The 59103-nt window shown below is 43.5% G+C and overlaps 7 protein-coding genes, 1 long non-coding RNA gene and 1 other non-coding gene across 18 annotated transcripts; 6 read left to right on the top strand and 3 right to left on the bottom strand.

The window, feature by feature from the left end:
• The first annotated feature begins 685 nt into the window (after positions 1-685).
• On the top strand, positions 686-5139 carry LOC115686017 (probable methyltransferase PMT27). 2 transcript variants are annotated; one of them, XM_030611197.2, is made up of 8 exons: positions 687-2302; positions 2690-2839; positions 3045-3315; positions 3437-3547; positions 3628-3802; positions 4055-4327; positions 4412-4606; positions 4729-5139. In XM_030611197.2, exons 1-8 carry the CDS (start codon positions 728-730, stop codon positions 4943-4945), a joined length of 2967 nt encoding a protein of 988 aa, XP_030467057.1. In that variant the 5' UTR covers positions 687-727; the 3' UTR covers positions 4946-5139. The 2 variants fall into 2 exon arrangements, with proteins under 2 accessions (XP_056169631.1, XP_030467057.1); XM_056313656.1 differs by lacking the exon at positions 4729-5139 and having other exon boundaries at positions 686-2302; positions 4055-4244; positions 4412-4602.
• Positions 5140-5771: 632 nt separating this feature from the next.
• Positions 5772-6504, bottom strand: LOC115687066 (uncharacterized). Its single transcript, XM_030612543.2, has one exon. The coding sequence runs from the start codon at positions 6367-6369 to the stop codon at positions 6124-6126; it is 246 nt and encodes an 81-aa protein (XP_030468403.1). The 5' UTR covers positions 6370-6504; the 3' UTR covers positions 5772-6123.
• Positions 6505-10123: 3619 nt separating this feature from the next.
• LOC115688302 (aldehyde dehydrogenase family 3 member F1) lies at positions 10124-14239 on the bottom strand. Of its 3 annotated transcripts, XM_056314087.1 has the most exons (11): positions 13897-14237; positions 13332-13400; positions 12632-12728; positions 12127-12333; positions 11851-11975; positions 11646-11750; positions 11370-11542; positions 11086-11176; positions 10855-11004; positions 10436-10572; positions 10124-10349 (listed from the first exon to the last, which is right to left on the bottom strand). In XM_056314087.1, the coding sequence occupies exons 1-11, from the start codon at positions 14083-14085 to the stop codon at positions 10286-10288; spliced, it is 1407 nt and encodes a 468-aa protein (XP_056170062.1). In that variant the 5' UTR covers positions 14086-14237; the 3' UTR covers positions 10124-10285. The 3 variants fall into 3 exon arrangements, with proteins under 3 accessions (XP_056170062.1, XP_030469961.1, XP_056170063.1); XM_030614101.2 differs by having other exon boundaries at positions 10124-10572; XM_056314088.1 differs by lacking the exons at positions 10124-10349; positions 10436-10572 and adding an exon at positions 10589-10758 and having other exon boundaries at positions 13897-14239.
• Positions 14240-25239: 11000 nt separating this feature from the next.
• On the top strand, positions 25240-28370 carry LOC115683964 (agamous-like MADS-box protein TM6). Of its 2 annotated transcripts, XM_056314000.1 has the most exons (7): positions 25246-25654; positions 25823-25889; positions 26069-26134; positions 26281-26376; positions 27583-27624; positions 27748-27792; positions 27956-28370. In XM_056314000.1, exons 1-7 carry the CDS (start codon positions 25467-25469, stop codon positions 28136-28138), a joined length of 687 nt encoding a protein of 228 aa, XP_056169975.1. In that variant the 5' UTR covers positions 25246-25466; the 3' UTR covers positions 28139-28370. The 2 variants fall into 2 exon arrangements, with proteins under 2 accessions (XP_056169976.1, XP_056169975.1); XM_056314001.1 differs by lacking the exon at positions 27583-27624 and having other exon boundaries at positions 25240-25654.
• Positions 28371-30308: 1938 nt separating this feature from the next.
• LOC115686010 (uncharacterized) lies at positions 30309-36188 on the top strand. Of its 6 annotated transcripts, XM_056313996.1 has the most exons (10): positions 30315-30769; positions 30876-31159; positions 31244-32927; positions 33147-33201; positions 33500-33648; positions 34696-34779; positions 35402-35530; positions 35664-35804; positions 35927-36024; positions 36105-36188. In XM_056313996.1, exons 2-8 carry the CDS (start codon positions 31011-31013, stop codon positions 35799-35801), a joined length of 2388 nt encoding a protein of 795 aa, XP_056169971.1. In that variant the 5' UTR covers positions 30315-30769; positions 30876-31010; the 3' UTR covers positions 35802-35804; positions 35927-36024; positions 36105-36188. The 6 variants fall into 6 exon arrangements, with proteins under 6 accessions (XP_056169969.1, XP_056169971.1, XP_030467044.1 ...); XM_056313994.1 differs by having other exon boundaries at positions 30309-30423; positions 30876-32927; XM_030611184.2 differs by having other exon boundaries at positions 30876-32927.
• Positions 32596-35990, bottom strand: LOC130138812 (uncharacterized). Its single transcript, XR_008817088.1, has 3 exons — positions 35784-35990; positions 35512-35631; positions 32596-32730 (listed from the first exon to the last, which is right to left on the bottom strand). It is a non-coding gene; the product is annotated as an uncharacterized LOC130138812 (long non-coding RNA).
• Positions 36189-37746: 1558 nt separating the features above from the next.
• LOC115684992 (LRR receptor-like serine/threonine-protein kinase FLS2) lies at positions 37747-40117 on the top strand. The gene has a single exon (XM_030609965.2). It carries the CDS (start codon positions 38756-38758, stop codon positions 40052-40054), a length of 1299 nt encoding a protein of 432 aa, XP_030465825.2. The 5' UTR covers positions 37747-38755; the 3' UTR covers positions 40055-40117.
• Positions 40118-47819: 7702 nt separating this feature from the next.
• Positions 47820-47890, top strand: TRNAG-GCC (transfer RNA glycine (anticodon GCC)). Its single transcript has one exon. It is a non-coding gene; the product is annotated as a tRNA-Gly (tRNA).
• Positions 47891-54052: 6162 nt separating this feature from the next.
• On the top strand, positions 54053-55802 carry LOC115685006 (GATA transcription factor 5-like). Its single transcript, XM_030609987.2, has 2 exons — positions 54053-54694; positions 54836-55802. The coding sequence occupies exons 1-2, from the start codon at positions 54344-54346 to the stop codon at positions 55544-55546; spliced, it is 1062 nt and encodes a 353-aa protein (XP_030465847.1). The 5' UTR covers positions 54053-54343; the 3' UTR covers positions 55547-55802.
• Positions 55803-59103: the final 3301 nt, after the last annotated feature.

Here is a 59103-nt window from a genome sequence, read left to right as displayed (position 1 = left end):
TGAAGCACTCGTGCATGCCTATATATCAGTAATTTCCTCCTTAGGAAGTGCCGCTAACTTGTTGGGATCATTATTAGGGGTGTCCAAAATGGACCGCCCAACTCGGGAACCGCCCAGACTGGACTAGACAGGCAGGTTTGGTCTGGTTTCCAGGAATATCAATCTAGTTCCCGATTCCTAAAAGTGGAATCAGTGTTCGAGCGGTGCGGTTCCAAGGGGAAACCCGACCGATCGAACCGGACCGACTACATATACTTTATATATTTATTTTTTTATTTTTTAAAAAAAATTAGTAAAATGTGAAGTAAACTCTAAGTGAACTTTATTGACAAAAATTAGTAAAATGTGAATTAAACTCTAAGAGAACTTCATTAACATAAATGTGAACTAAATCCTAAGTGATCGGTTCCATTGGACGGTGTTCGGAACCGATTGCCCCTAATCATTATATCCAAAAATATTTGGCTTCGATTATTTATTTTTTATTTGCATGTTCAAAACGGAGTCCTTGGTCTAAGGACAAATTCCCTCCTCCTACACTTTTGGATCTCTATACCTGCAACTTCATCTCCCTCCACAAGCTCTCTCAATCCCCTTCTCTCCCACCTGATTCTCTTCCCCCTCCACACATCTACTCATCATTCTCCTCTTCCTTCCTTCCTTCCACCATTTCCCATCTCATCTCATCTCATCTCATCACCCCTCTCTCTCTCTCTCTCTCATCGAAATGCCTCTCGGAAGATCGTCGCGCAACAACAAGCGCTCTTCGTACACCTCCTACACGTCCACCGTCACGACCATCGTCTTCGTCACGCTATGCGTCGTCGGCGTCTGGATGCTCACCTCCGATTCCTTCGTCCCTCCTCAAACCACCAACAAACGATCCTCCTCCTCCTCCTCCTCCTCCTCCGCTGCCACCACCACCACCACCACTGCTGCCACCAACGATGATTTCTCCTCCTCCTCCTCCGTCAAGGCCGATGACAAGAAAGACACCCCTTCGTACGAGGACAATCCTGGCGACCTCCCTGACGATGCCATCAAATCTGATGACTCTCATCAATCCGACAGCAACGACGGCAACAATAGTAACCGCAACAATAATGCCAATGACAACAATGATGGCGCGAATGGGAGTTCTCAGGAGAATCAAACTAACGAAACCGATGCGGAGAAGGGTGCTAGTTCTACCGACGATAAGCAGGGATTGCGAGATCAAGAAAACGGCGGCAACGACGTCAAAAACTACGAGGTGAAATCAGAAAACAACAATGACGACGCTGCGCAAGTGAGCACACAGGGTCTGCATGGGAAAGAATCCGGCGAGGCGCATGAAAAGCAGAACGAGAACGAGAACCAAGTGTCTGAAGAGAGCACGATGACACAGAACCAACAAAGTGAAGAGAACAACGAACAGAGGAGCGATGAGCAGCAGCAGCAACAGAGCAATGAAGATACAAGTGGAAATCAAGAGCAAGAACTGGCTGCAAGCTCTCAAAATGGAAGCAACTCACAAGGAGGCGAGAATAAATATACGGACGAGGATCAACAACAACAACAACGACAGCAAAAACAAGAAAATCAAGTCGAGAACAATGACATTTCGCAAGGGCAATCGCGTGAAGGCAATGAAAGCTCGCAAAGCAACGCGAACACAGATCAAAAGCCACAGCAAGAGAACGATGCCACAGCACAGGAGCCGCAAAAACCAATGTTGGACGGGGATCGCCAAAAGCGGATAGAAGAGCAACAGCGACTTCGAGAGGAAGACGAGACAACATCACAATCGCAGCAGCAATCTCAAGAAGAGGCCCAGAAACCGGAAGACACAACGAATCGGAGGCGTGAGCGCGTGGAAGCGACGAGCCCAGCCCAGCAAGAACACGATGAGATGCAAGTCCAGAGCGACACACATAAGGATGCCCAACAAAACGAAGAATCGCATAAAACGGATGGATCATTTCCGAGCGGGGAAAACTCGGGGATCCCAAAGGAATCGAAGGAGTCGAAGAGGTCGTGGTCGACGCAGGCGACACAGTCGGAGAATCAGAAGGAGAGGAGGGGGCAGGGGGGGACAGGCGGCGACGATAGCATCTACGGTTACACATGGCAGCTCTGCAATGTGACGGCAGGTCCGGACTATATACCATGTTTGGACAACGAGAAGGCGCTGAGGAAGCTGCACAGCACCAAGCACTTCGAGCATCGGGAGAGGCATTGCCCTGAGGACGCGCCAACGTGCCTGGTCCAAGTCCCTGAGGGATATAAGAGGTCCATCGAGTGGCCCAAGAGCAGAGAGAAGGTATTCCAGCTAGATTCTGTATGTCATTCGTCACATTGTTTCTGGCCTAGCTCGAGCTGGCAATAACATCTCAATGATCAAACTGGTGTTCATCTGAACTAAAACACAAGTCCGAGCACGTTCAAATCGAGATTGTGGACTTCGAATTTTCAAGCTGAGTTGTACTTAAGGATTACATCATGCCTCGACTCCCTTAAACTTTTAGTCGACTGTCAAAGATAAAACTTATGGAGCAATATTGCTGTTGAAGTAGTACAAATATCTGGTCACATCACATGCAGGATTGTGTGCAGCTCATGTATTTGTTTCCGTCTAAATCCCCTTGATTAATGCAGTAGATTAAGACCAAAGACATTTTTCATGTAACATATTTGTTGGGTCTGGCAGATATGGTACTATAATGTGCCACACAAGACGCTCGCTGATGTGAAGGGTCACCAGAATTGGGTTAAGGTGACTGGTGAGTTTCTAACTTTTCCGGGCGGAGGCACACAGTTCATACATGGCGCGCTCCATTACATCGATTTTCTTCAGAATGTAAGCATTCAGAGAAATAGATTGCATTGTGCATAGTCAGCTATCGGCATAGTAAACTATCCTTCTGCATATGTTAGCTCAACTAGCCTATTCTTTGTTTTTTCTTTCAATCATGTCTTAGTCTGCACTGATTTTTTTCTTAATACTCATCCTCATTCATAGTTCTAGTTACTGAGCCTAAGAAGTTACTTGTCATCTGGTGCAGTCAGTACCCAATATCAAATGGGGAAAGCACACACGAGTTGTACTAGATGTTGGATGCGGAGTTGCAAGCTTTGGGGGCTACCTTTTCGAGAGAGATGTTCTAACAATGTCATTCGCTCCCAAAGATGAACACGAGGCTCAGGTTCAGTTTGCCCTGGAAAGAGGAATACCAGCGATTTCTGCTGTTATGGGGTCTCAGCGCCTGCCATTCCCAAGCAGAGTCTTCGATCTTGTGCACTGTGCACGGTGTCGAGTCCCTTGGCATGCTGAAGGTTCTCTATCACAATTTCTTCACTTTTTCTTCTGAGTGAATTTTGAATTTTCTCCTTTCCTCCGCTCATGGTTGCTAATGGATGATGAATGATGAGTTATGATTTGCGGTTCACCTTGAAGGCGGGCTGCTCCTGCTGGAACTGAACCGTGTTCTTAGGCCGGGAGGTTTCTTTGTTTGGTCAGCTACTCCGGTGTACCAGACACTTGAAGAAGATGTTCAAATCTGGAAAGGTAACATGAGACAGAACCAAAAGTTAATTACTCAATAAGTGGTCATAGCGATCAATCAATGTTTTCCTTTCTCTATGCAGAAATGTCTTCTTTGACAGCAAATATGTGTTGGGAGCTAGTGACCATCCAGAAGGACAAGCTAAATTCAATTGGGGCGGCCATCTACCGAAAACCGAGATCAAATGACTGTTACGAGCAAAGAAAGCATAACAGCCCTCCAATGTGTAAAAATGATGATGATCCAAATGCTGCCTGGTAGATACTCAAATAAATTCTGCAGCAAACGTTATTTACTTTTCTTTTTAGTGGCCAAGATAAGATGAGATCATTACTAAAGAGTCTTATGCATGCTAATCAAGGACATTAAAATGGTGATATATAGAGGATATAACATGTGGCTCCAAACATTGCCGATGTACAATAGCATTATCAGTGCAAATTATGCATATTGACGTGCTTACAGTAACATAGCGAAGTTCAAGAACATGACTATCGTTGCAATCTCAGGTATGTCCCCCTTCAGGCATGCATGCACCGGATCCCAGTTAATGAGGCCGAGAGAGGGAGCCGATGGCCGGTGGTCTGGCCACGCAGAATGCGGATGCCACCTTACTGGCTGAACAGCTCCCAGATTGGGATCTATGGGAAACCAGCCCCACAAGATTTCTCTGCAGATTACGAACACTGGAAACGAGTAGTGAGTGGCATGTACATGTCGGGGCTTGGAATTAGTTGGTCTGGCGTGAGAAACGTTATGGACATGAGAGCTGTCTATGGCGGGTATGATTTGCTTTTATTTTAATCTTCTTTAAGGTAAAAGATCAGATGAATGTCTCACGAGAGCTTTCTCTCGCTTGCTTGCAGATTTGCTGCTGCACTGAAGGATCTCCAAATGTGGGTGCTGAACGTGGTAAATGTTGACTCACCAGATACGCTTCCCATAATATACGAGAGAGGACTTTTCGGAATATATCATGATTGGTGCGAGTCATTCAGCACGTACCCCAGAACCTATGACCTGTTGCATGCAGATCATCTCTTCTCCAAGCTTAGGAAGAGGTATGCAACTGGATCCAGTCCCCACACACACCCCCCCCCCTCTCTCTCTCTCTCTCTCTCTCTCTCTCTCTCTCTCTCTCTCTCGGTCCTTCTATAACTCTACTTGAATTTGTCTGTTGAAGGTGCAAGCTTGCCCCGGTAATGGCAGAAGTCGATCGAATCGTGAGACCTGGAGGTAAAATAATAGTCCGCGATGAGTCCAACGCAATAGGGGAGGTCGAGAACTTACTTAAATCACTGCACTGGGAGGTCCACTTAACATTCTCCAAAGATCAAGAAGGGATTCTCAGTGCGCAGAAAGGTGATTGGCGGCCAAGCATATACACAGCTACTTCCTGATTATTAAGGTAAGTGCCCTTGGTTTTGTGTTTCAAGCAGCAATAGGTACACCTTTTTAACTATTCGCGCGTGCAGTAGACTTCATAGGCGGGTGCTATGTAACAGCGTATATTCATTAATTTTCAAATGGATGAATGTAAAATTTTGGATGGATTGCAATCCAAGAGTCGCCATTCGCGGGTTTATTCGGCCAACTTTTTGGCCTCATTCTTTTATATACAGTTTGCACCTTCTCATGTTCAGAGGTGGTTTTGGTATGAACCATACTTTTGCTCCTATTGAAAAATAGAACTGCAGAGCCATATTGAGAAATGCAGAGCAATGCTCGCGGCATGTATGCCAATTACCTAGTGACAGAGTAATCTACCATGACAAAAGAGAGCTCATAGGTTATCTCATGACCCCCCCTCGTCTATAGGAGTAGATAATGCTCGCAGATTCTGGAGCTTGAAAAAATCCAAAGAATGGTGAAAGAAATACACGGCACTGTCAGACCGGTTCAGCTGTTTTGCTTGTGCAGAGATTGTTCAAATCAACTATACCTTTATAATAAACATCCAGGGGCGACAAGATGGTGACTCGCGATGCCGGTTGAATCATGTGGAACCCAATGTTCAGTTTAAGATGTTAGAAGTCGTAAACAAACTTCGCCAACATGATAATGATATTCAGGTTCATCAATTCAAATTCTAGCGCAAACAGCAATGGCACAGTACCTCCCTCGATGAAACTGAGATAGTCGTATCTTCACAATTACATCCTACCTTCACAATTACATGCTGCATTGTTCATGTAAAAGAGCACTTTCTCCCTGTACAGATCCAATAATCTGAAACCAGATTACATTGACTTAAACTTTTCTCAACATGAGACAGAGGACGAAGAAATAACATGGTCATGTGCCATTCTAAATTAAGAATTTCTCAACTCAAAGATTCATTCACCTGAAAATCAAACTGCCCAAAGCTACAAACTTTAACATCAAAGTCGATCAAAGAAGCTAAACCCGTTTCAATCTACAGACGTCTCGAGCGAGCAACGTCTCGGGCAATTGACCACAACGGGCGTGCACAATCCAAAGCATTCAACGCAAATCGAATACGACATCGGAATAAAGAATGAAAGAATCGGCGAGTTCCTCCGGCGAGGACCTGGAAATGAACCGGCGGTCCCGCGGGTCAGGACGGCGTCGAGGGATCGGTGCCGGAGCCGTCGATCTTGTACAGCTTGTTGTATGCCTCGAGCTCGTCGTAGTAGATGTCCCACACGCACCGGACGCATCCGCTCCCGCAGCAATCGTCGGGCAGCGGCTTCTCCGGCGGCGGAGGTGGCGGCGGCGATCGCTTCGGTGGATCGTCCCGGTCGCCGTCCTTGGCGGCGGTTGCGGCGGGCGGTTGGGAGGATGCAGCGCCTTCGGATGACATCGGTCTCCGGAGGCGTTGTCGCGGGAGGAGGAGGTGATTCTTCGATTTCGCTCGCGATTGTCGGGACGATTCTCCTCCTTCTCCTTCTTACAAGCTTCGTCCTGCATTCGTCATTTTTGTCGGGTTATTGAACGTCAAAGCGTTATGAGTTTTGGATTGAGGAAAATGAGAAGAACAATCCCTGAATTTTAATTTAATGTAAAATTTGAGCCCTGAATTTTTAATTTATTTAATATAATCTCTGAATTTTAATCTAATATTTAATATGTAGCCTCATGTTCAATGTAGTTTAGGGATCACATTGAACATTAGACTAAAGTTCAGGGACTATATTGAATAAATTAAAAGTTCAGAGATCAAATTGCACATTAGGCCAAAATTCATGGACTATTTGTGTCATTATCCCTTTTGTTATTATTATTGTTTTTTTTTTGTCAGAATTATAAGTTTTGCTAACAAGCTAAAAAATTGATTAGGGATAAAAGGAACAGAAATAAGGTGAAAAAACATACATTTTAAGTTAGTATACGAATAGAGCATATTATGTCATGTCATATTCGAATTATCTCCTTCATTTTCCTATTAATCCCATCATCGCTCGATTACGTGAGGTCCACAACCATTTATTGATTACAATTAGCCATATTACTTGAAATCGAATTTAGATAAAATTTCAAGTAAAAGAGACTGTCCATTAAGACCATTGAGTATGGTAGTAGGGGTCACATTATCTTCACAAATTCGAGCCATGTTGTGAGCAACTCTGGCCAATGTGTGTCTTGAGCTTTTGCTACCTCTTGTAAAGAGAGGTCCTCATTTATGTCATAACGAGCACAAACATTTATAGATAGACTGAGTAGCTATGGCTCAGATTTCGATAAAAAAAAGTTATGACTCAAATAAAAAATTCTGTGATGAGTGCGGACTATTATGGTTTTGCCTAGGTAGAGTAGTTGTGCTTGTTATTGTTGAGATAGTCCAACATCGATTATGGAAAGGGTTGGCAGTCGGCTTAGGAGTGTGAGGGAAAGTTTTACCCTTTGAACTAGTTTTTGGATGAGAGATGCTCAATAGAGCCCATGTTACCAACAAGTTTGGACCCAACAGTCACACGGGAGAGATACGGGTTAGGACTCGATTTGTAAAGGGGAGATTGTTGAAATTGTCCCACATTGATTGCAAAACGAGCTTTGGGATGAGAGAGTTTCAAGACCATCTAACATTGGTATCAGACCGAAGATTGTTGAGGTTGTCCAACATTGATTGTGAAATAAGCTGATAAATTGGTTTATAAGTGTGAGGTCTCACATTTTGAGCTAACTTTTGGGGTGAGAGAGGCACAAAACTAACCAACAATTATCCCTTCTTACCCTTATAACCTACTATTGTTGAGTGCTTATCAGGTTAAGAATGCTTGAGCCTCTTGTATCAACTTAAAGGTGTGGTGGTAACTTAATCAGTATGCCGATTGGATCGCTAAAATCCATAAACTAGACTTCCTTTCTACTGATAGGCTTTCTAAGCCCCTCAATCCCTTTGAGATTTGTTATGCTTAGACGCTAGTGGTTGTTATTCTTCTAGTTAAGTTATTGGAATGAAAATGGTTTATTTCAGCCAAAACAAGACTGAAACTGGGGATCGAATGGGGGAATCGATTCTGAATTCTTGGAACGACGAATCGAACCAGTCTACCCTGGAACCGGTCTCCAAGACCTACGCTCCATCTTTTATTTATTTTCATTTTGAGTTGAGACTTTGTCTTTGTGAGCCTTTTGTTTTTTTATTTGGAGTTGTTAACACAATTATAAGACAATTCTATAAGAAAAGCATGCTAATCCTTTTAGAGCAGGCCGTGCAAAGCAGATTCTGCCCGGGAATTAGCCAAGTTGGTTCCATTGTTTGGTAGAACTTGTGGACGGGACCGAATCGAACCTACTTGATTCCCAAATTTTTGAACCTGTGAACCTATTCAGTTCTCCTTGGAACCAAACTTGAACCGATAAGGCGGATTTTGGCCGGTTCCCAAGGTGAACCCAAAAGGTTACCCAACCCTACTCATAAGAGGGACATTCCATGGCTTTTTATAGAAAAATGCCAAATCAGTTACCCTCTTTTGAGGGAAGTTGCTGATCATAGACAAATACTGACAGACAAGTTCCTTAAGTATATAAATTGCAAAGACATGTAATGATCAATAAAGTAAATTATCGAAAGTATAAATAAAGGAATTCAATATAATTTCAGTTTTATTTATGATTTCTCATGTTGCTGATGCCATGCCATTTAACCCTGTAAGACTTCCATGTAACTTAATGTATTCGAAGGAAGTTTACTAACTGTCATTTGTAGGAGCTCATAGGAAAATTATCTATTATTGAAGACAGTTACCAAGTATAGGTAACATTATTTACCATAATCTGAAGGAATTTATTTTGTTGACAGTGGAAGTTTCTATCGTGTTTCGAACTCCATAGCAGAATTTCTGCCCATAGGGCTATAAGGAAACTCTGGCTATAGATGCAGTCGAGATTACCACGACTTCCGGTAAATTAGGAACCATTTCTCTTTTGGCAAACGGGACACATTTTGTTTTGCTAAAAATGAATGATATGAAAAACATTTTCTTGAAAATGATCGTCTGTATTGCTCGAGATAATTAGTCAATAGAAAATATTTTCACTATCAACAACAACTCATATCTAAATATCTTCGGGACCGGTGAAATTATTTTTCGTTCATTCATTTTTGTAAGCGATATGAGCGATCATTTTTTGGGAAAATGCATTTCAATTCATTCATTTTTCTGTGAAACAAATGTAGCCCGAATATTTTAGAACATTTGCCGACACTTCAAATCTTAGAATTTATTAACCCGAATAGAAACGAAAAATCTAGTTTGATTGGACTCTACTTATCTTATTCCCTTGAAACGGGCTCATCCTAAACTGAAGGTAGCCCCAAGTTCCCAACTGATTTAACTAGATCTGCCAAAGAAAACCGAACTCCCATCTAAAACAAAAGCCTAATTCCCTAGTGCCAGACAATAGATGTTCCAGGAGACATTCAAAGATTGATCCCTTCACAATTTTATAAAAATCCATACATGGAGGCATTGGCATAAGAGAGATTCTTACCGGGTCTCGTTTGTTCGATGAAAAACCATTTCTGTAAATTTGTTTCGGGATTTCCAACGTGTAGACAATAAAAAAACTGCTCGAAAAATGTCTTTCATTGATCGAAAACAGTATTAGGGGATAAATTTCTCCTTTTGGCTAGAAAGAAATCATTTCTCCCGATTTCATGTTGCGGGACCAAGTGAGAAAATGAGAGTATGACGTCAAAACTATTCGTGGCACTGGCCTTTAACAAAATAAAGAAAAACGGTGGCAAGAAGCAGAATATTTGCTTTAGATTTTAGCTTCTAACTCGCAACGTGGTTTTGTCTAATTCTAATTTTATAAAGTTTAGGGCCCAAATGTCATGCACGATCAATTTAGTGTGAAAACTTTATTGACGATCAAAACTTTTTTAAAATTGTCCATTTAATTCACTTTGACAAGTTTTTATTATTAAAATTTATGCTTCGTAAACTTTTCCGGCATTGGAGTCACTTAAATGATTAATTTCTAAAAGTTAGGATATTTTATTGGTTGTTCAAAAAGTTTTGGCACTAAACTCGCAATAGATTTGGCATTGATATTGTTCTTTTTCTCTTGAGATGTGATAGAGCAGTATATAACAGTCCGGACGCCAATGCAGAAAAAAGTTCTTCACTCTACATTAGCATGTTCGACGAAAACTTTCACTAGAAGGACAGGAAATTCATGCCTGCTTTCCCAAAAAATGATCTTCAAGAAGAGTTTTATTACAGATAAGGAATTCAAAGCGAAAGGTTGACGCAAAGCAGTTCACTGCGTTAAATTTCAAGTGCATTTTGCAGAGTTGAAGGATAGGCTCTCTGTTTGTCTACCTTTTCAATCCTAGCATCAGAAGCAGCAGGCCAAAGTAGTCGAAATCGTAAGCGAGCCTGATAAACCGCAACTTGAAGCGGTTCCACGGGGGATACCTCGGCTCGATCTCGGGGAAGAATCCTCTTGTCATGATGGCTTTTTCGTGGCTGAAGGTGTCGAAAGAGTACTTCCCGTGGTACCTCCCGAAGCCGCTCTGACCAACGCCCCCGAAAGGCAGATCATCACATACGAACTGCATTGCAGGATGGAACATAAGATAACCTTCTGGGCTGATAATACTCTTTTGAATGAATTTCATGGACACTGCACCAGACACTTCACTTTCCATAATTTCCTATGCAAACCCATATAAGATGTGCACAGTCGACCTCTATTTCTCTGTTTCTTTAAGAGGCTCGAGCTTGATCCTTTCAGTAAACTGTTCCGGGGGCAACTCTTTTTGTTTTTGTACCACGTGTGACGGAATTATAGGCAATTAATAAAAGTATATGTGATGAGCATCTAACTCCATTACCTGAACTATGGCATCGTTGAATGTCACGCTTCCGGAAGATGTTTCGGACACTATCTGCTTTTTGAGCGACTCATCCTTCGTGAAGGCATATATGGCAAGAGGCTTGGGCCTGGAGTTTACGAATTCGATGCTTTCTTGAATGTTGTTTAACTGCGCATAAGAGAGTTACATGCATTTAGAGCAGTGGATTTTGAGAAATTTGGCAGAATAAAACTGATGGAACTTTCTAACTGTGATTATCGGAAGCAGCGGGCCAAAGATTTCTTCCGTCATTATCTCAGCATCAAGAGGAGGATCCAGTAGAATTGTTGGCTCAATGAACCTGCAAATACCAAAATCGGAACAATACCGAAGTCAAGGGAAACTTGGAGACTCGGTGTTTGAACCAATGGTGAGAATGCAGTTAACTCTCTGGCATCAGAAAACCAATGTTTCATTAAACTACTTATACCAAATGGCAGTATCTTGAGAGCGGAAAATTTAAGCCCGTGAGACTTGAGCCGTCACAAACTTACAGCTCTTCTTCATGCAATGAACCGCCATATACAATGGAAGCCGCAACAGCAGGGTCTTTAAGCACATTGCCCAATCTCTCGAAGTGGTGCTTGTTGATGATTTTGCACATGTTCTTTGAGTATTGAGTTTCTTCGCCATAGAACTTCTTGATTGTCAACTTCATTAAGTCAATCTGAATCACCATTTACCAGTCAGTGCACCTAAATGTCTATGCCAACTGTTGAGTGCATCATTGAGAAATTAATCTGTATATAGGCAGACTATGCCTGCACTACCAGAGTCGAAGCGAACTTTCTTTCAACTAGCACGTAATCTATGCCTATACATGCTTGTCCGCTGCACGGCCCCCACTTTGCCCCGACTATTCTTTTGACAGCTATCTTGAGAGGCCACCAGAAACAATAATACAAGAAATTAGATCCTTATCAATGAGTATTAAGACTAAGGCGTAATAAATTTGAAACTTTTCAAATGGCCTACCTGTATGTCCGAGGGACTGGAGAGAGTATCCAGAATGGTGGGGCATTTTCCACCGAGCTCAAGAGTAACCGGCGTTAGATGCCTCGCGGCGGCCGACATGACAATGCGTCCCACTCTTGGACTCCCTGAGGATGCATCGGTTAATGAAATTGCAGAAGATTTCTACCAAAAACACCACAGATTGTCATGATGCAAATTTACGAGTTAGTCACTGCTTTATTATAATAAATACCACGCACTATATCGTGTTTGAATGAGTGAGAGACAAAGGAATACCTGTGAAGAATATCTTGTCCCACTTCTGCTGCAGCAATCGGTCACCAACATCGGCACCGCCGCCGATGACCTTAATGGTCCCGTAATCTAAGTAGCGAGGAATGGTGTTGGCGAGAAACGAGGAGCAAGCTGGGGCTAGCTCCGAGGGTTTCAGAACCGCCGTGTTTCCAGCGGATATAGCCCCAATTAGTGGGTCCAACGCGAGTGCTACATCCAAGGATAAACAATTATTTCCACAAAACCAGCCCAAGTTACAAACGTGATATGTCATTCACGCAACGAAATCTGCTTTTCATGAAGAGAGAAAGGTGTCTCTTATATCAAGTCAAACTAAAGCAGCCAGTAGAACTAGGAAATTGGCCAAAAGATAGAATCTGAATTATGATGTTGGAAGGATCACAAGTCCATCGAGCCGTGTTGGATTAAGGTTCTGTAATAGCTGAGAAATTCATGAGTCTACAATTTGTTGCGATAGTGAGGTTGCTCAACGATGGTTAGAACTTACAAAGGGGGAAGTTCCATGCTGCAAATATGAGAACTACACCGAGCGGCTCAGACATTACTTCTCCACTTGATGGGAAAAAGAGCAATGGTAAATGACCCTGCCACGGCACGCACCGACGAGTTAATATATAGCGGCATCATTCTCGAGATGATTAACATTTTGCATTCGGCATACCTCCATCGTACAAAATTTATTTTTACGAATCCATCTGGTGTTAAATGTTAAAGCAAGGTTAGTCATTGTCTCTGGTTTTGAACCCCATATAATTGTTTCAGCACACCCTCTGCTTGCATATAGGTCTTTCAAGCGAATCATACAATTTCCATATACTGATATATTGTTTCCTATCTAGTTTTCTCTGTCATCAAGCATACGATTCTAAATTTACCCAGTGAAACAGGGCTAGCTGTCTGGAATTAGCATCAGAGATCAGCCATTACTACTGCTCACGACTGGTTGCCTCATCGAAGTCAATTGACGGGAAGCCGCAAATGTAATTCTTGAAAACATCGAGAGACATGAGGGTAAGCGATAGTTAACAATTATATAGAAGCACGGTGGTACCTACTCTACGAAGTTAAACGAGCTCAGCTTATAAAACTCACATATGGCTTTCCGCAACTATGATCATAGGTTCTTTGAAAGTTATTTCACATTATTGCGCCTATGTTTTGCCTAGAAACAGATAATTGGACGTCACCTTCTTGGGAGCCATCCATTTCTCCACGCAGCTCAAAGAATACTTGGCTGATTTCAGTACCACTCCTACCTACAAAACAGCAATAATTACTGCTAAGACATATGCTTAATGTATACCGCCGGCGCGTTTCTTGACAGATTAAGTTACGAAAAAGCAGTTGTAAGGCATGGTATCGGAGCCCTCCTATCGCCCTTTACCTGGTTGATCCTGCCAATTCTCACACCATATGCTTGTCTTATTAAAAGGCTAAAGTGTAATATGAACTAACCTACAACCACAAGCTAATTAAAACCAGCTAATATACACTGAAATGTACTATAAGTCACATTGATTCGATAAACATCTCTTCTCTAATTGGCTCGCAAGTCACAAGAAAACATAATCAAGACAACCCTTTTGAAAGAGATGTATATTGAGTGGCCCTCTTCGACACCGAAAAGCTAATGAAACAGATTCTAGAGAAATTCTTGTTTCTTTTCTTCTTCCAAAACTTCTCCGTATAAACGTTAGCAGCAGAATTATCAAATGAAATCGCAAGGTGTTGCGGGGTACACCGTTTACGCACCTCGTCGCGGTAACATTCAACTGGGTGCTTTCCAAGATCCTGATAAAGAGCTTTGAAGATGTTCTCTTCGTTGTCCTGAACGAGGTTGATGATGGCCCTGAGTTGTCTTTTCCTCCATGAGACGCTTCTTGTCCTGCCACTTTTGAATGCTTGCCTCAGCTCCGCCAAGCTCTCTTCCACCTCACTCATTCTTTCCCCCAGGAAGAAGGAAAAACAAAGGGGAAAAGTGGGACGATAAGGCTCAATTCTTGATCTTTGTGAGCATCTTGAAGGCGATCTTGATGATACACTCCGTCGCTGAAGAGTGGGGACTTCGAGTCCCCGTTATAGAGAGCTACTTGTTTACCTACTGTTGCTGGCTTAATAAATGCCTTTCAACCACTTCAACTGCCCAGTGCGGACAGACGATCGAATTGATGGTCACAACTGAGATTCCGTGAGGATCGGAGGTTGAATCTCAGTCGTGCCACAGATTGCTTGCATGATGTGACTGCTAGAACCGATTTTTTTATTTTTTGATCAATGATAGAACCGATTGAACCAAAGGGAAAATGAGAAAAAAACTTCACCGCATGGTGTCATAAAGCCCGCGCCAAAATGTTAGATGAGAGTAAAAACTCCCATCTCTCTCTATCTATCAAATTTATCTACGTCTAATTATTATATTTTTTTTTATGACCCAGGGAACCCCCGCACGACCGACAACCGGGAGGTAAACCCTGGGGGCGACACGTGCTAGCCACCACACACGTGCACCGGTTCAATCACTCTGCGGCACCCGGGATTCGAACACTCAACCTTTTGCGAGAGGAAGAGTGCGCGCTCCAGCAGCGCCACCCAGGCGGGTGGTTATCTACGTCTAATTATGTTCACGCCACACTTTAATTTTTCAATTTAATATCTACAACTGTTTCTTATGCTATTTGACAATTTTCTAGAGGGGTTATATCTCAGCGGTTTGATTAGATTTGTGACAATAAATTTTTCTAGTTTGAGAGATAGAGTGATGTCGAATCGCGATAAAATCTAGAGGGGTTATATCTCAGCGGTTTGATTAGATTTGTGACAATAAATTTTTCTAGTTTGAGAGATAGAGTGATGTCGAATCGCGATAAAAAATTGACTAAACAGGAATATTTGATAGATGAACAATTCTTCCTCTCAAGTGTGATTATAAAAAATAAAAAAATTCAAATTCTGCTTAAAATGAAACCCTAAACACCCACCCTTTTATATGGTGTTAAACCTAATTACTATAGGAAATGCGAAGATTACGAAAATGCCATTAAATAACATTAAAATAACGAAAACTGCCTAAAACCCAAAAGCCTAAAAACCCATCTAAATGACTCCGAAACGCAAAAAAGAACGATGTCGATCACGGCGAAGCGTGAGTATTAATCAGCAGCCCGTTTCCTCATAGTCGATCAAATTTCAGCTCATTCCAAGTTCGCCAATCTAAGTGCATCATCCTCCCCTGCTAGGAAAAAGATTCGCCCTCGAATCTGCTTCTGCTTCATCTTCATTGATATTAATCGCCTCGGCTTCTTCCTCATCTGCATGGTAAGGTGACAAATCTGCTACATTAAAAGCCCCGGATACATTGTACTCATCCGGTAGCTCGATCTTATAAGAATTGTCATTAATTCGCTCAAGAACTCTGAATGGTCCTTCAGCTCTAGGTTGCAATTTGCCAAACCTGCTAACTGAAAAACGCTATTTTCTAAAGTGAATCCACACTAGATCACCTTCTTTGAAAACAACTCTTTTCCTGCGCCTATCCACTCTCTGCTTATACTTCATGTTTTGCTTGTTGATCTGATTATGGATCTGTGAATGTAGCTCTTTGATTTGCTTGGCATGCTCATCTGCGTCTAAATTGAACTGCTTGTGAACTGGCAATGGTTTGAGATCCAGAGGAGTAATTGGATTATGCCCATAGACTATCTCAAAAGGATTCTTGTCTATAGTTCGATTCTGTGACCTGTTGTAGGCAAATTCAGCCTGAGGTAACACTAAGTCCCATTGCCGCGAGCTATCTCCAACCAAACTTCGCAGCAAGTTTCCTAAGCTTCGGTTGACAACTTTGGTCTGCCCATCAGTCTGGGGGTAGTGAGAGGAACTAAACTGCAATCTGGTTCCCATGTGCCTCCAAAGAGTGCGCCAAAAGTGACTCACAAACTTCACATCACGATTTGAAGTTATGGACTTGGGAACTCCATGTAACTTAACAATCTCCTGCAAATATAATCGAGCAACCTGTGAAGCATCAAAGGTCTTATTACAAGGAATAAAGTGAGCCATCTTCGAAAATCTGTCGACAACCACCATTATGGAATCCTTATTCCGCTATGTTCTTGGCAATCCCAAGACGAAATCAAGACTGACATCCTCCCAGGGAGCATCGGGAATAGATAAAGGCATATATAAACCAGCATTGTATCTCTGATTTTGCCACATGACATACCTTACGCCTCTTTACAAATCGAGTCACGTCACGCTCCATTCGAGGCCAATAAAAGTGCTCACACAGCAAGGCCATCGTCTTATCCACTCCAAAGTGCCCAGCTAGACCTCCTGCATGACTCTCAGTAATAATGGATTCCCTCATAGAATACTGAGGGATACACAGCCTATTGCTTTTGAAAAGAAAACCCTCCACAACCATAAACTGTTGAAAGGGCCCTGTTTTACACTTCCTCCAAATATCCTCAAAAAAAGGATCATCAACATACAAATCCTTAAAAGAATCAAAGCCCAAAACTCTCACCTGCATCGTAGACAACAGAGAATGTCTTCTGCTCAATACATCTGCTACTTTATTCAGCGCTCATGCCGTATGTTTAATGGCAAAACTGAAAACCTGAGGAAACTCCACCCACTTTGCATGCCTAGCATTCAGTTTATGCTGCCCGTTAATGTACTTCAAGGCTTCATGATTAGAATACAAAATAAATTCTTTCAAGATAAGATAGTGCTTCCAATGCTCCAAGCTCCTCACTATGGCGTAAAACTCCTTGTCATAAGTCGAATATCTTCTCTTCGCTTCATTCAACTTCTCACTGTAGAACGCCACAAGTTTATTTTTCTAACTCAGGATGCCCTCAATACCAACGTCCGAGGCATCACAATGCACCTCAAAAACCTCACCAAAATCTGGAAGCACTAAAACTGGGGCTTCAGTCACCTTTTTCTTCAACAACTGAAACGCAACGTTTGCCTCTTTGGTCCACACAAATCTGCCTCCCTTCAAACAATCCGTAAGAGGCACAATAATAATGCTGAAATCTCAAATAAACCTCCTATAAAAGGACTCCAGCCCATGAAAGCTGCGTACCTCATGAATATTCTTCGGAACCTCCCAATTCATAATGGCTTCGACCTTAACTGGATACATCTGAATGCCTTCCTTCAACACAATATAACCCAAAAAGGTCACATGATCAGTTAAAACGTGACACTTCTTGGTGTTGACATACAATTTCTGCTCCCTCAAGGTCTCAAATACTCTTCTCAAGTGCTGCAAGTGTTGCTCAATCGAAGCACTAAAAACTAAAATGTCATCGAAATAAACTACAACAAATTAGCCAATAAAAGGATGAAAAACCTGATTCAACAGCCTCATAAAAGTGCTTGGTACGTTAGACAACCCAAAGGGCATCACCATCCACTCATACAGACCATCTCTAGTCTTAAACACCGTCTTCCACTCATCTCCAGGTCGCATCCTAATATGATGATAACCCCTCCTCAAGTCTATCTTCGAAAAGATAGTCGCCCCATGTAACTGATCAATCAAGTCATCAAATCGTGGGATAGGGAATCGATACTTGATTGTGATTTTGTTGACAGCTCTGCTATCTATGCACATCCTCCACGACCCATCTTTCTTAGGAACCAACAATGCCGGCACTGCACAGGGACTCATGCTCTCTCGGATTGCGCCTTTTTCTAACAGCTCCTGCACTTGTCTCTGCAGCTCCTCATGTTCCTTAGGACTCATTATGTAAAGTGTCTTATGGGGAATAACAGCTCCCAGGACAAAATCAATACAATGCTGAATGTCTCTCATAGGCAGCAACCCAGGTGGCATCTCTTCTTATACGACATCAGCAAACTCCTCAAGCAAGGGCAGAACTTGGGTCGGAATTTCGGGATTGTTAGAATTCCGCTCCATCACCACAATGGCAAAAAGCTCAGGCACGTTCACTGTTTCTTCTTGAAATTCTGATCTGGACAGCAAATTATTCTTCACATCCTTTCTCAAATCTGAAGGACCTAGGGTAATGGTTCGGCCATCCTTCTTGAAGGTATAGGTATTTCTGAAACCATCATGCTGTGTCTTTCTGTCAAACTGCCACGGCCTCCCCAATAGAATATGACAAGCATCCATTGGGACCACATCACACCACACCTCATCAATATGATACCTCTTGCTCACCTTCGCCTCGTTCCCTTTTCTAAGCCACGACAGCTTGTATGGTTGAGGATAATCTTCTGTTTTCAGCCCCAACTTCTCCACCATAATAGTGGCCACCACATTCTTGCAGCTCCCCCCATCTATTATCATGTTGCATACTTTTCCTCCATTAGTGCACGTAGTATGAAAAATATTATGTCTAAGCCACGATTCATTGTCCGCCACAGCAACATTTAAGATTCTTCTAACGACTAGGTACTCACTAGAATCAGCATAGATAATCCCTTCATGTTCTACATCCGCATCCTCTTGTTCGCCTTCAGATTCATCATAAAGTGGATCTTCATCAAAGACTGGATTATCAACAAGCGTCACAATCTGTCGGTTAGGACAATCAGCAACAAAATGCCCGAGTCCCTAACACTTGAAACATCACTTGGCTGCAGCTCCTCCCCTGCTAGTTCCAACACTACTCTGCCCCTCCTTGGATGCAAGTTTAGAACTCGCAACCTTAACTGCGGCTAGTGTAGAATTGGTTGCAGATGTTCCTGCTTTTCCTCGGGATTCTTTGCCTGACCATCGATTCTGAAATTTGGAACCCACGTCCTTCCTTTTACACTGACCTTCCACCTTCAAGGCCAACATGCACACATCCTCATAGGTCCAATATTGTTGTAATTGGACAACATTAGAAATTTCATACCGCAGCCCCGCCAAATATCGAGCAATTGTTTGCTCGTCTTCCTCAGCCACATCACAACGCATCCGCAATCGATCAAACTCCTCTGTATACTGCTCAACCGTTAAATCTCGTTGCTGAACGTTGTGATACTCAATAAACGCCTCCTATCTATAATGAGTAGGTAAAAATTTCTTTTGCAACAATTTCTTCATCTTATCCCAACGGTTCACTTTTGATTTCCCATCTCTAGCACGCTGCCTTTTCACATGCTCCCACCATATCGAGGCATGTTTTCGTAGCCTATTAGCCACTAATTTAACTTTCTGCTCTTCAGTCAAATTCTTAATATCAAATATCCTCTCTACTGTATGTAACAAATCAATAAACTCATCAGGTTGAACCATACCATGAAACTCAGGAATCTCCATCTTCGTCCCGAAATTATGAAAAAGGGCTGATTTTCAGGTCGTACTCATCGATTCCGTTCTTGGTTCATAACCCCAAAAGGATTGACGTCCTCCTCTTCATCATCGGATGATCCTCAAATTCCGCTCCTTCTTCGGATTGAACGTCCAACCTCGCCTCCGCAAGTTGTTGCTCCAAATCTTGGATTTGCCTTCTCTATTCTTCAATTTCTACGTCTCGCAGATCTTTTAAACGCGGTTGTTCGTTTGCTTCAGGAACGACTGTACACCCCCGGCCACCACGAGCCAGCCGTCCACGACCAACGCGATTCTGTTCAGCTATTGATTCAAGCAATCTGTGCTCTGATACCAAATGATGCCGAATCGAGATAGAAAATTGACTAAACAGGAATATTTGATAGAGGAACAATTCGTCCTCTCAGGTGTGATTATAAAAAATCAAAAAATCCAAATTCTGCTTAAAACAAAACCCTAAACACCCACCCTTTTATATGGTGTTAAACCTAATTACAATAGGAAACACGAAAATTACGAAAACGCCATTAAATAACATTAAAATAACAAAAACTGTCTAAAATCCAAAAGCCTGAAAACTCATCTAAACGACTCTGAAACGTAAAAAAAAAAACAACGTCGATCATGGCGAAGCGTGAGTATTGATCAGCGATCCGTTTCCACACAGCCGATCAAATTTCAACCCATTTCAAGTTCGCAAATCTAAGTGCATCATAGAGAGAGAGATGTTGATGGGTCAAGAGAGATCGGTATGGAGGTCTCAACAACATATGTGATCCGGGCCGTATGATGGAACATTGACAGGGATAGGCAGAGAGACCGGTGATTTAGACTTCCAAGAGAGGGATATGGATTGTTAGGGTTTTTCTCCATGGGATAGAATAAGTCTACGGCATGCGTATTAGTTCTGGCCATTTGATTCTTGCATTATTACCACGTGTCATTTCTTCTGAAGCAACTTCAATTCAATTTTTGAACAAGATTCCAGTTCTTAATCGAATTACGCAATAATTTAAGAATCACAGCTTGAATTGCAATCTCAACTCCATTGAATAAAGAAAGTAAGTGTGTTGTAATATTGTGGGTACATTAAATCTAAGCGGTATCCTCATGTTCAGATTTTTCTATTTGGTCAAGAATCTGCTATACCACATTGGAAGGTTTTCTCAGAGGAAATCTTTTGTGAGTCTTAGGAATTTCTTTGTGTGAGACCTTAGAAGTTTGTGCGGGGACCAAACTTCAAGGGCAAAAGAAATTCGCCAACACGAAGACGACAAAATCTCGCACAGATGGCAATGGGCAGAAATCAACCGCATACAAAAAGTGTGAAAGAATTTTATGATTTTCTTTATAAATCGATTATGAGCCTCATGAATTCCTTAAATATAATTGATTTGGTCTAATAGAACGTATCAATGTAATAACTATTCTCTTTTTTTTGTGGGGAGATGAGAATTCATAAAAGATGCTTAGAAACATAATAAATTACATACGACTTGGTTGGATAGATAACTCAATATAATGTTTATTCTAGAAAAACTCTCTATCTCGAGAATTGCTAAAAGACTGCTAATAACGGGTCCAAATCTAATAATCCTCCCATGAAATCCATCCTATCAAATTAAACAAATCCTTGTGAACAAAAACCGTACCTTATTGGAAGAACAGATTCTGCTTTAAGCCTTTAACCAAAGTCGAAGATCAGGAATGCAGAACTCAGGGCAGGGACTCAGCAAAGTACCGAAAGAACAAGTCTGCAGTTTCGGTCGGTTTAAGGTTGGCTTTGGTCTTACAGACCAGAAAGAGATTGTTTTGCCATTAACCGAGTCGCCGACCGTCGATGGGTAAGAGGCGACAGCGTCTGCAAAGCAGGAAAGGCCGACACTTCCTGTAATAAACCTTCCAAAAGGTTCTTCGAGAGCATGTTTCATCTATTAAATTTTCTTCTTCGATTTCTAATGAACTGTGATGTTCTAAACTCTTCACGCCATGACAAGTAAGATCAAATTCAGTCATTGAGTGCAAAAACACAAGGAAGTTGGCCCTTTGGTGTGGCAGCTTTGCCTCTAGAGGAGCTAACTAGTTGTTCGGAGTCAGATGAACTTTCAAATGACAACATAATGTTTTGGAGATGGAAAGCTGAGGCAACTTGTTTGCAATGTTCAAAGTCACGTAGAAGGCGTAAAAATTGGACCCCGCGTGATGTTTTCCTTGGTGTCTCGACAAATCTCAATCTTATACGACAACCTCGTTTTTGTAAAGTCAACGGTTAGGATTTATTAAGACGCCGAGAGGAGTCTCGCAGGGATCGAAGATCTGCTTCCCTAAAAGCATATTAATCTTAGCTCTCCATGTATGTCGTCGGAGGAAGATGGTAATTATGCGGGACAGTGATGTTTAGACTAATAGCTGCAAAGGGAAGTTGTTGCGTCGCCCTATATATGTTCCTCGACCACTCCTGATAGATCACGTTCGGTAGTTAGTAATCCAAGTTCAGGCGGAGGTGTTGCTTTTTCCTGATTAGCTCGATATAAAATCTAGAGAATCCGTGAGACCACTCTCATAGACTAGGGACAGAGGTGTAGAAGTATACAAGATCGGTGAATAAATTCTCCTCTAGGTAGGGAGGAACTCGCGCATCACCCAAGCGCTCGCACGTCGAGTTGTGTATAAACCAGTAGCCGGTTCCGTGGTCCGGTGGAAGTATTCTTTTGGAACCGCCATGCTGAGTTGATTCGAAGGTAAAGTGTCCTTTGACCACTCCAAATTATGAACTCCTGCTTCGGTGATTATTTTGTTGAAGTACATGAGATCTCCTTCTCCTCTTACAAGGGTCAGAAGAAGCAATCGATAGTCTCTTGCAAGCCCTAGGAAAACCTCCATAGCTCTTCGCCATCACAAACTTCGACACCCAATGATCATGAACAGCTTTTAGGCAATGTAAACATCAGTTCAGATCAGGGGAAGTGAGACAGTGATTTAGCAGCAACAAGAAAAAGGTGGCTCAAAATGGGGTAAAAGAGATGAGACCGACGGCATTCATTTCGATGATCTTTTTCGTGGTCAAAAAAGCAGCAGACATGGCACGTTTCCTATCGAACCCTACTCTACTACACCGCCACTCCACTCACGAGCGCTTTACTTCCACTGATGCAGCAAACATTCCTAGCTACACAACAACCGCTCTTTTTTCACCCCCCCTCTGCTTCTATGGCAAATTTCTCTTTGATCTTCTTTCTCCTTTCTCTCATTTCTCTCACCTTCTGAGAAAGTATTCAGAAATGAGGTCGGAACAAGGCAAAAAAATAGATTAAAAAAAGGGCACTAAACAAGCTTACTTTCGATGCGCCCAGCAAAGGAAAAGAAAGAGCACATCATCGATGTTAACAATGTGTTCCGTGCACATTGCGAACCGATTTGAGGAGATCTTATGATCTCAGGATGAATTTTGATCGCTGAGCAGACTTTAGAAGTTCTACCCAAAAGTTTGAATCCGATATCTTGTGATGTGATTTTTTTTGTGAACCTTTGGCCCTGTTGCGAATTCTAATGAATTGGTATAATTGTGATGTTGCAGGTGAAAGATCCAATGTGATTGTCGTACCATTCTAAGTAGGTGGATTAAATGCTGCCTGTCCAATGGACGGAATACAATATGTAGAAAGAAAAATTGAAGTCGGGAGCAATATAGTGAATGGACTTATTCATAGACCACTTGATGGACGAAGGCGATCACTAAACATAATCTGCGCGAGAATTTGTGCTTCCGGCAGCTAGGTCCGCACGCACGCTGTGTTGTTAATGAGTTACACATCTTTTAAAATCGAAACGAGTTACGGGGCCACAATACTTATGCGAAAAGTTTAGGATAAGAACACTAAGAGTGTCATAACTAGTGAGCGCCATAAATTTGAAAAAACGATCACTTAAGTGCCATCGGCAATTTGTCTAGCCGAAAAATCCGACATAGATGCTGGTCGTCCGACATGGCTTCACCGGCGCTAACATAGATAATTTTTTAATATATTTTTGAATTATTTTTTATTTTTTTGGAATTTTTTAATTACTTTTTTTTGAATTTTTATTTTCCTTTTTTTTTTAATGCCGGCAAGGGTCACCAGCAACCCTTGCCGGCTGCGAAGCCCTCGCCCAGATGGGCGAGGTCCGCCTTACCCTCCGCCGCAAAGGTCCGGGCAAGGCCATCACGGCCTCACTGACAGTGGGCGAGGCCGCAAAGGCCGTCGCCAGATCTAGGCGACCGCGGGCAAGGCGTCGTAGCCAGATCTGGCGAGGCCGCCTTGCCCGTGGCCGCCCAGTTCTGGCGACAGCCTTCGCGGCCTCGCCCACTGCCGGCGAGGCCGCGAAGGGCATCGCGGCCTCACCGACAGTGGGCGAGGCCACGAAGGCCGTAGCTAAATCTGGGCGGTCGCGGGCAAGGCGTCACAGCCAGATCTGGCGAGGCCGCCTTGCTCGCGGCTATCCAGATCTAACGACAGCCTTTGTGGCCTCGCCCACTGCCGGCGAGGCCACGATGGCCTTGCCCGGGCCTTCGCGGTGAAGGGCTTTGCATCCGGCGAGGGTCACCGATGACCCTCGCCAGCCATGAAAAAAAAAAGAAAATTAAAAAGGAAAACAAAAACTAAAAATCAAAATCAAAAAATAAATAAAAAAAAATTCAAAAAATAATAAAAAAACATTTAAAAAATCCACATCGAATGGAAAATTAATTAAAAAAAGTCACATAAGATGATTTGGCGGAAGTGGCACTCAAATGATCTATTTTACTCCGATATGGCACTTAAGTGAGCGAAAAAAAAAGTTATGACATTCAAATGAGCGTCGTATGAAAGTTATGGCACTCCTGCTGTCCTTATCCCCGAAAAGTTCATTCAAACTTTTATACTATGGTCAGATTAAGGAACCCCTTTGTGGTTGGTTTGCACTCTCACAATCCTTGTTTAGGCATATTTTGCGGCTATTAATTTTGTATTCTTAGACCCATTTTCAGCACCATCTTTGGCCCATTTGTTAATTCTTAGTTTTTCTATTTTAGTTATTTTGTTAAGGTCTAATTTCACGTTAACTTGGGTTTAAGCATATTTATTCAATTTCTTTAGAATAAACACTGAGTTGCCCCTTTTCGGGAATCGGCACACTGAGGGCGCAAATGATAACCATTCTCTTCCTTGGCTAAAATCTATTTCTATTCACGAGTTTCTAAGTAAAAAGTAGCGTTTAATGACGACACAAAATTTTTGTTCTCAAAATAGAAGTTTATTTAATAGGTTATTCTTAAATTTCTGTTCCCGGCGACCGATTGGTGGAGACGGGTGGTGGTGGACGGTTGGCGGGCAGCGGTGGGCGGCCGGTGTGATGGGGGGCGGTGGCGAGCGGCGAGGGCGAGAAATAAGAGTGTTATTATGTCTGTTTCTATTTCAGAAATAGAAAAGTAAAAAAATAATTTACTTTTCATTTTTGTTCCAAATCTATTTATGGGCTAAAAATTTGTCTCAGACATGAAAAAAATGAAATTGCGTTGCCAAATGAAATTTTATTGTTCCCAAAAATAGAAACATACGGAGAAATGAAATGGTTATTATTTACGCTGTGAGAGTTTTTTCGGTTGCTTTTAATTCGTATTGCACCCTTCTGCGTAGCGCAGCTTGCCCTTGGGTTTTACCCTGTTTCCACGACGTCGTATCCGTGTCATTTCTTGATCTGTGTGATTTAAGCACAATTCATTGGACGAAATGAAACCTTCGATAATGTCTTGAATTCTTGTGTCGTGTGGACATCTTCTTAGAGGGAACCAATGTCAGCATCACTTGCGATTGGCTATTCTTCTGTCAAACTATTACAGGCCCCTCCTCCTTTTCTTCCTTATTTACCCTAATAGTCCTATTCCCCATTCTTGAAAAAGATGAGAGAGACCATCTTCCTTTAGCTTGAAGAGAGAGAGAGAGAGAGAGAGAGAGAGAGATTGATCCAGATCGAGCAGGAGGAGGAGGAGGAGGAGGAGGAGGAGGAGATGGGTAGAGGGAAGATAGAGATACAGAAGATAGAGAACGACACGAACAGGCAAGTGACCTACTCGAAGCGGAGGAATGGCATCTTCAAGAAAGCCCACGAGCTCACCGTCCTCTGCGACGCTAGGGTTTCCATCCTCATGCTCTCCGGCAACAAGAAGCTCCACGAGTACATCAGCCCCACCACCACGTAATCAACCCTTCTCGCGAATTTTTCAACTTTCTGTTTGTTCAGATTCTTCACCTATCTTCTTCCTTTTCTCGACGCTACAACGTGCATGTGTGCGTGGGTGCGAATTCAAGATCGATGTCTTCTTTGTTCTTTTTAAGCTCTGGCTAATTTTCGCTGCTTGTTTAGGACAAAAAGGATGATCGATGATTACCAGAAGGCTCTTGGGGTCGATCTGTGGACTACCCACTACGATGTTCACCCTCTCTCTCTCTCTCTCTCTCTCTCTCTCTCTCTCTCTCTCTCTCTCTCTCTCTCTCTCTCTCTCTCTCTCTCTCTCTCTCTCTCTCTCTCTCGCTCATTTTGTTCCACACAGTCTTCTTGATATTTCTTTAAGAATGAAAGATATGGTTGTTGTGGGTCTTCTGCATACAGAGAATGCAAGAGGAGTTGAGGAAACTAAAGGAGGTCAATAGCAATCTCCGGAAGGAGATAAGGCAAGTTTATATAGTTAAGCTCGGATCGGCAGTCAGCTAATAGAAAATGAAAGCCCAGAGGACTCAACCTCTTGCGTTCTTTCACAAAATCTGTACTTAAAATGTCTCAAGATTTGAGAGGAAAATATTTGTTATTCCGTTTGCAGGCAGATATTGGGCCATGAATTGAACGACCTGAGCTTCACGGAACTGTACAGTCTTGAGCAAACAATCGAGTCTTCCGTGCAGTCGGTGCGGCAAAGAAAGGTTACATATTTGATACGCGCACCGCACTTTCGATTAATTTTCTATATTGCTTGCTAGGAAGATCAGTCAGAAAAGGTAATGGATGTTGGATTGAAGAATTGCTAAGATAGATAGCGCTAATTATGGGGTTATACCCTAGCTTGTGTCTCAAGATTAAAATGGTATCGGAGGTGGATCGGTAAAAAGATGAGGATACACCAAAAACTATCATTTCTAGTTTTTCTTTCTCCTTTAAAATGCAATAAAGTGCATGATGGTCTTGAAACTTGTTGCTCAGTTCAAACTTCAGAGGTTCTGGAAAACCTAGCTGTGCGAAGCCGGTCCAAACAGTTCAACTGCTTGCATGCCTCGAGAAACTTTCAAGCGTGGAGCAAGTTTGTCTCTGACATGCAGAAAGCTCCTGTTGAATTAGCCCCTTTCGGTTCACCCCCATCTTCTCAATTGCATCACCATATGCGCATCCTCTTTATTGGATGTCCATTCAACATAGATTTACATTTATCTTAAACTTGATCCTCAACAAAAATTATCATAGACATAGCCACGGCTATAACCTTAAATAGATGTCTGGTCCAGGACCTGTATTTGTTGGTAGTAGCGTTTGGACCTCACTTTTGTTTGCAAGATCATGATTCTAGAGCAGTCTATTAGCATGATTAGAGGCAGCAATTGCTTTTACGAGCTTCCATTATTTCTGGAGAAGTTGTTGCGCAGAAAAATTTCACTTCTTCTGAATTTCTCTTGCGCTAATGTTTGGAAGTCTATCTCATAAGATATCCAATGTCAACTCGCATCCACAAAGCTTTATTACTACGTATTCAGCTTTCTTTCTTCAAGTATTATTTCGGTTAATAAGAAACGAGATTTTCCCGTCTCCTTTCAAGTTGGCAGCATGTTGTGGCTGTATCTTGTAATTTTTAAAGGCTAAAAAGCAGTCTCGGTGACTATTATGGCAAGAAATACTGTCATGTTGCCGCCGATGATGCATCGCACGGTGAAAAATCCATAAAAATCCATCGCTACTGGCTGCGCCTATAGGAAGTTTGGCGGACCAATAAGTAGATGTGTGTTTTTAGCATGGACATATCTATGTGCGCTACTGTGGAATAAATGCCCCATATAAATTGCTTCTTTAACTGATCGACCAAGCTAGAAATTCACAACTCGTTTGAGCTAACTATTCCATTCTCAACCTTCATTTTTCAGTACCATGTCCTCAAGACTCAAACTGATACTCACAAGAAAAAGGTGGGCAAACTAAAGTTCTCCATATTTATTGTTTCTTCTTTCTATAATGTTGTTAGCTAGCTAGCTTAGTTGTCTTTCTTGTCATCCTCATGCCATTTATATGCTCTTTTTGTTCATTTTCAGGTGAAAGCCTTAGAGCAAAGATATGGAGGTCTCCTTCTAGAATCCGTAAGCTTGTTTTAAATCAGACCATTTTTCACGTACATTTCCTTCTAAAGATTTTTTCAATATTGGACTGTTCATCAATAATGCCAAGAACTGATCCGTCACTATATGCGTATGTGTCTCCATGTCATCTTGTGTGGTTTGGCCGACTGAAAAAAAAATTAAGGGAGCTACATATGAGGATCTGCAATATGGACTAGGTGAAGATATTGAGGGAGATTATGAATCTGCCATCACCAACTTGGCCAACCACAACGGAGCATCGGCCATGTATGCTCTCCGGCTTCATCCGAGTGACCATGATCTCTCCAGTGAAGGACACTTTCTGCCCGACTTGAGCCTTAATTGAAGTCACGGTTTCATGGTGCTACTTTGGGTGTTTTATGTTTCTTTTTCTTATGAACATTTTCGGAAGTTCCACCTAAATCTCATGTTGGTAATCTTCTTCGGGGGATGTTAAGAAGTAAGACTAGAAAAGAGACAAGGACCAGGAGTCCGAGAGTTAACTGAAGTGCGTTCCTTCTTGCAATTACTGTTAGTATGTGGATTTGAGATCAGAATAATGGACAAGCTGTTGTCTAGTCTCTTGCTTGCAATGAGTAAACTCTATCAGTACGTGCAAAAAGCAATACTATCAGCTCATCCATGCATGAAGTAGCGCGAGTGGCTAGCGTTTTGGTCTCTTGCGACGATATTATATCTAACTCCCTGGGTCTCCATAGTCTTCTGATTTACAATAGCTTTGGCTTGATGAGAATGTCTTTATGCATCCAACATGTAGTTTATATTCAGATCGCAATGTTCTGCTTTAATCTTCTTCCAGGAAAAGTTGTGGTGTGTGAGAGTATGGAAGCCTTGTTTGGATGGCCAAGCCATGCTTTTTCCCTGTGGAAACTGCTTACTGTTCTTCATTACTTGTAACCTGAACTTGTAGTAACGTAATTATTCTATTTTTCATTTTTTAAGTTTCTTTCAATAATGAGAGCACAATCAAATTAGATGCATTGGAGCTGGAATTAGCATTAGCTAAAGCTAACGTACCTGCTTGACAAGACTACGTGGGGCAGTTGCTTCTGTTTTAGAATTTCTGTACCAAAAAAATAAAACAGAAAATGGTATAACTATTAAGAATTATTTCGAGTATTGTGATGGAGTCTTGCTTGGCTATCGAAAAGGATCCACTTATTTTAGCTCCACTTTTTTCGCGTAAAATGATTAATTTGAAAAATATTTTTTCTAAAAATAATCGTTTGTATTGCTTGAAAACATTTTTCATTGACTAATCATTTCAAGCGATACGAACGATCATTTTTACAAAAAAAATTTCAGCATCGTTCATTTTTTTGCAAAATAAAATGAGCCTTAGAAAACGAACCGTTGCAAAAAAACAAAAAAAAAGGAGTAAATATAACATTCAAATGATAAGCAGGATTTGTTTGGGTCAAGCCAAACAGAAAAGTATTATTTTTGCATGGAATTTTCCATCAAAATAAAACTTACTTCCCTTTGTAATAAATTCGAAAGAAACTATGATTCCATACCTTGTTTTTTTTTTTTTTTTTTTGGTAAGGATGATTCCATACCTTGTTAGGATTTACCTATGTTCAATATTGAAATTTCGATATTAAATTTAAAAATAGAAACTTATCGTTATCATAAACAATCTTATTTACCACCCGCCTGGGTGGCGCTGCTGGAAAGGGCATTCTTCCTCTCGCAAAAGGTTAAGTGTTCAAATCCCGGGCGCCGTAGGGTGACTTAACCGGTGCACGTGTGTGGTAACTAGTACGTGTCGCCCCCAGGGTTTACCTCCCGGCTGTCCGCCGTGCGGGGGTTCCCTGGGTTACAAAAAAAAAAATAAACAATCTTATTAACCTATATCCAATACAATACAGAAGAAGAAATAGAATGGCACTATATGTTGTTGATTCGCTTTTGAGCAATGCTACGAATAACAATATTGCGTCACCAAAAATTCGATAGCCTACGTAACGTAACGTAACGTATTGTCAATAGCTTTATTTAGTAACCGCAACCAGTGACACAATTTGTTTGTCATATCATAGTAGTTTCATATGTGAGTCAGGCATATTTAATAATAATAAATTTAATTTTGAGAATATCAATTATAAAGAACACACAAGAAAAATTAGGGGCTAAGAAACACCAACTTTACCTTGAGTGACAATTATAGCCCAAACTTTTTTTGTCTCAATAAAAAGTACAAACTTTTACTTGAATTCCAAATCCGGCCCCCGTGGTATGAAATTTTCAAATTGGTCATGTCAAATTTTGGATTTAATTGTAAGTTTGTGATTTTTCATGAGAAAAAAAAAAGTTCGGGCCAAAATTGTTAAAGTTGGTGTTTTTTGTCTTTTGGAATTGAGCCGAAAAATCAGTATATTAAAAATCGGAAAATGAATTTTTATATTGGCTTCTAAAAACGCCGTCGTTTTCATTCTTCCCGTTTCGCAGTTCCCGGTAAAACTGAAAGCGTTCCGCTTGGTTTCGCGCTGCCTGCATTTGCAACAACTTTCTCTCTCTCTCTCTCCATTTCGAAATTCGAGGGGGAGAATCCCGCTAGAGATGGCGGCGGCGCTTGCTTCGGAGCCTCCTCGCTCGAGAGATTCTCAGGTACGCCGCTCGACTCTCTTCTCCTCTCCGATGTCCGGAATAGCCTGTCGGTTTGCCGCCGCCGCCGCCTTCTTCCTTCCGGCGGATCGAGACGAAAGTTGCGTTCGGTTTGATCTTCCGACGATCTCCGCCGGCTTCGCCGGTTCAGATCACGACGGAGGTTAGATGAGGATGTCTAGATCCTCGTCGTCGGGAGCAGGTGAACGGCGACGCTGCGTCGCGGTTGCCGATTGTGTGGCCAGTTATGTGTTTTGATAGTTGATTCCTCTCGTGTTAAAGTTTGTTCAGTGGCGTCTGCGCAATGTGCACCTCTTCAGGCAATCGTTACCTTCGCAGAATCGCATGTGTAGAGGTTGAATTGTGCTTCGATTTCGGCTTGATGCAATGGAAAATGCGTGCGCGTTCGCGGATTGCCTGTGTTTATTTGTGTTGATGTTGTGTCTGTGTTATAGGTGCGAGCTAGTGTTGCTTTCGCCGGAAGCAATCGAGTGAGCTGTAGAGCAGGAAGCACTCTGCTTCTACATGGAACTTCTGTGTTGGAGCATTGACTGCTAGTCCACCACAATCGATCCCCCCTCGGCCACGCAATGTCGGCCGAGACCGTAGCTTCTGCAGAGATTGACTTCGAACTCTCTGGTGCGAGATCTGGGGGATGCAAAGAAACTGTAGATGTTAGAGCTAAACGAAGATCTGAAAGTGCCTGGAGATTTTGTTATGCAAGGAGGAAAGTGCGCAGGCGAAAAAGCAGTCCTCGTGTTTCTTGTTCCTCCGAAGCTAATGGTATGGTTTCTGAAGATTCTGTTTATCGACACCTTATCAGGAGCGACCATGTAGTTGGGAATATCAAGGTGGACGTCCAGCATCACAGAAGTGCAAATCCTGATTCAGCTGGAGCTTCTCCGATCGGGACTGAGTTTGAACTCTCTGGTGTGAGATCTGGGGGACGCAAGGAAAACACGGACATTCGAGCAAAAAGAAAATCTCAAAACACCTGTCGGTTTTATTATGTCAGGAGTAAGCGAATGCACAGTCAAAATAGTGCTCCTCGTTTTACTTCTTTACTCAGGGCTAAGTCTCACGAGAGTTCCGAAGATTTTGTTTATGGACACCTTATTAGGAGCCATAAATTAGTTCAGGATACAAAGATGGGCATCCAGCACCACAGAAATGGTCTGAATCGGGGTATAACTGAAGCAAGTGAGCAAAATGATTCTATCAGAAAGGATTACTATATTAGTCATCCTGGAGAGTTTCCACTCGTCAAAGTCAAGCAATCAGGAAAAAGTGACGGTGATCACGCTTTTGAACAGGGTAATGCTCATGATCGCTCTACTATAGGAGAAGATTGTGCTGACTTCAGGAATTGCTTTATTCCTGGTATATCAGGTGCACCAACTGCACCCCTAGACAGTAACTCCTACCATAACTTGTCAAGGACAACTGAGGAAATTTTAGCTCAAGAGCTGTTGAGCGCAAGTCCAGGTGATAAAAGGAATGCACTTCATAATAAATTGGATAGTCTGAACATAAGTTCATCAAACCATGATGAAATTGCAATTTCGGGACAGGTATTGCCAGACAAGCTTACCCATGGTCAAGTTCATGCATCTGTTGCTACTTCAGCAAATGACCATATTGATCTCTCGAATTGTGTATTAAATATGGCGTGTGAAATAGATTTACATGAAGGCGAAGGTTATTCTGGGAGCTTGCACGGGCATGCGGTGAACCATCATGGTGTTGGACACAATGGAGATGTTTTGCTTTTAGCTCGAGATCCAAAATTGAATAGAGAGATGTGTCTTGGAGGTCAGGATTTCACATTTTCAGCAACTGCTGTTGTCTCTGACATGTCAGAGCCTGCTCAATGCAGAGAGTACATTTTTAATTCTTTAGAAGTTGATGAATCATCCATTCATGATCTTGGAGAAATTTCTGATGAAATGATGGTATGCTCATTGAACAGAGAGGATCCACACATTCCATGGCATGATGATTTAGCTTCGTCCACAGTACCTTTTTCTTCTGTAACATGTCAAAGCCACAAAGACTCCCAGAGTGATGCCTCCTCACCTGCTAACAATGAAAGTAAGGAAGAAATAAGCCTCCTCAAGACAGAAGAAAATCCTCCCAAAACTTCCATAAATTATCAGTCAGTGGAACAACACAAACTGCCAGATGAAGGTTCAAACAAGCTCCCTGCTAGTTGTGGAATTAAAACTGTGTTTCCCAATATTGCAAGTGCTATTGTGGTTACCAGAGAGGAAATTGATGCTCCTGCAGAGACGAGTCCCCCATATAGAGAACCTGAAGATCAAAATTCTACAGAGCGATCACTTACGGGCAAGTCCCTCAAAGAATGTAATCCAACGGACAATTTATCTGATGGTGAATGTTCAAGTTTATCTGTTTTTCATGAATTAGACAGTAGTCTGTCAAGATTTGTTGACGAAGAGTGCGAAAGTGATTATGATGACTCTAAGCTTACGGAGATTTGGGAAATGGTATTTTCCGATGATTGTACTTTTGAATCTCTCTCTCTCTCTCTCTCTCTCTCTCTCTCTCACACACACACACACACAACAAAAAGAGTGCAAGCACACGGAAAGAGTGCATGCTCACATGTGGTGCTGCAATCCGCCTTGAGCATTATTGTCTTCTCTCATGCCTGCATACTTTCATATATATGTTCCCTCTTTTAAATGTTTGCTATTTAATTTCAGATACATAGCATGGATTTTTATCCAGGTGATCGAGATTCTCATGTTAATGGAGAAGGTAACACAGCTGGATTTGGGCATGACAAAGTTCATTGTTGCTTTTGGCTTCCCTCGGGACTTCCATGTGTAGACATTCATTCCATTGTCACACACTACACATCCTAATTTCATTATTAGTATTCATCGATGCTTTTATTGGTCAAAGGATTTTGCAACTGTACAAGTCAGTAATTAGAATATGATCAGATTTTATCACGAAAGGGACTGATTATTAAAGCTTTCTTTTGCCTATCAAAGGAAAAGGGAACTCTGCTATACAACTTAAATTCTGTTCTTTCTTTTTGTTTAATCTTTAGTCTTCAGGTATCGACATGGGGATAAAAGGGAGTCCGCCATTAGATTGGAACGATGTGCTGGATCTTTCATACAACAAGCGATTGCTTCGGGAGGTCCACTTGCAATTTTATATGGCCAGAATTCAAAGCATTACATCAGGAAGGACGAGGTGATCATTATTTGAAGATAGTCTAACTCAAGGGCTTGTAAGCATTATATGGAGCTACTTCCTTTTCTTAAAATTTTTTGTTCTGTAACGGCAAACTACATATCCAACCGGAACCCATGCTGTTTATCACGTCCATTAAATTATTGGGACTAAGATGATCTGCTTTTGTATGAATACTTAAGATTGTTTGCACATTCAAACTTATAACCTTTGATTTGAGTTATAAGTTTTCCTATTTGCTACCTGGAATATCCTCTATATTTATTGCTTCGAGCAGCATAAAGCACTTTCAAACATGTCAAGTGGAGCATTTCTTCAATTCGATCTCAATGAGTCTATTTCATTGAAAATTTTATCTAATCTTCATATGCACTGTGATTTGAAGAAACCTCAGGAAAGCCTAGTGCAAGATGAAGCAGTCTAGGGTGGGTAGGCAAAGAAAACAATCCCCTTTGGCACATTGTACAGGAAACTTTATCTAGGAATGAATTGTGTTGCTTGTTGCAGTATCCGTGTCCTGTCTGTGGTTTTTCTTTAGGGTAGCCATGCATGACATTGGTTCTGTAAGCTTTTCGATGAAGTTGCTGGTTGTTGAAAGCAGTCAATCGTTTCATAGTATATCTGATAATGTATTCTATTGCAAGACAGACCTTCCTCATAGTACCGGACCCAGTTTTAAGCGTTAGAACAAACCAGATTTAACAGGTTCTAACATGTTGAAGGACACATTACTGGTGATAAAGTTTCTTAGGCATATTGACGGATCAATAACTACTATTGCCTTTTTTTTATATATAATGTTTTTGTTAGATGCCGCATGGACTTATTGGAACTTGTTCCTTTTGATAGCTATCAGCTATATAAATGCGGGGATGTTAACTGTTGTGTTCTACGGTTAGAAAGAATCCTAGGCTGTATTAGTTGTGAAACATTCTCATTTGCTGTAATGCAGTGTTTGCCTGGTTGGTATGCTTAATACAACTCCTTATTGGCCTATTGGTTGTCATTTTTCTTTGTTTCGAATTGAGAAATGCTTCTGCTTCTCAGGTCGTACTTGGAAGGGAAACAGAGGATTTTCAGGTTGATATTGACTTGGGAAGAGGAGGAACTAACAAAATATCTAGACGGCAGGTTGAGTAGTTTGGTCTATCTGACACTTTTGACACACACCCTTTTTCACTATTTTTCTAGCTTTATTATGCTCGTGGCACTTGTAAGCATGGGATAGAAATTAATGTCTGATCACTTGTATGTGGTTGCTTGGTGTGATAATTGCTATTGGCTTATCTGTTGCTCTGTCTTTACAGTACACTGTTCTGACATTTTTCTCGCAAACTCTTTCTTTAATGACAATCTGGTTGTTCCATTTGTTTGCCGTTTGTGCTCTTTAACAGATGCTCGATTCCCACACAGAGAGGGGCTGCAAACATAAATGGAAACACTAGTAACATCATAAGATTGTCGCTCTTATATAAAAAAAGAATTTTTGGAGATTTCTCTTTTTTTTCATCTGAAAAGTATATCTAAGTTGCGGACATGCCAAATCCTTTTCTTTTTTTTTTGGGAAACAGCAACTTCACTTATAGTATGCAAAACTACCTGACATCCTGGTGCAATTGCATGATGGTTTACAGAGTGAAAGATTGGATTTCCTATATTCTTCCATTCTATAGGCCAATGTGGCTCTTAAACGTCTCTTTGCTCTTTAAGTCGTATCTGGAAATTCGGATGACCACAACTTCATTTTACACAGGCACTTATCAAGCTGGAGAGAGATGGTACTTTCTTTTTGAAGAATCTTGGAAGGAGTTCAATATATGTGAATGGGACAGCAGTTTCTGGTGGAAATCACATAAATCTTACTGCAAACTGTTTGATTGAGGTACCATCATCCTTGAAATATTTTTGGATTGCTTGACCTCATTTTTGCAGCTCCGCTGCTGCAAATGGACGCTCTGCCCATGCTGGCTTCCGCGAGTTTCACTGAAAGATGTGTTTCCAATAATAATTAACAGGTGAAAGGGATGAAACTATCATTTGGAATAAACGAGAGATCTGTGAGGCACCACTTGGCAAAGCTTGCCAAAGAAAGCCGAGGAGCAAATCGTAACTTTGAGTGGTCACCAGAGGGGTACCTGAGCAATACGGTCTGATGGGTAAGTTCATCTGCTGGTAACTTTCTTTGAGGAGAGTAGAATATTTACTCTTCATTCGATACTTCCATTGACAAGATGCCAAGATAACAGATGTATTTAGAACCCTTGCCTCGAATGTGCAGTCATTTCATAGCCAAAAGACGAGCAAAGAGAAATGGTGGAGGAACATTTCTTATTCGATGGGTATTGTCATCTTTCTGTGATAGTGAACGATACTCAGGTACATCTCTTTCTTGTTATACATATGGTCAATCATTGAGTTCATTCTTAAAGATTAACGGAAGTTTCTCTGTTCTCTAGATTTTGCCTTCGTCACTGCTCATATGAAGAACGAGGATAGGATTTGATGCATGAAATTTATTGTGCTATGATGTTAGCAGCGCATTGAGTGTTGCCTTTTCAGAGTTGGATACAGATGCATTCAGTTTAGGAAACGCTTTCGATCTGACCTCTTGGGACCATGAGACCTCATTAAAACACAATATATCTGGCGCGCGTAGCAACTTGTTGAATGCAATGTTGCACCCTTCGTGATAACTTTATACAATACTTAGGTACAGAGAAAGTAGCAAAAATTTATTCTCTACTTTACTTCCCATTCCAACTTATAAAGACCCATTTACTCATTCACCCTCAAAATCTACACCCAAACCCCTCTTGCCCCTGCCCTTTCTCTCTCCTCACATGGCACAGCACAATATCGAGCCAACCACCCCAAACAAGAACGAGCCACCGCCCAACCCCGACATCTACAACCTCGGCCCACCGCCCCTCTCCCTGTGCCCTCTACCCATGCGACCTCAATCAAGGCTCGCGGCGGCTTGGCCATGCGAGCTTGGCCTGAGCTTGTGGCTCGCGATCACCGAAGCCGTCCGTGCTTGGCCTCGAGCTTGCTAGCTATGTAGTAGAGTTCGGTCATGGTGACCAATTCAAGGTCGCCCGACCTCAATTTGGCCTCGAGTCGGCGCGGCAACCGCTACCCACGAGGTTGGCGATGCCCCCGGAGGAGCAAAGGCAGCGCACACGGTGGAGAGTCGGCATTGGACCTGTAGGTGTGAGCTTGTGGAGTGGGCGTTGGGAGAGACAGAGGAATGGGTGGGTAGGATATTTTGTGGGTGGGGGCAATTTGGGCAAATTTGGGTGGGAAATGCAATTTAAAATCTAATATTAAAAGTAGGAATAAAAATTGTAAGTTTTGAAAACTGACGGGTACGTGATATGAGCAGTAAAACTGCTGTGCTCTTCCTGATTTACGCTTAGATTTCGGCAGTGCACATAATTGAAAGTTAGAGCAGAGTAAAGGAAAAGCAGGGCATACTACAAAACATAGAAACAAGATAGCAACGCCACGCATGACATCCAATAGACCTACAGCCAAGAATAGCTGTAAGGTGGGGACACATGGTATTTGGTACCGGAGCCCTTTGTAATAAAGAATACAAAGTAAGACACGTTTGGTTTTGTTCTAATTCCAATTATTGACAGTCTCAATGATGAGACTTACTTCGAGTGCCCATGCAGTTTCCGGGAGGTCAGGTATTGGAATCAGGACTTATATAGCTTGATGGATCTTTAAAAAGACAACCCCCACTCAATGATTCGGCCTTCTCCTTTATCTTTGTCTCGGCCTCTAGAAAAGGGAAAGCAGGGTAAGTGAAATGGAACATACCTTCCGGTTGAAAAAAGCGATAGATCTTTGCTTATAGCTAAAGCTGCCTCTAAAGCAACCTTTTTTCCTTCAAACACGCCATTTCTCGAAAGTTAGGGCAGATGATGATGGCACTACTTATATCTCTCAAACGGTGATTAAGGGTCACAAACTTACTAGTACATATTGATTCGGCATGTGATGCGTGTTCCAATCGACGATTGTCGCCAGCTTGTTTGTCGTAGCATCGCATGTCAAAGCGCAATGTGAGTTTGAAAAGTGAACGGATGGATCGAAGGGAACGACTCAAGGCAAATAAAATTTAGTTGAGCTTGGTAAAGGAGACTTGCAATTTGCACTTCCACAAGTGCTGAGTCCTCATTTCTAATGTTTAAATTCCTCTGCAACACAGCTTCACGAGATCCCCCATCGTATCAAATTTGGAAGGTTGGATCCAAATTACTATACGATTTCAAATCGAGAAAAGAACAACCTCAAGCATACTACCCTATCGACACTTCAAGGAGCATGACCAAATTTTCTCCTCACTTATCACTGTTGGCAGCATTTCCTCTCTCTGTCCTACGAGTTTCTGCTCCGGAGTTGCTACATTCACATGAAATTCCAGGCCAGGAATGAGTGACCCGCCATGGGCCCAGCAGGTACCATAATCTCGTATCGTTTTCAACGAGAAATTTACGGTGGTTACTAACTAGCAACTGCCCTCGGGGACAACTCGACCACAACCTTTTTATCCTAGTCCAAACTTTGAACCACAACTAGCACTAGACCAGTCCCCTGCCTAAACCAAACGAAACAGTAACATCCCTCTGTTTCTATAATTCTTCATCTCCTCCTCTCCTCGCTACAAGACACGCATGTAGCTTCAATCCTCCATGGCAATTTGAGCTCAAGGACTAGAGAGAGAGAGAGGGAGGGAGAAAACTCTGACAGACTTTCCCGTGAGCCCCGTGAGCTTAAAAAGATCGCTGAGATCAAGACATCTCTCTCTCTCTCTCTCTCTCCCTCACTGCCTCTGCCTTTGCCTTTGCCTTTGCCATTGCCAATGCTGTTCCCCCACTTTGCAGTTTGTACTCTTTCTCTCACCACCCATTAAATTCTCCCTCCCCACTTTCTCCTCCATCGAGAAACCATCCTCTTCGATCGGACGGTTCCCGATCATCCCTCTCTCTCTCTCTCTCTCTCTGCTGCAAAAGCAGAGCACTCTCTGCCTTTTTCTCTTATCTTCTTCCTCGTGGAGCCTCGCAACAGCTGATCATCTTTCAATTGCCAGAATATATTCATGAAGAAAATGGGCTCTCGATCTTCCGTGATCTTGCTCTTCCTATCGACCCAGCTGTCGCTCTTGCTCGGAGCAAGCGCGGGGACTTACTGGGGAGACACGGCGGTCCTGAAGCAGCTCAAGGGCGCGCTGGACCCCAGCTCGGTGAGCCCCGGCTCGTGCGTCGCCTCGTGGGACTTCGCCGCCGACCCCTGCGACGCCCTCTTCAGCGACAAGTTCACCTGCGGCTTCCGCTGCGACGCCGTCGACGACTCCGGCGCCAGCCGGCTCACCGAGCTCGCCCTCGACCAGGCCGGCTACTCCGGCCCTCTCGCCTCCGTCTCCTGGGACCTCCCTTACCTCCAGACCCTCGACCTCTCCGGCAACTACTTCGCCGGGCCCATCCCCGCCTCCCTCTCCAACCTGACGCGGCTGAGCCGGCTCGGCCTGTCCCGCAACTCGCTCTCCGGCTGGATCCCCGACTCGGTCTCCTCCCTCTCCAGCCTCGAGGAGCTCTACCTGGACGGCAACGAGCTCGAGGGCTCGATCCCCGCGAGCCTCGGCGCCCTCTCCAGCCTGACCCGGCTCGAGGTCCAGTCCAACAAGCTCGCCGGCGAGTTGCCGGCGGGGGCGCTGGGCTCGCTCGTCAGCCTGCTCTACCTGGACGCGAGCGACAACGCGATCTCCGGCGAGATCCCACGAGCGCTCCCGCCGTCCCTCGTCCAATTCACGATGAGGAACAACTCCCTGGAGGGAGAGCTAGCCCCCGAGACCCTCCAGCTCGCGAGCTCGCTCCAAGTCCTCGACCTGAGCCACAACAAGCTCGCCGGCCCGGTCCCCTCCGCCCTGTTCACCCACCCGTCGCTCCAGCAGCTCACGCTCTCCTCCAACGGCTTCGACTCCATACAATCCCCGACCTCCCCGTTCCCCCAGAGCGAGCTCATCGCGGTCGACCTGAGCGACAACCGGATCAGGGGGCTCCTCCCCGCGTTCATGGCGGCCATGCCGACGCTGTCGGCGCTGGCGCTGGAGAACAACCAGTTCTCCGGGGCGATACCGACGGAGTACGCGCAGAGGGCGGCGGCGCCGGCGCAGGGGGCGGCGCGGCTGGAGAGGCTGATGCTGGGCGGGAACTACCTGATGGGGCCGATACCGGCGCCGCTGCTGGGGCTGGGGTGGGGCGGCGGCGAGGAGGAGGAGGTGAGGGTGAGCCTGGGCGGGAACTGCCTGTACAGATGCCCGGCCCGCTTCTTCTTCTGCCAGGGGGCCGATCAGAGGTCGGCGGCGGAGTGCAAGAGCTTCGGCCCTGTCATTCCTTAGAGCGCTGTTTGTACGTACTACGTTGTACGTGACTACGTTGTGGTGGTGGTGGTGGTGGTGGCGGTGGCGGTGCTGCTGCTGCTGATGATGTATAATAATCTTTTTTCGGTTTTTGGGTTTATCTTCTCTTTTAGTGTAGGTGCGAGTGTAAAAATTGGATTCGTTAATGGAAACGGGGGAGAGAAAATCAAGCAAAAAAAACTAAACTAAATTGTCCTTAATAATTAACGGTTAATACCATGAAAATTTCAAATTGATACACTTTTTATAAAAATATGCAAAATTAATTTTTTGATCATTAAAAATTCTAAATCAGTATATTTGTAATAAATTTACATTTCGTTAATTTTGGTTGAATTGAATTAATATCACGAGAAAACACAAAAATATGATAATAAAGCTTTAAATTAGTACATCCGTTTATTAATATATCTCATCCAATTTAGCAATTGAATATCATCTAATTCAGTATTTTGATAATCAAATTTTTAATTTTGAATAAATTTATTATAAATGTATAAGTTTTGTACTATTAACTCTAAAATTAAATGGTTTGCGGAAGATTTTGTCCGGCAATTCTCGTGTACTCGTGAGAGGGAGAGACGCTTCTCTTTGTCGCTTTCGTCATTTCTGTTCTGACACCAAAATGGGACGGAAGGGGGAGCACACATTCGCACGCTTCGAGGCGCGTAGGCGCGCACGCGCGGTACGGACCGTCTGTCTGTCCCTGTTCATATATCCTGGACCACAGATGGTACTGGAGCCCCATCACGCGTGGGCCTAATCGTCCCGAAAGTTCGAACGGAGAATGACCCGAAGCTCATGTTCCTCCGAGAGAGCAATTCGCTTCATGAACATGTTGACATAGCAAAGGGTCATCGATCGATCGATCGATCGCGATGATGAGTAAGATCCTCATGTAATCTCCCCGAGAAACCGTTCTCCGGCGATCGTCGGAAAGCGTCCGTCCCGCCGTGGATATAAGGCGCTCGATTGACCGACCTCTCTTACTGCGGTTGCTTTGGGATCTCTCCATGGCCATCCCCCGTGGCCCCGAGGTCGTAGAGCAGATCCCGACGGTTGCCCGGAATTTGAGGAACTAGGATTTTTGCCCATTGAGGCGAAGTGAACTTGGGTTGATCTTGATCCTGGACATTGATGGGGGTAATGTACTTAATATGTTGGGGCATATGATAATCCGAAGGATGCGTTCGTCGCGTGAACGGGTTAAGGACGATGCGTCGTGATGCGATTTCTTAACACGTTCCTCGTGATTGCGATCGTCGCAAGCACTCTTGGGCTATGTTTGGTTCGACTTTGGAAATAGATTTTGGAAAAATGCAAAGGCCTTTAGCCTAAAAGCCTTTAGGGAAATGCAAATTGCATTTCGTATATAAAGCAACTTTCGGTAAAATAGTGTTTGGCAAACTTTTTCTTGCAAAGGGTTTTGGTTGCCTTTTATATATATATATATATTTTTTTTTTTGGAAAAACTCAAACCCTTTGCCGGCTCTGGCAAAGGGTTTAGGCCTCCAGCGAGCCAAATCTAGCCCCAATGGCCGTTGCCTAAGGTCGCCCAACCTCAGGCAGCCCTCGCCTAGGTTGCCTGACCTTTACATGACTCATGGAGGTTGCAAGACCCAAGCGACCGCCGCTTGGGTCGTGGGAACCTAGGAACATTCGCCTCGGGTGGCGCAACCTCGTTGGCCAAATATGGCCTTGCCGAACACTCTCACGTAGAGAAGATGTACAGTAACAACGAAGGCAAAATCCAAAAAAGAAAAAATTAGTGAGGGTAGTTTTGGATTTAAAAGATCGTTTAACCCTATAAATGGGCTTCTGCAAATGTTGAAAGCCAAAGCAAGTCCACTGCCTAGGGCATTCAGATTTGCCAAGGCCAGCATTTGGCCAAAAAAGGCCCCAAAAGCCGAACCAAAGCTCTTCGAGAAAGTTGAACCAAACGCAGCTTAAGAAAAATGGGATTACTCTGACATCTCTGTTGATTACAAGACGCAATATTTCTTATATAGACGTGTCATACTTTCGGCATCATGATTGTATCCAATCTGTTCCCTTCCGCTTAATTTAACATTAGGTCTCCACCTTATCATTCCAAAGCCTCATATAAAATTTGGTCAACCTCATTCTTGAGCTCGAACATTGGATGTCATGTTTTTCTTTGGTCACTATTGGATGTCATGTTAAAAAGAACATTTAAATAGGATAGCATCATCATGTTCTTGCATTTCGAAAATACATCAAAATTAAGAGTAAGGTCCTGTTTGGCAACTTGCCAAATAGTGATTGATTCTGTTCTTTTATTCCCAGAATCAGTTTGGGAACAGAAATCCGTTTGTTAAAATTTTTGTGCCCGAGCACAATTTTACAAAAAATTGTGTTCATAATTAGTTTTGGAACAAAATCAAGAATAAAAAAAAAAGTAGCTTCTTGATTTTGGAACAATTTTTTTAGAACGGATTCTTCTTGGTTTTTTTCTTTTTTTTTGTTGTTGTTGTTCTTCGGCCCCGCCACCCGCCGACCACAGCCGCCGGCTGCCAGCAATCGGCCACAGGCCAGGGCCGACGAGGGCGTCGCAGCCGTCGCCGGTGGCCGGCGAGGGCGTCTCGGCCCTCACCGGTGGTTGGTGAGGGTCTCCCTCACCACCTAGGCGAGGGCGGCTCGCGGCCTCGCCCAGCCAAGGCGAAGCCGACCTCGCCGTCACCGGCGACGAGGGCCGCGACGCCTTCGCCGGCCCTGGCTTGTGGCCAATCGCCGGTGACGGCGGCCGGCCATGGCCAAGAAAGGAAGGGGAAAGAAAGAAAAATAAAAGAAATAAATATTAAAAAATTCAAAATATTATTAAAATATTATTAATAAAAAAAAATTTTGTGTAGTTATCAAACGTATTTCTGTTCTTTTTCTATTCTAAGAACAAAAATTTTGGGTAGTTACCAAACGCCTTCAAATGCTTAAAAATTGTTTTTGGGCACAGAATCAAAAAGAATTATTTCTGCCCAGAATCAGATTTTGAGCAGAGAATGATTGCCATGCGCAGCCTAAGCGATTCCAAAATGGGTCAATTTGAAAGTAAAACCTAGAAGATACCTTTTAGGTCCCAATTCTGAAAAAATAGATTAGGGAACCGAAATGATTATACTTGGAATCGGCCAAAAACCGAACTGGTTGCCTCAATGCTAGTTCCCGGTTCCACATGAGACTCAAGTTTGCTTTGTAACGATCATATAATTGATTATATGCTAGTTCCCAATCTTGTGTGCCTATTTCGAGCTAGAAGTCATGGGTTTTATTCTCCCGTGTCGCATCTCACTATTTTTTTTCCTTTTTCCCCTCAAATAAGGTGTATAAGACCGGTTTTTAAGCCGATTCGACCCTAGAACTGGCCTACTCGGTTGTTTCTCGGGTCGAATCGGCGGCTCTGACATAAGAATTGGAACCAAACCGTTTAAAGGCCGGTTGCAGGGTTCGGAACCCAGAACTGGACCATTTCTTCCTAGAACCGGTCGGGTAACGGCGATTCGGTACGGAGGAATCTGATTTCCGCATTCGAACCAGCCCGGTTGCTCACCTCTAATCAAAACCCACATTCAAATTCTATTTCACCCCCCTTCCCCAGAACTAGGAACATATCTGGAGGAAAAAACAGCATTGTGATTGGACTGCGCGCCATAATATTGGAAACAAGCGGGCAATTATCCTGGACTTTCTTTATCATTGGACATTGAAAAAGCTCATCACGTTAGGTAGTTAAAACTCCAAATCCATAAAATATCTCGAGAATTGAATAGCGAAATTGGGAACAGCAGCAGCCTGTGTTGACAATTGAATATATGGGAGGGTGCACCGCCGAGAATCATTCCCCAAATTCATGACACGACACTCTGTTTCGCAATAATTCAAGAACCAACCCTGTAGTAAGGACCAAGCGATCTCGCCCGTGACAATTTCTTGTACGACGAAGGCACCGACCACGTTAAGCTTCAGCTCGCTAAGCAGGACCAAAAAGGATTGCTTCACGGTCCATGGATCATGTGGACAATGATCATCTTCATCTTCCCGCAAGCCCGCCTCGAGCTCGAGCTCGAGCTCGTTGCGACGAGGACCCGAACCTCTTCTCTCCCTCCCCGCGAGCGCGCAAGGGCGAGGAAACCGGCTTTTTCTTGTAAACAGTAAGGAAGATACACTGGATAATGCAGTCTAGGTTTTGCTCCTCCTCCCGGAGAAGTCTTAGTCATGGAATTCAAGATTCTCGTGAGAATGATAGGGCAGATAATAATGGTCGCCACCTACTAATAGTTTATTCACGAAGTCAAGCCCAGCTTCTCGAAACCTGTGCGAGACCGGCACATCCCATGCCAGACAGAAACTAGTGTCATCTGCTATTAAAATGGTTTTGGTCTTCCCTCCATTCTTCGTCCTTAGCGAGGGAATTCTTCTTCTTCCTTCTTCCTTCAAGTCGTACCTAATACTCATGCTTTAGGCGAAAGATATGTTATTTTAGTAAAACCACAGAAGTGTCCTCGTGATTCTTGGCCAGAGCAGAAAAATTGCACACTTGCTTGACGCACTAACCAATCTCACGTGACGCGCACACACACATGCACGCTGTTTCTTCGCACCCTTTTTCACTCTCGCCAAGGAGACATCCTTTTCGAAACAGTTCCAGATCTCCCTCAAAGATGCATACTTCAACCAATCGCCCCAAAGCATTGTCGGTTACCGTCCTTTTCTCACTTTCGGCAACCTTATTCTGTGCCCTGATCGTTGTTGAATCATGTCACCCTGTGGACCAAGAGGCATTGCTTCACTTCAAGTCCCGGATCACGTCGGACCCTTCCAATCTCCTCCGGTCGTGGGCTCCGTCGTCCGACTGCTGCGCCTCCTGGGCCGGCGTCGCGTGCGACCCTTCCACCGGCCGAGTCGTGAACGTCTCGCGGCCGGGCCTCTCCACGGGCGACGACTTCCCGGTGGACACATACATGTCCGGTTCGCTGTCCCCGTACTTGGGGAACTTGACCTCCCTCCAGCTTCTCGATCTCAGCAACCTCAAGGACTTGCGAGGCCCGATCCCGCCCGAGCTCGGGAGGCTCTCGCGCCTCGCCATTCTCTTCCTCGACTCGAACAAGCTCACAGGGCCGATCCCGGGGACTTTCCGGTACCTTTACAGGCTGAACAAGCTGTATTTGAGCGATAACCGTGTTTCAGGTTCCGTTCCTCCAACTGTTTTCGGATCGTTGAGGTCACTCGTCGAATTGGGCCTATCGGGAAACAGATTGTCTGGGAAAATCCCGTCTTCCATAGGGAAATTGGGAATGCTGATCAAGCTTGATCTTCATGAAAACAGTTTCTCTGGTGGTATTCCTTCTGAGATTGGCAACCTCAGGAATCTTAAATATCTGGACTTGTCTGAGAACCAAATAACCGGGCGAATTCCTTTTTCTATCGGCGAGCTTTCATCGCTGGTATTGCTTTACCTTAACCGCAACGAGATACAGGGAAGCATCCCGTCTTCCATTTCAGGACTCGGGTCTTTAGTGTTCTGCCAGTTATCGGAAAACAAGTTGACAGGAAGAATGCCGGCTTCCATTGGCAACCTTACCAAGATTCAACGGCTGATCCTAGAGAACAACATGCTCGGTGGCAACTTGCCTTACACGATCGGCCACCTCACGACCCTCACCGACATTTTCTTCTCAAACAACCGCTTTGTGGGACGAATACCATCGAGCTTCGGGAACCTGCAGAGCCTCCAGAGCCTTGATCTATCGAGAAACCAAATCTCCGGTCCGATCCCGACCTCGCTATCGAAATTGAAGAACCTGCAGAGCTTAGACCTTTCCAACAATCCACTAAGATTAGTGACCTTACCGAGATGGTTTCAAGAATTGAGGCTCTTCAGTCTGCTTCTGGCAAAGACTGGGATCGAGGGCCCACTTCCGAGGTGGTTATCGTCCTCGTCTCTGTCCACGCTGGATTTATCGAGCAATGCACTGACCGGGAAGCTGCCGCGATGGGTCGGAAACATGAGCAACCTTTCTTTTCTCAACTTATCAAACAACGGCTTCCACTCGCCGATTCCAAGCGAGTTCAAGAATCTCTCCCTCCTAATGGACCTCGATCTCCATTCAAACAGGTTCACTGGCCGCCTTAACTCCGTGTTCCTGAAACGAATCCGAGACCCACTCGGGCGTTTCAACTCCATCAATCTGTCGAATAACATGTTCCGAGGCCCGATCGATGAGAATGTCGGAGAGATGGAGGCAATGACCTCGATCACATTGTTGATTTTGTCCGACAACGTGCTCGGAGGATCTATACCGAAGTCGATGGGGAAGTTGAGCCAGATACAGACACTGGAGCTTGTGAATGACGGGATATCGGGCGAAATACCGGAGGAACTCGGCAATGCCACGGCACTGACGACGGTTCGGCTTTCGCAGAATAAATTGAGGGGCGGGATCCCGAAAGAGGTGCTGAACTTGAAGGGACTTCAGGAGTTCGATGTTTCGGACAATTTGTTAGTTGGGAGAATTCCTCCTCATAAGGCCAATATTCCCGCATCCGCTTTTTCGGGAAATCCAGGACTCTGCGGCGCCCCACTCCCTCCTTGTAATCATCAATAGTTCATCCGTAGGAACTGCTTTTTTTTCTCGCTCTTTCAATAACGACAGTCCAAGGGAAGCTCATAGGAAAAGTTCCACACGAACTGCTTTTAAAAGAGCATAGTAAAATACACGAGTATGTATTAATTGATGAAAAGAGCTGTGGTTTTTCCTTTTTCCCTTTGGTGTCCTATGATTGTACCAGTTAATTCTTTTGATTAATACCAGAATTCACAGTTAAATCTTTTGATGCGAATAACTCGTACTGATGCCAATTCAGGGTATTTGACTAAACCAGAATGGATACACAGGCAAAGCGTCGACATTTTCGAATTTCAACAAACTGAGCACAACGGCAACGGAGCACGCGACATAACCAGCTCTACACATCGTCATAATCGACGTCTTCATTTCACCAGAAACAAAAAAAAAAAACTAAAAAGTACAGAAAGATAACTGTAGTTGTTTGAGGAGTTGTGGCCGACCCGTTTTTCTCTCGATTTCGTTCGCATTTCAGGAAACGTGCCTGCTTGCACAGCTCATATCACGGTTACATCACATGTTAGCAGCCCGAAATGCTTTTTAGCTTCCAGTATCGTTCTTCAAGTGAAGCATGTCATTTAGCTGGGTGTCTTCCTGCTGAGGCAGGACAGAACAGATTAGAATGGAATAAGAAAGGCCTTGAATTCACAAATCGCCATCAGCTTAGTCACTCCACAATCCACTTGTAGTAAATTTTAAACAGAACGAAAAAGCTGTAACAGAGATTTTTGGTTTTTTCTTTTTATAATTTCTCGGGATGCTTTTGGAGATTGAATCCAGAGCATATCATTCCACAAGAGCAAACATGCACCAGAAGTTCTTACTACCAAAGTACCATCCCATACATTATTCCTGTGAGGAGTCTTGATAAAAAGAAGAAAAGAAAAAGAAATTGAAAGAAGAGGCTGCGTCAAATGCCAAAGCAGGTGATCTTCACTTCACGAGTGAGCGAAAACAAAGATCTTGGGTTGTGAAAATGGTACTCGTATTGGAAAAAGGTCAAAAGCCAAAAATGTTCGTAGCTTCCTCTTCCTTGTTCAAACGGTGTCTTCATGAGATTTTGTTTTTAACAAAATTCATTTATATCCCCTTTGATCCCATCAGCACCAGTGGTCTAGTGGTAGAATAGTACCCTGCCACGGTACAGACCCGGGTTCGATTCCCGGCTGGTGCATCCTACTTTTTTCCCTCCTCTTTTTGTACGTATATTTATTTTTATACTTTAGCCTAAAGTATAAAATACCAAAATACAGTATTTTCTTGAAGTTCACCCTGGCTTGCTTGCTTTACATGCTCGTTAATTTCCTAATGATTTTTCATTTTCTTTTCTTGGAGCAAATGTGAACATGTATTACTTTTTTGCATTCTCAAACGAATGTCGCGATGAATCATTCGCGCACGAAATATTCCCCGTTCGACGTTCGTCTTATAATATCCATGTCGACATCAGCAAATTCCATTAATACTCATCGATGAGACAATGGCGTTGAACAATTAAAAACAAATTCACGGACCCAATCGAACCAATAAAAATTGCTTTCGTGGATTTAAACATGCCAGTTGAATGTTCGGAAAAAAAAAAACGATATTACAATCACACGCCGAGAGAGCGCAAATATGGTTAATCTATTTATTTCCTGAAGAAAAAACTCAGCCAATGCTTGATGGGCATGGGCCACTCTTTTTGAAAACGTTGGCTGATCGATTAAGACAAATTCAGGCCATTTTCTCATCATCATTCCTTAATTTTTCCCTCCATGGACGGGACCGGAAGCTCTTAATGACTCGTTGACTCTTGACTAATCCAATTTTTTTGTCAACATTCGAGAATTCTTTTGGCAAAATCCGAACAAGGCAACATTAAAAACCAAGTATTCCTCGAATAAAAAAAACGAGAGAAGGTTCTAGAAAGACCGTCCGCGGCCTCCAATCACGGCGTGACACGTGGGCGGGCGGCTCGTGGGGGGCGGCTGATGTGATGTTGACTTCCCCCGGAGCCGGCGCTTCCGCGCGAAGACTCGACTTCGGTTCGTCCGTTTTCAAAAGCCGTCACCTATGAGAATCGCCCACCCTAAGATTTTTGTAGCTTTCTGTTCTCTCCTAAAATCCCGAAGGAATTTGAAATATATGGACGATCCTATAAAACCATTTTTACACCAATTAAAAAAGCAATGACGCCATGCAAAAAAAAACACGCTTTAAAAGGGTTGTGTATTGAAGTACAGATACTGCTCGAATCGCACGGCATCGTTAAGCGATCGTACTTTCATTTCGGCCCATCGCGGCGCATTCTATCTTAGAAATTAGAATTTGTTAAGATACGCATACGAGAGAGTGTGTAGTTTTTGGTGGCTAAGTTGCTTATTGACAACCTATTAAGATACGCCCTAATTTCTTCTTCTATGTTCGGACGTCACACCTCAAGAGTATAAAGGCTTCCAATTTTTACTTGGCAAAAGAATTGTTCGAGAATTTCTCGACGCGCACACAAGCGGTTTATCCCGGACTAAATTGGGCAGGCAAAATCGACACGATGCACGAAACCTGATTTGGGTACCACCAGGTCGCGACACCTAGAAAAAGGGAACAAATAGGGGCATGTTAATCTGGCTTAGATACGGGGCTGCTACTTGCGACATCCCCACTACCAAACATCGGACTTCCATTTATCTAACCATGCGAGCATACAGTTCAAGAACTTTTTTTGGTCTCGCTCATTTCCTCTATGTACATGTGTGTGCAATGCTCACGGGGATCGAACCCTGGACCCGGTACTCTCTAACCCCGCTTCTCTAATCCCTTCACCAGTGGAGCCGCATGCCTCTTGGTGCGTACAATTCAAGATTGCGCAGTCAACTATTATATCCATAAAATAGGTTGCAATTGCGTGTGGAACTCTGAACACCAAGTTAAAACCAGATATTAAAACTCCTGAGCATCTCTCATCAGCGACGGAACACAGCAGGAGGGACCTTATTCTCTTTTTGTCGCGCATGCACAAGCAAGAACGCACGAAACGAGCGAGTAAAACTTAGAATAAGTTCGGTCATCTCAGCTAATCGAGTTATCGCAAACTCGAATGATGCCTGTTCTTCTTGGTGGAGGGAGAGAGAGAGAGAGAAGAGAGAGGGACGAGCGAATCATTGGAGTGGGGACATTTGGCGACCAGAAAAGCTGGCCTTTTTAACCTCGGCCCGCATTGCATTGCCTCTGCTTTTTCACTGCCTCTGCTTTCGAAAGGATGCGGGCATGCCCTTTATATATTATTACCATGTTGCCTTGCTTTTGATAAGCGGCCTGCAGAAGTTTGGAGCGTCGGAAAATGTTGGAAGGGGAGAGGGAGCGTTTGATTGGGCAGTTCTTAAAATTTCGTTGAGCATGTTTTGGAAATTTGATTTGCTATTTTGAGCGAACGGCTTTGTTGTTAGGACGTGGAGTTCTTCGATTTTTCGAGGTGTCTTGATGCGTGATATTTTCGCCTGTGGATAACTTGATTAGTGTCTCGAGGGCACTTGTCAACGGGACCTTTTTTAGCGATGCTATTTTGGAGCAAATGCTCCTATTCTTTTTGGACTTCTCCGACAGTAAAAAAAATGGGGAAAAATATTTGAAAAGTTTTAAACTTGTTCCATTTGTAACAATCCAGTTTTAAACCTTTCAATTAGGCTAATTTAATTTTAAACATTTTACATTTTTTCAATTGAGTTCATCTAATCAATTTAGGCTGAAATTGCTAACATGGACAACGGCTATCCTACATGGCATGGCTGGCGTTAATATAGATATTTTTTTCAAATATTTTTAATATTTTTTTGAATTTTTTTCTTTATTTTTTTTTCCGTGGCCTGTGTCGGGGGTCGGCACATGCCATGGCCGATGAGGACTGGCCTCGCCTAAGAGAGGGTTTGCCTTTGCTTGGGCGAGGGCAAGCGCTGGCGAGTCTACCCTTGCTAGATCAGGCTAGGCCAACCCTTGCCCAGGCAATGCCCGGCGAGGCCGCCGTGGCTTTGGTAAGGCCGACCCTTGCTAACACAGGCCATGGAAGAAAAAAAAAGAAAAAAATTATAAAAAAAAGTTCACGTTATTGCTAAATGTGCCACACAAAATGGCTGACTTTCACGTCAGTAATTTCCGGCCTAAATTGGTCGAATAGATTTAATTGGCAAAATATAAAAATGTTTATGACTAAATTGGTCTAATTGAAAGATTTAAAACTGAATTAGTATCAAAGCAATAAATTTATGATTTTTTATGTACTTTTCCCTAAAAAAAAACGGTGCTTGATGAGTGTTTTTGAGCCCTCGTTAATTACACTGAACGAGGAAATATTTTCCTTTTCAAATGCGCACCGGTTGCACTTAACACTAGAAAAAAGTGCATTCGAAATGTGTTTTTTTAAGGTGCTTAGACTTCCGACCAAAAAATAAAGGTGCTTAGGAACTTGTTAACAAAAAATTAATAAAAATCCTTTGGAGGTTTTCTATTTTCCTTTGCATAAGCGGCTTTTGATGTCGAAATAGACATCAATTGTCATCCTTAGTAACTAAATAACGTGTAAAAATAGTCTGGTGTGAGGTAAAAATTCACCAAGCCGGCTATGGCTATGTCTACGGTAGTTGGATTTTTTCTTTTTGTCTTGTCTTGTTATGATTAAGTCAAATAATTCAGCTCGACAAAAAACAAAAAAAAGTCAAATAATTCAGTAAAGGGCATTTATGCTATGGACATTTTTTTACCAAAAAAAAAATACTATGGACATTTATTTTGCCAGCAGGCCAGCACAAGCTCAGAATTAAATATATAAATATTGCAACTAAAGTAAGAGTTTTCAAAGATGGAAGAATAGGTGCCATATATTAAAAGCATGAACTAGGGCGGTCTTCCCACTAGTTGGGGCCCCAAACAAAATTAATATGAGCCGATTTTTAGGGTAGTAGTAATTAAATGAAGAAGGAAAAGAAAAGTTAAATAGTATGTTATGAGCAAATATATAAGCATCCAATTATATTCGGCTTTAGCCCTTTTTCATATCAAAAAAGTATTAGCATCCGAAAGAGAAAATCATTAATGAATTGGTGCTCCAGTGATTATATACTTAGGCTCCATTTGTTTCGCAAAATTTTTTTCCTGAAAAAACATTGTCTCATTTTCTGTTGTTTGGACCGCTGAGGCAATAAGTCAATGGAAAACCGATACTTAAATTCGAGAAAATGATTCCACTTAACAAATCATAATCATTTTACAAATATAGGACTAAATATTGACAATTAGATTAGAGAGCTTGGGCATAGAAACTCCAACACCTATTCCTGAGTCCTTGGCAACGAGCCCAGAACGCCGATGCCCATGCCCGAGTCTTTGGTACTTGGGCCCGAGTGTGGAACACTCTTAGGGTTCTAGGGTCGGCCTCGATGGACTCGAGCCTTTGATTCATTCCTGAGCGCCAGGGATCCAGGCACAGGCACCAAGGATCCCAGCTTGGGTTTTGTAAACGCAAGCTTGGCCTCTATATACAATATCATTCGAGTATAGCCTTCTATGCGGAAAGCCAACCCTTACGCGTGAAAAATAGAAGATACGAACATGGCTATATCGAGCAAGCAACGGGAGATACGAGTAATCAATAGGTAAGGATAACAAGAATAATGATGGACAATAGGAGATAGTGTTAGGATTTATTTATTTGGGAGAGCTATCATTCATTTCTTATGGTCCCCATCACCGCTTGAGCATAACTTAGAAACCAAGAAAAGGAAAAAAAAATGAAACCGATTGATAAACGTTCATCACGAACTATAATTGACATGATTTTTCAAAAGAATTAGTGAATTTTATGAAGGGGTTAATCAGGGGCTTTCAAAAACCGAATAGATTTAGCGGGAAAGATACGTAATTAAACTTTAGCAAATCAGCGGCGAAGAATGCGGTATTTAAGTGGGAAAATTTACTTAAAAAGGAGTCAAAAGCGATGGCCCGAAAAATATTTCCGAAAGAAGAAAAGTAAAAGAGAGAAAAAATCGATAAAGGGCTGGCTGCTCCCTCGGGATATTCACCACATGATTTTGTCGTCGTGAAATGCGATACCTTGTCCAACTTTTAAATCAGAAAACTTTGAGAAGTACCCACTTCGTTTACTTTGCAAAAAAAATAATTATTTATATCGTTTAAAATAATTAATCAGTAATTAATATTTTCATTATCAATAATATTTAATATCGAAATATTTGCATGAACGATGAGAATATTTTTTGTTCATCCGTATTCGTAAGCAGCACAAGAAATCATCTTTAAAAAAATATATATTTTAAATTATTTATTTTTCGTAAAATAAACAGAAAAGAAAGTGGAATAATTATATAGACAAGGTCAAAGACTAGTGGCTTCATAAAGACATGGCCTTTTTCTTTTTCATATTTGTCATGCATGCAAAGGGTTGAGTTTAAATTTATGGGAAAATCAATAGATGACATACGAAGGCATCACATGTTTTCCATTCACGAGGCGTGTTTTGGTCGACTTTTCTTTTTAATTTTTATTTAATACGGAACACCCGAGAACCTTTCAAATAAATCGTATAAAATATCTCAAGGCTCAAAAACTATCTTATTGGATTTGCAAATTTCAAAGAGAGAGACAAACGTAAATAGACGTAAAGATCTGCCCAAAAAAGTATTTATTCATTGAAGTTCATAATTTGCCCAAATGTACGAATTCAATAATTTGTCACGAAACAAAGGGCGAATCCAATCGAACCCATTGGTATAAAATCTAAAGACACGTGAAAAAAAAAAGAAGGAGCATCTAAACCCTTTTCTGCATAGAATGTAAATATACGATTGCAAATTAGGTAAGTTAAGATTTTCGGAACAATTGTGTTTTCGCGGCACATAGAAAATGAACCAAAATTCATCTTTCTTTCTGCAGAAGCGGAGTCATTTCCAAGAATCTCGCCACAACGAATTTCCGATTTGACAGCAGCCCCAACCCCTGCTTTCAAATATTCAAATCCATTCAAATTCAAAAAAGAAAGAAGAAGAGAAAGGACAGTAAAAAACAGAAAAGAAAGAAAGAAAGGAAGGAGGAGTTAAAAAGAGGGGCAAGAAGGGCAAACCTCGTAATTTCCGAAGGAGAAGAAGATCCATCCGCAAGAGTGTTTAAAAAAGGAAGGCCCGTTATCCACACGATCCCAACGTACGAACGCACGAAAATACGACCGCGATACGAAGTCCAAAACAGCACAGAGAGAGAGAGAGAGAGAGAGAGAGAGAGAGAGAGAGAGAGTTGGAAAAAAGTGAAAATTCGAAAGAAATTATGTGAGCCTGCACGGACCCTCTTTTCATCCCCCCCTTCCAATCAATGCTTCACCCAACCCACCACCCATCATCTCTCTCTCTCTCTCTCTCTCTCTCTTATCTTCGTCTCCTTCCTCTTCTTCGCCGTTCGAGGTAGCCCGGAGGGGGGGAAAAAGAAGCGATTTTGGCTCCCCTGTTTCGTAATCTATCGGTTTGCATGCGAGTGTGTGCGTGTGCGGGTGGGGAAACCGGAGGAAAGTTCCGTGTTTTTGGCCGGTTTCGAATCGTGGGTGGTTCTTGGGTTTCCGCGTGCGCGTGTCAAGGTCGGAACGGAAATGGAGTGCGTGGAGGCCGCTCTGAAGACGAGCTTCAGGAGGGAAATGGCCGCGAGGCCGCTCGTTTCGGAGGAGTTCGTCTGGCCCGCGGCCAGTAATTCGCAGAACGCCTCGTCGGCCGACGACTTCCTCGTGGACTACCTCCTCGACTTCTCGAACGACGAAGGCTTAGTCCAAGCACAAGAGCCAGAAGGAGAAGAGCGAAACCCAAAACCAGAAGAGGAAGAAGGAGGAGAAGGAGAAGGAGAGGCAGCGAAATTGGTTTCCTCTGTTTCTTGCTCAGCTGAAGAGAGGCTTTCGGCCAAAAAGGAGGATTTTGGGCCTTTGCCCGCCAGTGAACTCAGCGTTCCGGTAAAAATCGCAATCCTCTGTCATTGTCCAAAACTGGGGTTTTTCAAATTTTCCTTTTTTTTTTCTTTTGCTTGGATTCTTGTTCGTTTTCCTCTGAAGTGATCAATGGGAAATGAGCCAAAGTCGTGATTTTCATTGCAGGATGATGATTTGGCAGAGCTCGAATGGTTGTCCCATTTCGTGGACGATTCCTTCTCCGAATTCTCCTCTCCGTTCACCGCCGTGTTCCCGCCGGAGAAGCCTCGGAATCCGCAGAATCACCAGAACCGGTCCGGACCGGAAGCTCCGGCGGCGGGGAAGCCTCATTTCGCGACGCCCGCTCAGGCCAAATCCAGGAGGAGCAAGCGCGCGAGGACCGGCGGCCGGGTCTGGTCCCTCAGGTCGCCGTCCCTGACCGACGCTTCCTCGAGCAGCTGCTCGTCGTCGTCGAGCTCCAATTCGCCGGCGAGTAACTGGCTCGCTTGCACGACCCCCCGCCCGGTCCGGAGCCTGGAACCGCTCGAGAATGTAACCTACTCGGAGCCGAAACCGCCGCCGGCGAAGAAGCAGAAGAGGCCGGCCCAGCAGGCGTTGGGCCCCCCCGCCCCCCAGCCGCCGACTCGGCGGTGCAGCCACTGCGGCGTGCAGAGGACCCCGCAGTGGAGGGCCGGCCCGCACGGCGCGAAGACCCTCTGCAACGCCTGCGGGGTCCGGTTCAAGTCGGGCCGGCTGTTCCCCGAGTACCGGCCCGCGTGTAGCCCGACCTTCTCGAGCGAGATGCACTCGAACCACCACCGGAAAGTGCTGGAGATGCGGCGGAAGAAGGAGGTGCCGGGTCAACCCGGGTCCGCTCAGGCTGTCCCCAGCTTTTGAAATTTCCCCTTGCTACCGCTCGAGTCAACAATGGCTGAGAAGAATGGACCGGTCCGGTCCGGTCCGGTCCGCTAGGTCCCCCGCCGGAGAGAGTTAGGTCCCTTAGAATTTACTAGATTACATTAATTTCCGTGGACGAATGCGTTAGATTAGGTCTTAGGCCATGAAGGGAGAGTGACTCATTAGTGTACCTTTTTTCTTTCACAAAATTTCAGATTAACAACTTTTTAATTCGATTTGCCCTTTTTCCGCCCAACATTATTTGACTTCTTGTTCCCAACAATAGTATCGAATACTAACTCCAGTATCGTTAATCGGCCGACAGATCAACGAATTGTCGATGCGTTGATTGCGAACAAACAACATGTCCGCTTCATCGTGCTTATAAAAGAAGTACCGGTGTAGATCGGATGGGATCGGGGCGCATTGGGCTATGTGTGTCTCTTCACTTATATTAGAGAGAGCTTGGAGGAGCAGCCAAAATTGCAAGAATTGGTAGTGGAAGTGATGTTGGCTATGCGTGGAGATGAATCAAATTTGATGATTGGTATGAAATGAGGGGTTGAGTGTTGGAGGTGGAATGCGTTGAGGCAAAGGAATGGTGATGGAGGGGGAGGGGTAGAGGGAGATATCTTGGTGGTTTGTGAAATATCTCGATGGGGACAATGTAGTGATCTTGGTTGCCCGTGCCCCGTGGGAAGGATAGGTGGACCACCCCCTTTTTCTCTTGTCCTAATATGGGCGTTGGGTTGTCAAATTTTTGAATTAAATCACCCTTCTTGGGAATTGCTAATATGGTGGGGGAATCATGGTACTTGTCAGTGAAGATAGCGGGAAATTAGTCGTATTCGATTGAGGTATAGTCAAGATTATTATTATTATTATTTTGTCAAAGTAACAATTCATTCATATCCATGAAAAGGGATAAGTGCACTGCAAGTCCTAAAACTTATCACAAAAGTGCGTTTGAGTCCTAAAACTTGCAAAAAGTTCATTTGAGTCCTAAAACTTGTCAAAATGATTCGTTTGAGTCCTAAAGTTAACACCGTTAGATTTTCTAACGGAAAATGCTGACGTGGCGCTGACGTGTCGTTTTTAATTATTTTTCTTGAGACACGTGGCGCCACGTCAGCAAAAATAAAAATAAAAATAGAAAAAACTGAAAAAAAAAAAAAAAAAACCAAAAAAAGGAAAAAAAAAAAAAAGAACCGGCGGTGGCCAAGCCCGGCGGCCACCGTCGATGGCCGCCGCCACAGCCACCGGGAAGGACCGGCGAGGTCGCTGGGCCTTCCCGGCCCCGGCGACCCTCGCTGGCCCGGGCGAGGGCCGACGACCCTCGTCGGCCTCGGGCGAGGGTCGGCGACCCTCGCTCGATCTCGGGGGCGAGGTTGCGCCCTCCCCGATCGAGGGTCGCCGGCCCTCGCCGGGACTCGCCGGGCCGGCGAGGGTCGCTGGGCCTTCCGAGCCCGGCGACCCCGCCGCCGGGCGAGTCCCCGCGAGGGCGGCGACCCTCGCTCGGATTCGGGCGAGCGCGACCCTCGTCCCATCCGAGCGAGGGTCGCCGCCTCGCCGGGGACTCGCCGGGCCGGCGGGGTCGCCGGCTCCGGGAAGGCCCAGCGACCTCGCCGGCCCCGGCGAGTCCCCGCGAGGGCGGCGACCCTCGATCCGGGGAGGCGCGACCCTCGCCCCGATCCGAGCGAGGTCGCCGCCCTCGCCAGATCTGAGCGAGGGTCGCCGGCCCTCGCCGAGGGACTCGCCGGGGCCGGCGGAGGTCGCCGGGCTTCGGGAAGGCCCAGGCGACCCTCGCCGGCCCCGAGCGAGTCCCCGGCGAGGGCCGGCGACCCTCGATCTCGGGAGGGCGCGACCCTCGCCCCGGATCTCGAGCGAGGGTCGCCGGCCCTCGCCGGGGACTCGCCCGGGGCCGGCGAGGGTCGTCGGGCTTCGGGAAGGCCCAGGCGACCCTCGCCGGTCCTTCCCGGCCGCCGGGCTTGGCCACCGCCGGTTTTTTTTTTTTTTTCCTTTTTTTGGTTTTTTTTTTTTTTTTTTTCAGTTTTTTCTATTTTTATTTTTATTTTTGCTGACGTGGCGCCACGTGTCTCAAGAAAAATAATTAAAAACGACACGTCAGCGCCACGTCAGCATTTTCCGTTAGTAAATCTAACGGTGTTAACTTTAGGACTCAAACGAACCATTTTGACAAGTTTTAGGACTCAAACGAACTTTTTGCAAGTTTTAGGACTCAAACGCACTTTTGTGATAAGTTTTAGGACTTGTAGTGCACTTATCCCCCATGGAAATATAAGATAAAGACAATGAAGTACAACTGAAAACCAAGACAAATCCAAAATAACTTCAAAACAAAATAACCTCCAAATGACAGGATGAATCATCAAAACAAGGATCAAATATGTGACTTTTTCAAATCAAAATTGGCGGCTAATCACCGAATCCATCTTTAATAGTGAGCACGTACCGAGATCTCCTACTGTTGTTGTGATTTTGCCTTTCGGGGGTGCTCGCCTAGATTCGGTGTACCCAAATCTTTTAATTATCCAAAATGTTGCTTCTTTTCTCTTTCGTTATAGAGAGAAGATGCATGTATTTCGATTTTTATAGAGAGAGATCATTACATGTATCTTCAACGAAAATTGTGTTGTGCATTAAGATGAGGCAACTTTTTATAATCAAGATGCATTGTTTTGGATTCAGCGTGATTTGAAATTCGTTAGCAATGTTTGATAATCAAGATGCATGAATGCATTTTTGGATGCATTACTCCTCATTCAAATAAATCAAACAAGTGTTGAACATTGTCGAAATATCCTGGAAGAAAATACGAAATTTGTACACTTCATAAATCTGTAAATGTTATATCATGCTTCGGGAAAATTAAAAAATGTGCTTTTACTATAAGTATGACGACGTGAAAGTTGTACAGACAGCTTTAAACGTTTAGTCCAATGTATAACAAAGTCATAAACATTTGAAGTTGTACAACCATATCCTAAACATGTTTTATCAAGTGCACTTTAATTCTTCCGACAAACTCAAGGCCCATATTACTGACGTGTCAAGTCGGAATCCTACGATCGCCGACCCTTGTGGGCAGCGCAGGGGCGATGCAAGCCCCAAATTATCAAGTACGACCTTAACCTGCCAATGCTCTCTCTCGAACTTTGATTACTCTTTAGGGAAAATTACCAAAAAAGTTTTAAATTTATTGCACTTGTATAATTTAGTTATAAACCTTTCAATTTGACCAATTTAGTTTGACACCTTTTAACGATTTGCCTATTTAGTCATAGTGGCCAATTTTGATCGAAAAATCGCTAATATGGCAGTCTAGTCAACGCCAGCTGTCCTACGTGATACAGCCAGCGGTGACGTGGATAATTTTTAAATTTTTTTGAATCCTTTTATTACTTTTTTCTTTTTTCGCAATCCAGATCTAGGTGAAGGCCACCTTGCCTGCAATCTGGGTGAGGTCCTCGACCCTCGCTAGCGGTCGGCAAGGGCCGTAACGCCATTCGCCAAACTAGGCGAGGGTTGCCGACGCA

The sequence above is a fragment of the Syzygium oleosum genome, unplaced genomic scaffold (assembly GCF_021117445.2).
Source record: "Syzygium oleosum isolate NSW1041296 unplaced genomic scaffold, Sole_v2.1 Sole_v2.08, whole genome shotgun sequence".
Classification (NCBI taxonomy): domain Eukaryota; kingdom Viridiplantae; phylum Streptophyta; class Magnoliopsida; order Myrtales; family Myrtaceae; genus Syzygium; species Syzygium oleosum.
Note: the sequence above shows the minus strand (reverse complement) of the source record. Positions and strands in the feature narration are given on the sequence as shown.

Coding starts and splice junctions, on each gene's coding strand:
- LOC115686017 (XM_030611197.2), top strand. CDS start 728: ATGCCTCTCGGAAGATCGTCGCGCAACAACAAGCGCTCTTCGTACACC. Junction 2,840..3,044: donor ACATCGATTTTCTTCAGAAT/GTAAGCATTCAG, acceptor CATCTGGTGCAG/TCAGTACCCAATATCAAATG. Junction 3,548..3,627: donor AGATGTTCAAATCTGGAAAG/GTAACATGAGAC, acceptor TTCTCTATGCAG/AAATGTCTTCTTTGACAGCA.
- LOC115687066 (XM_030612543.2), bottom strand. CDS start 6,369: ATGTCATCCGAAGGCGCTGCATCCTCCCAACCGCCCGCCGCAACCGCC.
- LOC115688302 (XM_030614101.2), bottom strand. CDS start 14,085: ATGAGTGAGGTGGAAGAGAGCTTGGCGGAGCTGAGGCAAGCATTCAAA. Junction 11,177..11,369: donor TCATTGCATGAAGAAGAGCT/GTAAGTTTGTGA, acceptor TGGTATTTGCAG/GTTCATTGAGCCAACAATTC. Junction 11,005..11,085: donor CGCTGCTTCCGATAATCACA/GTTAGAAAGTTC, acceptor TCTTATGCGCAG/TTAAACAACATTCAAGAAAG.
- LOC115683964 (XM_056314000.1), top strand. CDS start 25,467: ATGGGTAGAGGGAAGATAGAGATACAGAAGATAGAGAACGACACGAAC. Junction 25,890..26,068: donor TGTGGACTACCCACTACGAT/GTTCACCCTCTC, acceptor TTCTGCATACAG/AGAATGCAAGAGGAGTTGAG. Junction 27,793..27,955: donor GAGGTCTCCTTCTAGAATCC/GTAAGCTTGTTT, acceptor AAAAAAATTAAG/GGAGCTACATATGAGGATCT.
- LOC115686010 (XM_056313994.1), top strand. CDS start 31,011: ATGTCGGCCGAGACCGTAGCTTCTGCAGAGATTGACTTCGAACTCTCT. Junction 32,928..33,146: donor TTACGGAGATTTGGGAAATG/GTATTTTCCGAT, acceptor ATTTAATTTCAG/ATACATAGCATGGATTTTTA. Junction 33,202..33,499: donor TTCTCATGTTAATGGAGAAG/GTAACACAGCTG, acceptor TTTAATCTTTAG/TCTTCAGGTATCGACATGGG.
- LOC115684992 (XM_030609965.2), top strand. CDS start 38,756: ATGAAGAAAATGGGCTCTCGATCTTCCGTGATCTTGCTCTTCCTATCG.
- LOC115685006 (XM_030609987.2), top strand. CDS start 54,344: ATGGAGTGCGTGGAGGCCGCTCTGAAGACGAGCTTCAGGAGGGAAATG. Junction 54,695..54,835: donor CCAGTGAACTCAGCGTTCCG/GTAAAAATCGCA, acceptor TTTTCATTGCAG/GATGATGATTTGGCAGAGCT.